The 72,089-nt window shown below is 37.9% G+C and overlaps 1 protein-coding gene across 1 annotated transcript; it reads left to right on the forward strand.

The window, feature by feature from the left end:
- Positions 1 to 49,605: 49,605 nt before the first annotated feature.
- On the forward strand, positions 49,606 to 50,388 carry LOC149152429 (uncharacterized). The gene has a single exon (XM_089443474.1). It carries the CDS (start codon positions 49,606 to 49,608, stop codon positions 50,386 to 50,388), a length of 783 nt encoding a protein of 260 aa, XP_089299600.1.
- Positions 50,389 to 72,089: the final 21,701 nt, after the last annotated feature.

Here is a 72,089-nt window from a genome sequence, read left to right on the forward strand (position 1 = left end):
CAGAGCTGAGTGTGCTTGCATTTTCCAAGAATAGACTTGACAAGGATGGCATCTTTTCACCGCTTCAATACAATATTTGAAAATCAAAGGCCAAAAGTAGCCTACTCGCAAAATTATTTGGCCTGTTGCAAGCCCTGATAGATGACCGCCACAAGCTCCACTATGGAAATCATTAAGAACTGACTCAGCTTCTTCCAAAGTTAAGCAATGCCTAAGGATTGAATCAATCCCACAATTATATAATGTGTCACCTATAATAACATAATTCTTAGCGAGGTTATGCAACTTTCTACGCTCATCTTTGGAAAAAGTGGGCGAAAACTTCAAAGTTTGGAGATATATAATAATAACCCCATACCAAGGATCTTGTGACAAAATGAGAGAGAAATTTTCATCGGGAAAATTTTCCTCATGAATAATTTCTTCCTCACGAGGTATCTCTAATATCAACTCTGTAAATACTAAGATTTCTTAGATTTAGCCGACATGAATTCTAGATCGAATTCTTGCAAAATGGCAATCTATCTATTATATTTTCCCCCAATCACTCGCCTACTGAGAACAAACTTAAATGGATTAATGGCTACTAAGATGAACGTTTTTCAAAGCAGAATGTAATGTCGAAACTATTGGACAGCATGGATAGCTGCCAAAGCCAATTTCTCGATGGGAGAATAACACAGTTCAGGACCTACCAAGCCTCGACTTAGATAGTAGATTACATTCTCACATAAGGCATCATCTTCCTGAACTAGAACCATACCAATGGTTGATTCTGTTTCAGCGAGATACAAGAGGAAATCTCTGCTATAATCAGGTGGACTCAACAATGGAGCAGAGGTTAATGTTTTTTCATAGCATCAAACAATCGTTGCATGAAATCATCCCATAAAAACGAGACCCCTTTCTTAATCAAACGCATAAATCCTTTTGTGATCTTGGCGTAATTGGCTATAAATCTCTTCAAGAAATTTGCTTTTCCTTGGAGGCTTTGGAGTTGACATATGGAAGATGGGGGAGGAAACTGAAGCATTACCTCAATCTTGAATTATCGACATGAATCCCCTTTTTTGACACGATGAATCCTAACAACCAACTGGATGTGACTGCAAAAACACACTTATTCGGATTCAACCGGATTTTATAAGAATGACACCACTCAAAGATCAACCGAAGGTGCTTAGGATGATCAATTCTCTTTCAAGAACAAGTAGCTAGATCATCCAGATATTCTTTGATAATGTGCTTGATGTCATTAAAAGAATAATACATGGCCCACTGAAAAGTGGCTCCAACATTTTTTAGGTCAAAATGCATCTTTTTTTATGCAAACGTACCAGAGAATCCATCCATGAACAAAAAAATTTCATTACCCACACATTCATTAATAATTTGATCAATAAAATGCATTGGGTAATTGTCTTTCAGACAAGACTTATTGAGGTCCCTAAATTCAATACATGCTAGGACCTTTCCTTGCTTTTTATCTAAGGGGACTGGATTAGAGACCCACTCTGTTAGAGGAACGGAGTATATAAAACCTGCCTTTAGCAGCTTTTCAAATTCAACTTTAATAGCTGTTTCTTTTCTAGGATTGATCGATCGAAGTTTTTGACAAATAGGTTTAGCATTTTTTTATGTCTTTATCTCATGTTGGACTATAAATGGATCTATTCTAGGCATTTCCTCATAAGACCAAGCGAACACATCACGAAACTCTTTGAAGAGAGAGGTATAAATTTGAATTTCTTTAGGGGAACAGTTAGCTCTGATGAAGACATTTTCAATTATATTAGGATTCCTAGAGATGTTCACCGGTATAGTTTGTGAGATAACAGACATGTTACCTTCAGAAAAAAACTGTGTTGGGGCCAAAGGGTTTAAAACTGTATGAACATCACTAGTAGAAGGACTGGATAAACTTGACTCAATTTCTCGCAAAGGAGGGAAGAAATATGAACGATGATGTAAATCATCCCATGGTCTATCAACACCCATCATTGCTTCTAGGATTGCTTCCTCAGATGGTAAGACTATGTGTAAGCAATCCTAAGCTGAGGTTGAGACAAGGGTCCAGGTCGAAGCCACATCTCCATCTAACTCCTCTGGTGAGAAAGGCGTAGGATGGGAGTTTGAGAATTAACAATAGACTAATAAGCAATTTCTGTTGCAGACATAGGACATGCCATTCCACCTACCTTCCCTCCATCTAATGTGGTTTTAAATGAAGGTAAAGGCCAAGGGTCTGAAAAATAATGAGTTCGAAAGAACTCTCTTCAAGAAGGCCCCTTGGAGGATGAAATAGCATTGATTCTAGCTATAGGAGAAGGAAGATCAAAAATACCCATTAAAGAAGAGTACATCCCAACTCCTAAATTCTCTATAGGTTGCCTAGGATTGTTCACTAATGGAACAATAGAATTAGAAGATGCGTGGGAGTCACCCAGAGAATAGTCCATCTGATCAACTTTCACAATCCTCCCCTCATGAGGAAAACAAAGGATGTGAAATAATGATGAAACTATGGCATCCATCTCATAGATCCAATTCCTGCCTAAGAGGAGGTTGTAATCTAGGTTTGCATCGACAATTTCTACCTCAAATTTACCACCTTTCCCCCAACACAAAAGGGAAAGGCTGGTATAATCTCATGTATCCTATGAGAATGTCCATCAAATGTTGTCAATAGAGTCGGTGAAGGAACAGCTTGAGGCGATCCAATGGCTTTCCAACATGACATGGACATCAAACATGTGGAAGCTCCCTCATAGATAACGATTCGAAAGATGTTAGTCTTTCGATATAAATATGTTAGTCTTTTGATATGTAGACTTTATCTGAAAATCCATATTATAGGGAAGTCTCTTTTTGACATTTGACATATCAAAAGTGAGCACAAGATAATTTTTTGGATCTACTGCTTTGATTGCCGAGATTAATGCACTCCTCTAAGTGGGGCACGACTGTAGTACCTCTAATGCTGACATAGCACAAGGACTTTGAGCCAGATATTCTACAATCAAGTAGTTTTGGGCTGCCCTAGCATTATGGTTAATGGTCGAGCGCTTTGCGGAGCCTTTCAGCATCCGAGGTCTAGACTCAACAGAGGGCCTATCAATACAGAGCGGCTCTAAAGCATCAGAAGTAGACATATCCCTAGATGATTTCAATTCACCATAATCACGCGATTGCGTAGTGACATTGATATGCGAGCTCATCATAAATATATTTAACGAATTATCCCCTTCCTGGTTTCCCCTTATGAGGGTACCAGCATTTGAGTTTGTGCCAGCAAGTAATTGCTGCTCATGGGGAAAAGGGTTAGTGAGGATAGCCTAGGAGCTAGAGGACCCCTGCTACACTAACAAGTGTTGAGCATCTTGGATCTTAGGGCAGAGATAAGTCAAATGATCCCCATTGCATAACTTGCATGGAAATTTTACTTTTTTCTTGGACTCTTTTCTACCCCCTCCGGCATCATTGTTGGGTTTGTTTGCATTTACCTTCCCATACTAACCCTTTTTCCTACCTCGTCCCTTCCTGTTCCCATCAGATTGTTGGTTTCCTTTTGGGTTAGAAGTTTGGACGATGTTTATAGACGTTTGTTGGGAAGGTGTAGATACAGAAGGTGATGCCTACATAGAAGAAGCAGTTTGTAAAGACAACTGCTGCAATTGATTCAATAGGTTAGCCGTGTTGGCATCAATTTATTCAACTAGCTCGTTAGCATGGGGACCCAGCTTCGCTTTGGCTATATCCACCTTGGATATAGGAGCATTAGGTAGAATTTTTTGAAGAACCCCAGACTGCGAATAGATCAGTTCTAACTGTTGGGCCCTGAAAATAGCCTTCTCTTCAGTGAAAACACCGAAGAGGGACACGTCCTTAGAGATCTCAAGCTGTAATGATTTAAGAAACCATTCAACAAGGAATTCTTGTGGAATATTAGCTTTAATGAGCCTCTTCCTTCTCCTCCATTCCAGGATATGATTCGAAATGTGAGTTGCCTGATCTTGTTGGAAATTGGCCAGAAGCTCAGTTCCAGCATCATATCAGATAGGCAATTGAAAATGGTTCAAAAAGATAGTAGCCAAATCGCCAAAAGAAGTGAAGGTGCCCCCTGGAAATTCTATGCACCATTTAGCCACATTTCCAGTTAGGTTATGGTGAAATAATCTCAACCTAATTGAATCGTCTATCAAGGAGTTGGATGAACACCATAAGTAGAAAGTGGTTAAGTGGTCACCTGGATCTTCACCAGTCTTCCCCTTAAATTTTGGTATATCTTAGGGAAGCTTGGTTGGGACCAGAGGCCAAACTGGGTTATACCAAATCGGATGATTAGTCAATTTAGAGAGATCTAACAAGTTTAATTTTGCTAGAAAAGGGAGCCATGGAGGACCCTAAGGATTCCACCTAGTGTGGGAAGAACTCCCAGCATTCTCAAAAGAATGGCCTGGAATTGTGAAGGCACCAAGTTGCCTGAAGTAACTCGTAGACCAATTGAACCATAAGGAGCCCCTTGTGGTCCAGAAAAAACTGGAGTTTGACCAACTCCTGCCAAAAAACCTCCGTAACTGGTAAAGTTTCCCCCTAGAGAAGTGTTAAAAGGAGTAGAGAGCCCCTGATAAGGGTTCCATGCATTAGCATAGGGAGAAAAATTATGAAAAGAATTGACAAAAGAATACAGCAAATAAAATTGATTCCTGGCTCCTAACCCACTAACTACAGGGTTTGTCCAACTTTGAAATGGATTATAACTTTGACCCGTAGAGGAAAAAGGTATCGATCCCAAAGTTGGATTGGAATGTGGTATATGACCACCCCTAAACGGGAAACCCTGGAAAGAAGTTGATCCACTTGCCATGGATGTGGAGGCAGCTGATGGAATACTTAAAGGAACCGAAGGAATCATGCTAGTCAACATTCCAAAAGGGAAAAAGCCAATGCCAGAGGCAACAGCTTGAGAACTTCCACTCGAAGATGGAATGGAAGTAGAACCAAATATAGCAGTGCTAGGAGTAATGGAAGGTATATAAATAGTTCCTCCTCCTTGTACGGATATAGGAGTTTTCATACTTGTATCATTTGTTGTGTATGCCATGCTTCCAGCAGTGGTCATCGAAGGAAAATATCGATATAGACCTAGGCTTGAACGCATGTTGGTCGGAGTCCCAACGTATAATAAAACGTCTAGATAATCGGAAGGAAGAGGATAATTAGGAGCCACAATAGACTCAGAAATCTCTTCAACCTCAATATTGTCTTCCGACTGGAAGAGGAGGCGAGAAAGAACTGGAGTGCTCCTCTCTAACTCTCTACTTGTATGAGGTCTATCTTGTGAATCAATAACTCCAACCAGAGGATCAATCTCCGATGTGCCTGCTGGCATCGGTTGAAAACCACTAGAAGTGTTGCTCCTATGCCTTCGAGGAGAAGGCTCAATACTTGTAGGTGATAGCCCATGAAGTCTCCTAGACCAATGAGCCAGCCGATCAGCCGCTTTGAATTATTTTAAAAAGATTTACTTAAAGACTCAAAAAAATGTAAAGATAGGCCAACTAGGAGCAAAGAGCACTCTCTAAAAAGTCCCTAAAGATACAAGAAATCAAACAAATTTCAAGAATTTCCACTCTGAGTGATTAGGAACGGACACAAAAATACAAGGAAGTCAAAATCAAAGTCCTTCCAAAAATATTCTGGGGTAATTACGCCCCAGGCCTACTAGCAAAGGTATCAGAAGCAGTTACGCTAACCTCCAGACAACAGCCTTTGTCGGTGAAAGCACCCAAGCTTCGCAAGGGAACCCTCCAAAAGTAATACTGAACGTTATGCAACATCAGCCTCAGGTGCCATAAGATTCCCCTCCGCAACCACCTATGTGATCACTAGGAAAGGAAACTATGGATACCAACTCATATCAGAATCTTGGCAAAAAAATCATGAGGCAGGATCCAACAAGTAGGAGGGGGTACCTCTCTTCCTTGTATTAACTCTCCCTCGTGCTTAACTCTCATTCACGGAGCTTTCCCAGTATTTCTAACGATATTGGGTTTCTCTCTTTATTCAACTTCTAAGTTTTGTAATTTGAGCGGCCTTGGAGATTTAACTCTCCTCTCGCCTAATCCAATGCCCTAATGAATCTAAACTTGTTGGTGTTGATTAATGACAACAATAAAAGTTCTAGTTCATTTTATTAATCGCTTGATTTTATATATTTGTTCTTTAAGTCAGGGGGAATTACAAGGGTGAAACTGATGATGTTTTATGACGCAAAAGAAATCAATAGAAAACTAACTATATGGATGCAGTCATTTTCTTCGATGAAGAGTGATTTCTACTTGGGTTCTACGAAAACCTATATATAAGAAAATTATTTTTCTTTTCTTTTCTGAAACAATCCACACACACCCAAAAACTAAAAAAGGACTAAGAATGCCTTAAGATGCAAACTACCCTAATGCAAGTTACAATGATGATGCAAGATCCTAAACAACACTCATAAGCAAATGCAACTCTTTATAGAGACAATAAGCCAACTTAAAAATGAAGAGGACAAAAATTTGAACACAAATCTCTCTTCAAAGCAAGCAGGAAAAATCGCAAAAGATCACAATTCGCTTCTCAACAATAAAACAAAAGAAACCGTAAACCAAAACTTGGAAAAAGGAAAACAAAAGCAATGTTTTTGAGCTTTTTCTTTTAAGGAAACAAAAGCAACTTTTTGAGGTCACAAAAGTACTACTAAAACTCGAAAGATCAATAAATAAGCACAAGGAGTCTTTCAATATTGCAAGTTATAAACTCGAAAATGAATGAAACTTGAACAAGAAAGACTACAAACTTGCACAAACTGATCCAAATAGCAGCAAAATATTTTGACAAACTGACAAAAATGTCAAGAAATAAATACTTTCAAACTTGTCAAAAAGACTCTCAAAAAAGCAAGAAAAGCAACAAGGCCACCAAACAAGGGAAAGAAAAGCAAGGGAACTTGAAATCTGGGCTGAAAACAAAATTGAAAACAACTTCCTATTATGGAAGACCAGAACAACCAAGAACTTCAAAATGAAGCCTTGAACCCAAGATACAAACTAAAAACTTGCTTAAGAAGCAATCCTAGGCCAAATCTTTTCAGTGATAAAGAGATTTTGAAAAAGAAAGCTTGCAGGAAAACTGATTTCTCTATACAGGAGATGACCATAAAACAACATAAATCACCAGGCAATAGACCTAACTAGGCAGAAAGATTTGAAAAAATAATCCAAAAAATTGCATACGCGACTGTGTAAAGAAACAGGAGCATGCACATGCATTTCTAATACAAGAAACTCATGTATACACGATTCTGCTTTAAATAAACCTGCATGCATACGCTACTATAATTAAATAAAATAGCGTATACAAAGCTTAATTAGGAAAAAAAAAAAATCAAGGTCTGATCAAGAAGATCAGACTTGATGCCTGGGACACTAATGGACCAAACAATACTGTAAAAGCAAGCAATCAAGAAATTGAACCCTGATTGAGAACAAACAACCCAAACCAGGAATAACAAGATTGTTATCCCCAGCGGAGTCGCCAATTCTATTGTGGGTGAGACCACCCTAGGGCTTTGGGTTGAGAACCCCAATAGAGCAGAGGGCAAATCACAATAAGAAATGCTCAGGCAATCAACCCAAATGCTTATTCTACTGAATTGTACAGGAGTATCCTTACCCAGATGTCCTACATTTGGGTAGATCCCGCAGGGTGCAAACCCTCAACTTCTCCTAATATTCTTGGAACTTGAAAATTATTCAAATGGAACATATATAGCAATAGAAACATAAAGCATGTTCATGATATTAACCTTAAATCATATAAATGAATGACCAATTATACATCAATATAAGATTCATAAACGAATTACAACATAATTTGATGCATAAACACATTTAATATCGAAAATAGAACAACATTCCTTTTATTGAAGTTAGCTACAAGTAAAGTGGAGAAATACGACCTGAGTCCTTCTTTGGCTCCAAGCGGAACCATCCTCTGGATCCGTCCTTTCCCAACCTTCAGCAATCTTCCTCCATCACCAATACAAGGATATCTCAAGCAAGATGAAGGATATCTATAACAAGGAAACAAGGGTTTCCTAAAGCTTTGGGGAGTGCAGGAGGCACAGGGATTCGTCAAACTCGATCAAGGATAATCTCACTATAGTATCAATATCTCATATCTTCTCCCCTAAGGCCTTCCCATGGAGGTTTATTTATACTTCTCTAAATTAGTTTTTTCAATTGGGAAACAGTTGGGCCACAGGAAATAGGAGGTGAGTAACAGGTAAAACCTGTGTACTCAACTCGAAATTAAGGAAAATTAATTTTTTTAAGTGTTTTAACACATGTACGTGGGTTGGGTACCTGCTGACCCACGTGTACACACTTTTATCACAGGGAAATGTAGCGTATAGGAAATAAAACATTGTTTTTTAGATTTTGGACCAATTCTGGAAGGAAGGGTTGCCCTAGGCCATAATCAAAGCCAAGAGTGTCAAATGGTGCTATAGCACACCTTTTGATTGATCTAACGTTGGTAAAAATTTTGTCTGGTGCATGATATGTAGAGATGCACAACGTTTAAACTCCCCAATTAGATTGATGAAATGTGGACATGTGGAAAGCATATAGTGGTTGTACAGGTGATAGATCCAAGTGGTAGTACAAGGACTCATGGAAACTTGTGACAATTTCACATGGAAATGAAGTATGTGTGGCACATTGATGATGACATGGCATCCTACCACATGGCATGTCAACATGGAACTTTTAGTCATCCAATAAGAATGAATTATAGTGACATGTGGCCCAATCACATTACACCACATGGTGTGATGATGTTAACAAGCAAGCACTCGATGACCTTTAGGACCAAGATCATGTGGCAAGGTTCTATGGTCAACTAAGGCACTTGTTAGGACTCAGAATTGACCATTTTGACCTTATATTTTTGCTATAATATTACCCTTTTTCAGTTCATAATTTGAAAGCTTTGATTACATAATGACCTAATTACCCCAAGGTATGAAGTAACTCTCTGCATGACTATGTGTTTAATTATTCATTACATATTAATGTTATCTTTATATTTATCTTTGGAAAAGTTAACCAAGGTGCTAAGTTGAACTGTCTAAAGTCTGCAGGAATTATAATTCATAGTTTATGTAACACCAGAAACAGCAACTACGCAGTTGCTGTAACAAAAGAAACAACAACTACGCAGTTGCTACAGCCAGCAACAGCAACTATCTAAAACAGGGAAATGTTATTTTGCAACAACTGAAATGTCGAAAATAACAAACGGCAACTATCAGAAGATCGCCAGAATTCCACGCTGACGCAGCATGATCAACAACTGTCCAAAAAGGGTAAAACACAGTTACAGTTGCTAAAATATCAGGAACAGCATGGGTTTACTAAATCAGCAACCATGGGGAAGCGGAAAAGGATTGTGCAAGGATTCCAAGAAGACGGTCGAAGTTCGGTTACCAGCTGTGTAACAGTAAGAGACCCGAGAAAGAATGTACTGTCACACTGTTGTAACAACATCCTGTAACAAGGATGGATTTCTTATTTTTGATAGAAAAGTTTAACTGAATGAACTATGACAGTTTATTGTAATAGATGTCTCCTCTATAAAGAGGAGACATCTAAATTAGAGAAGGGGGGGAGAAAAACAGTCTGTAAGGGAAATTTTGAAAGACAACAACAAAGTCTGAACTTTTATTGTAACTGGATCTTTTGGCAGATGAATAGAAGATTGTTCTGAGCACCTAATCTAGCATTTGTGTTCTGGGGAATCTTGTGAGAGGGACTGGGCCCACCTTCCTCACAAGATTCACCCATTTACTTTCTGTCAAGTGTGTAAGTGTGTTTGGTAATTTCTTTTTGTTGGTACTCTATTTTGGATTTTGTAGCATTACCTCTGATGATTTTCTTTTTGCTGGTACTCTGTTCTGTTAATTGCTTGAAGTTGTAAAAGGATATTTCACCGGTGAACTAGAGTTGCAGTGTGTATTAGCAATCTGGTTACAGGGGCAGGTGCTGAATGTCCTTACCTGGAGGATAGGGTCCTGATCCTCTGCTAACAGAGCATCCATCACTTCTCTTTTTAGATTTGTATTCTTAGTTAACTGCTTTTCTTTTATCTCTTTAATGCACTGTTATAACATAGAGTGAGAAACAGAATCGTGTATACTACAGCTTTTTAATGCTTTTAAAAATTAAGTACATACAGTACGCGGTAGCCTTTGAAATAAAAGACTTTCCCAGGTTGACAAATTAATGTGGTACTTGACTGTTTAATTGATAAACAATTCAACTAGCCAACATTTTGGCGTCGTTGCCGGGGAAGGCGACTAGAGATTTCTAAAAGCATTAATGATTTCTTTTTAAGAATAACAGGTGCATGGGAGGACGTAGGAAACCTAATTTCACAGGCGGCAAGTGCGGAGGAGGAAGAAAAACCTTTATTGACGAAATTATCTCCAAGGCTGAGACATCACAGAGGACGAGTTCCCGGAAGCCTCAGATCCAGCATTCCTCACAAACAGATCGACAGACGGAGGAAGTACTAGGACCTGAAAGGAAGCTAGAAGTACCAGAATATACTAAGGAACCGGTAGAAGAACCTGAAGAAACAGAAGATATAGAAGATAAAGCAAGTGATTCAGGAAAAAGACTAATGGAGGATAACAGAGCAGAAGGAAGAGGGGAAAAATCACTCTCTACCCTAGAGTTCCCTATTGGGGAGCTCCCGAGAGGGGCAACCCCCATGAAGAGCATTCCACTCTCAGCATTACCCAACTTTCATGGGTTATCCTCTGAAGATCCGAATGAATTCCTCTTTGAATTCAATATATTATGTAGGAGTTACGATTATGTGAGGCCTAATCAAAAACTAAAACTGTTCCCAGCAACACCGAAGGGGAATGCGTTAAGGTGGTTTATGAGCTTAGGAGCTCAGGCAATCACTACCTGGGATCAGATGAAAGAAAGCTTTCTGGCCAAATATCAGGATTACTGCTGGACAAGAGAAAGGAAAGAAGAATTGTTTAAAATGGTTCAGAAGGAGGACGAGAATCTGGAAGACTTTGTGGAAAGACTGCAGTATAATCTGTAGCGGTCTGACCACCCTAACATGAGTAAAGATATTCTGAAAACAATATTGCTGAAAGGGGTATGAGATGACTGCTTGGACATGTTGAATATGTTAGGAAAAGGGGACATTTCTAAAGAACCATTCGATGAAATTGTCAACCTTTGCATGAGATGTTCAAGAGGAGCAGTGAGCAGATCAAAAAGTAGGGACAATGTATATTCAAGAGTTCAGAAGTCAGCAAGTGGAGGAGCAACAAGGGCTGAAATAGGTAATTTGTTAGAAGAATTTAAAACTGAGATGTTAAGCTCTTTTGCTTCACAAATTGATGCTCTGCAGGTAAAAAAGAAACAAGCAGAAGTAGAAGTTTCCCTAGCTATTTTTTGTTCCAAATGCAGAGAAAAACACCCACTCAAGGAATGCCCACTAGATAAGTTACCAATCTGCACGATCTGCGAAAAGGACCATGAGACCCAGCAATGCCCCTCTCTGCCTGGAATTAAAGCAGCATTGCAGTCAACTGAAGAAGAGGCTGAAGCAGTGTACCTGAAGACACAGAGGAGGCAATGGCCACAAAGACAAGGTATGAATTCTAACATAGCATTTAGTCGTTCGAATAATCACTCTCATTTTCAAACAAATTACCCACCCATGAACCAAATGCAGTACCCACCCTTTAACACAATGAATTTTCCACCTATGCAGCAACCAAATCTTCCTTTTCCTGATCCTACCATATGGAATCCTTGGGCTCCCCAGCAACCGTATTTTAATCAATGGAATCCAAACTGGGCAGCCCAACAGATGCCATTTCCTCAACATCAACAGTCTCTTTCCTTACCATCCAATACTCCTCCAAATAATCAGGCAATTAGACCGCAGCTACCTGTGCAACCCAACCCCAACCCAAATAATAATAAAGCCTTGCAAGCAATTGATATTCAAAATCAGCCTGTCTCCCCCATGCAATGTAACGATATCCACCTTCGCTCAGGGATAATTGTTGAACCAATCATTGATGACATTATTGACTTTGATAAAGAGGAAGTTACAAAAGAAAAACCAGCTAACAATAATGCTGAAACAGTGGAATTAGCATCTAACAACAATGATCAAACAGCAGATCCGCCATTTCCTGAACGACTGGCTCTCACTAAAACACTTGAGCAACCTGCTTTTAACCTTTTAGGTGAACTACATAATTTATACGTTAAAATTCCATTATTGCAAGCATTAAGATATGTTCCTATTTATGCTAGGACTGTTAGAGATATTTGCATAAAAAAACCTGGAAGAAAAGCTAAGGACCCCCTCATAGTTCATGTGATGGGAGAACTGACTGCTTTAATGACAGAAAAAGATCATCCTGTGAAATATGGTGACCCTGGTCACCCTACAGTAACAGTCCAGGTTGGAAAAACTTTTGTCTCTAAAGTTCTAGTAGATTTAGGTGCTGCAATAAATATTATGACACTTGAAATAGCACAACTGCTTCAGTTAAAAAACTTTATTAGGGAGACTCCAACCATCCTAGAATTGGTTGATCGCTCTACATTTAAACCAGAAGGGGTCATTAAAGATTTAATAATTTTTGTAGAATCCTGGAATTACCCAGCTGACTTTGTGGTGTTACAAACTAAAACAAAGTTGGGGGGTCATCCGCTGATTCTAGGAAGACCTTGGCTGGCTACAGCAGATGCTTTCATCAGCTGTAGATCAGGATCAATGACCATCTCTAATGGGCAGGAAACCAAACAGCTTACCCTTTATCCTCATGCTGCACCCATGATTAATAATGACAATTCTGTATGGGTAGATTATGAGGATGAAGAAACCCAACCTATATTGACTATCGGACAAGCCTTAACTTTCAAAGACTCTACCGAAGATGAATTAATCAGCAGCTTCATTTCTGAACCTTCTTCGGTCAGCCCAGAAATGTATAATCACTTCACTGCAATCTTAGAATCTGAATCTCAGCAGAACCTGAAACATAAAAATTTATTTCAGACAACAGTAGGTAGCCCCTCCAAAAGTACAACAATAGAAATTGAGCCTAACAAAACATTAAATATAAATCCTAACTTAACTGATAACGAAAAACAGCAGTTAATAAAGTTACTCCAGGAAAATAAAGAAGCATTCGCATGGGACTATACAAACATGAAAGGGATCTCCCCTGAGCTATGCACTCACCGTATTTATATTAAAGAGGGATCTCGGCCAGTTTGTCAACCCCAACGGCGGATGAACCCCAACCTAAGGGAAATTTTGAAGGAGGAACTTCAAAAACTGTTGAATGTAGGATTTATATACCCTATATCTGATAGTGAGTGGGTTTCCCCACTTGTAATTGTACCCAAGAAAAATGGCAAATGGAGAGTATGTGTGGATTACAGAGCACTGAATAAAGCCACACAGAAAGACCATTTCCCTTTACCATTCATTGATCAGGTATTAGATAATTTGGCAGGTAAGAAATTCCTTTCATTTTTGGATGGATTTAGTGGATATAATCAGATTAAGATTGCACCCCAAGACCAGGACAAGACCACGTTTACTAGCCCATGGGGGACCTTTTCTTGCAGGGTACTTCCATTTGGGCTATGTAATGCTCCAGCAACATTTCAAAGAGCAGTGATAGGGATCTTTTCTAATATGCTAAATGATTCATTAGAAATATTTATGGATGACTTTACTCCTTATGGAGTGACTTTTGAGGATGCACTGCAGAATATTGAAAAAGTACTTAAGCGATGTATAGAAGCACACCTTGTCTTAAGCACTGAAAAGTGTCATATGATGATGAATCAAGGTATTGTATTGGGTCACTTCATCTCATTCCTAGGAATTCAAGTTGATCCAGCTAAAATACAGGTAATTCAGACCCTCCCTATCCCCAAAACACAAACTGATGTAAGAAGCTTTTTAGGACATGTTGGATATTATAGAAGATTTATTAAGAATTTTTCCAAAATAGCTTCTCCTCTATTTGTGTTATTAATGAAAAATGTTGAATTTAGGTGGACTTATGATTGTGAAAAAGCATTTAATGAACTCAAACATCAGTTGTCTACAGCTCCCATTTTGAGAGGACCTGATTGGGCATTACCCTTTCATATATCCTCTGATGCCTCAGACACTGCAATTGGAGCTGTCTTGGGCCAGGAAGAGAATAGTCTTCCCTGTGCCATTTATTTTATCAGTAAGAATATGACACCAGCTGAATTCAATTATACAGTCACTGAGAAGGAATTCCTAGCAGTCATTTATGCTATCAATAAATTTCAACATTATATTACTGGCTACACTACTTTTGTGCATACTGATCACTCGGCCATTAAATATTTGATGAATAAATCAGTTACAAATGCCCGAGTCACCAGATGGTTATTATTATTACAAGAATTTGACATCACAATTGTAGATAGGCCAGGAAAAGAAAATGTAGTTGCTGATTTCCTTTCTCGATTAAAAACTGATGAAAATGCTCCAGTAGATGATTCTTGTCCTGATGAATATTTATTTGCAGTATCTGCTCACTCACCTTGGTATGCAGACATTGCCAATTATCTAGTTGCAGATAAATTACCATCACACCTATCACACAGGGAAAGAAGAAAGATCATCCAGCAAAGTGCTAGGTACAGCTGGATAAGCGGGTGTCTTTTCCATACAGGAATCGATCAGGAAATCCGGAGGTGCATTGGTGAAGATGAAATTTATGATGTACTAAAAGCTTGTCACGATGGCCCTTGTGGAGGACATTTTGCAGATAAAAGAACAGCACACAAGGTACTCAGAATGGGTTATTATTGGCCATCACTCTTCAAAGATGCCAGAAAATATGTGAAGGCATGTGATAGCTGTCAAAGAATGGACCAGCCTAATCACAGGGATGAAATGCCACTCAATCCCCAGGTAATTCTTGAACCTTTTGAGAAATGGGCATTAGATTTTATAGGTCCCATTAATCCCCCATCCAATCAAAGAATGTACATATTAGTATGCACAGATTATATGACTAAATGGGTAGAAGCTAAGGCACTCCTTAAAGCTAATGAAGAAGCAGTACTAACATTTTTATTTGAAGAAATCTTTGTTAGATTTGTATTGCCCAGAGAATTAGTCACGGATGGAGGACCTCCTTTCAACTCTCATGGCTTCAAAAATACGCTTCAGAAATATCATATTAAGCACAAAATGACTACACCTTATCACCCCCAAGCAAATGGGCAGGTTGAAAGCACCAATAAAGTCATAGAAGCCATCCTAACAAAAACAATAAAGGAGAATAGAAGGGACTGGTTCCAAAGGTTGCCCGAGGCATTATGGGCCTATAGAACTACTTGGAGGAATACTACGGGCTTTTCACCTTATGAATTAGTTTTTGGAAAGAATGTTATCTTCCCTGTAGAGTTTGAGATCAAAACTTTAAGAACTGCTTTAGCTGTTAACCTTGATTTGACTGATGCACAGACAGCCAGGTTGCAGCAACTTCAAGAATTGGACGAGAAAAGACTGGATGCCATCCATCAAACAACCATGATACAGCAACAAAGAAGTAGGTGGCATGACAGAACCATCAAGCAAAAGCAGTTCCAAAAAGGTATCTGGGCTCTACTTTATGATTCCCGTTTCGAGAATTTCCAAGGAAAGTTAAGAACAAGGTGGTTAGGGCCTTATGAAGTGGATGCTGTTTTTCCAAATGGGACAGTCAGACTTTTAACAATTGATGACAGCAGAACACCACTACTAGTGAATGGATATTGACTCCGTTTATATCACCAGCCTGTTTCTAAAGAAGATTTTAAAGCCACTTGCATGGCAATTAAACAGTATTCTTTTCCAGGGGAACTTGGTATCCCTCAAGGCATTTAAATTTCTATTTATTTATGCATTTTTAGATTAGATATTCTTTTTTTTAACTAATAATCCCTGCCAAGGGTTGCCATATTACATTTCATTATTTTGCAAATTTGAGCTGTGGAAAATAGCTGAGAACGAAAGCTTCAAAGGAATCACTTTGCAGACTTGGAAGTCTCGTTGCTGCAACACTAATTCCCGTTGCTGCAACACCAATTCCTGTTGCTGCAACACCATTTCCCGTTGCTGTAACACCAATTCCTGTTGCTGCAACACCATTTCCCGTTGCTGCAATCCCCGTTGCTGCAACAACACTTTCCCGTTGCTGCAACACCTTTTCCCGTTACTACAACACCTTTTCCCGATGATGTAACATCACTTCCAGTGGCTGCAACACAAATCCCGTTGCTGCAACACCACTTCCCGATCCTGTAATACCTTTTTCAGCAATTCTCTCATTTATAAAAGCACCAGCCTCTCCACTTCAGCCCCCAAGAAACGAATTTTTATAAATAAACCATTTCTTGTGATGATGACAATACTCCACTATCACTTCCCGTCATTATTATTAAAAATCATCGGTATTCTCATGCTCTTAGACCCGCTGTAATCATTATGATCCAGCAAAAGATAAGACAAGACTTTTCGACGCAGCAACCAAAAAGGTAAAACATAAAGGTACGCATGATTATGTATGGACATTAAATAATAGTTAATGCGGAGATGCTGATAGGACTACCAAATAATTGTACTTCCAATCATATCACTTACGCATAAGGGGGGATTACCAAAACGCTCTCATAATTGCATACTATGCCAACTGCCGCCGCCTTTAACTCTCCCGGTAATATGTAAAAGTCACCTTATCACGGCATGTTACCATTTGCAACGGTTTACTCTGAACCGAACTCGGAAGCTCGGCTCTGAACTGAGAATTTCACTGAAACAGCAGCTATGGGAGGAAATCTCATCACATACGAACCTGGCACAATAGCACTTCTTGAGCTCTATCCCGAGGTTTATCAAATCTTTCTGCAAGTGGGATGGCTAGATTATTTTAGGAGACTTCGACGCGCAGCGAGTCCTCGAGTTTGCATGCAATTTAACAGAGGGATTTTCTGTCGTTCAGGGAGTTCAAATCCCAGTCACGGAGGAAGTCATAGCCCAAGTTACTGGGCTACCAGCTAATGGCATACGGTGGTTCAGTAGGAAGCACTTGATCCTTAATGCGCAACAGGATTTTCTTCAACCGGGCAAGTAGGTGGAACCCAAGGGCAGAGGCGTAGCACTTCAGTCATTGCCTCAACTGTGGCCGAAATTTGCTGAATTTGTGAAGCAATACCTGACGTGCGAAGGCCGGTACCAGGTAATTTACCAGCACGATCTCGTCTTGTTGAATAATTTGAGGAATGGTCAGTTGATAAATATGCCATATTATTTATTGGGATGTCTTAAAAATATGTCACGTTACACTGTCAACGCAAAGCATCCGCTTCTTTCCTTGAAACACCACCGTCTAGCTCAATTGTTGATAAATAGAGGCCTCGCCTTAAATAACCCTCCACGCCCCATTAATCCCCATCAAGAGGCAGAAATCCCCTAGCCAGAACAGGAAATTCCTCATCAGGAAGAGGAAATTCTTCACCAAGCTGAAGACATACCTCAGCAAGATATAGAAATCCCTCAGCAAACAGAGGACATTCCTGAGCAAATACCTGAAGAAATCCCTCAGCAAAAAGAGGACATTCCTGAGCAAATACCCGAAGAAATCCCTCAGCAAGCAGACGACATTCCAGAACAAATGCCCAAAGAAGTCCTCCAGCAAACACCCCCACAAGTTGCTGAAAATGAACAATCAGCAGTAGAAATACCCACGAAAACAACCCCATCCCCCAATAGAACCAATCCTTCCATTCCCATACTTGGTATTTCTACCGATGACTCTAATGACAACATCCCTATTACCCTGCTCAAACGAAAAATGCAGCAGAAAAATGAAACCCCACCAAAAAGAAGAAGAACTAGGGCTTCGGCTAAAGCAGTTGTTATTTCTGCCACTATCCCTATCTTAAAGAAAGCCAACCTGAAAAGAAAAATGTCTGAATTCCCTGCTTCTCTACCCAAGCAAAGGACTCGGTCGTCTGTAATAGCTGAATCTCCTAGCCACACCCTCCCCAGCTCACCACCCATTACGTTAAAAACCCGCATTCCCACCAGCCCTGGAAACTCCTCTCCCTCACCCTCGAAGGCTGAGATGTAGAGTGTTCACAGTGTCGTGACATCATATTTTAAGGCAGTTGACACACAAGAACCAGCTGCCGACACCCAAGGTAATATTGGCCAAGAAGCTGCAACACAAGAAACAACCACTACTCCAGGTGACACACAAGAACCACTTGTTGAGGGTATAAGTGATCAAATCAATGTTGTAGCACAACCTCTGCCTCCACTGGAACCTGCTGCTCCACAAGCTCAGCCTACCATATCTGCCCTGCAGGAAGAAATTGAATTTCTGAAGTCCCAAATCCAGGATTACCAGGAGGAAATAATAAGGATCAAGGAAGCCTACCAAAATGAATTTAGCTTGCACATTTTAGCACGAGTAGCATCTACAGTAGAGAAGAGTAAGGAGAATGAATATATGTGTGCTAATTGTGGTGAGATATATACTCAAGCAGGATACAAAGTAGTGGCAGAACCAATGACTGAAGTCCCTGCTGTTGTGGTTGAAACAAAAGAACCTGTTGTTACACAGATGGAAACACCACAACCCTCTGCTGAAACATAAGAACCTGCTATCACACAAGAACCAGCAGGCTCTCCAGAAAAGATGCAGGAGCAGACAGAAGAACCTGTTGTCACACAAGAACCAGCAGGCTCTCCAGAAAAGGAGCAGGAGTAGACAGAAGAACCTGCTGTCACACAAGAACCAGCAGGCTCTCCAGAAAAGGTGCAGGAGCAGATAGAAGAACCTGTTGTCACACAAGAACCAGCAGGCTCTCCAGAAAAGGTGCAGGAGCAGAAAGAAGAACCTGTTGTCACACAAGAACCAACAGGCTCTCCAGAAAACGTGCAGGAGCAGACAGAAGAACCTGCTGTCACACAAGAACCAGCAGGTTCTCCAGAAAATGCACAAGAGCAAACAGAAGAACTTGCTGAAACACAAGAACCAGAAAGTTCTCCAAAAGTTACACAGGAATCAGGAGGAAATGAAGAAAAAGGCATAGACTCACCCAGGCCTACTCAAATTGCCATGGAACGAGAAGAAGAAGTAATTACAGGAGGAAATGAAGAAAAAGGCATAGACTCACCCAGGCCTACTCAAATTGCCATGGAACGAGAAGAAGAAGTAGTTTTAGGAGGAAATGAAGAAGAAGACATAGACTCACCCCGGCCTACCCAAATTGCTATGGAACAAAAAGAGGAAGCAGTTACACAACAATCAGGAGGAAATGAAGAAAAAGGCATAGACTCACCCAAGCCTACTCAAATTTCCATGGAACGAGAAGAAGAAGTAATTACAGGAGGAAATGAAGAAGAAGACATAGACTTACCCCGGCCTACCCAAATTGTTATGGAACAAGAGGAGGAAGCAGTTACAAAGGAATCAGGAGGAAATGAAGAAGACGACATAGACTCACCCCGACCTACCCAAATTGCTATGGAACAAGAGGAGGAAGCAGTTACACAGGAATCAGTACAGAATATAGAACAAGAAGAAGAAACAGTAGCTAGAAATGGAAAGGAAGACATCGGATCATCCCGGCCTACTCCAATTATCACAAAGCAGATTATCCTTGTTGATGCCTTTACACAAATAGAACCTCCCTCTGTTAGTGATGCATGCACAGAAACCGATAGTTTTCAAGAATTAAAAGGAAAATGGTGGAGAGAATATGAGCTGTCACAAGGCAAAGCATTCCAACAGCAAAAAGGGATCTGGTTCAATTATGCATACAAGAACTAGGAAGCACTTGAGCAGTCTAGAGCTCAGTACAAAGAAATTAAGGAACTAAAAGCCAGATTGTCCCAGATGTTTGAGTTATTCCAAAGAATACTTGCCACAAGGAAACCCTCTTTCAATTATGCAACATTTTTGAGGGAACGACTGACATTCTTACAGATAAAGGCAGTTAAAGAAGGTAGACCTCATCAGGTGGTTACATCAGAACAATTTATGCAAACCTTTGCAGAGGCACCTAAAAATGATCAGAATTTGTTGTGCGAGCTTTATCTCCACAATGAAGCCATGTCCGAAGAGAGAAACATGAATATGCTACCTGTTGTTGGCGACATACAGCTTAGAGCTTTCATTTCCTTTTTAGCCAACCAACTTACATGGAAAAACGCTTTTATCTCAACACAACATAATGAACAGAATTGCCTTCTGTGGATTAGGGTTGAACCTCAAAACACAGCCACCTTCATTGCACAACATCAAAGAATGTTAAGTGACCCTAAAATGAAGGATCACATTAGGCAATTACAAACAATGGTCCTGCGAGATTGCCAACACTATATGAGAACCAAGGCACCTTTGGCCATTAAGGCCAATAACTTATTCTGGGAAAACTGCCCCAAGGAGAGGCAGGAATATCACCCTTATAATCCACCTAATTTACAGGCAGCAATCTCAAGGGTACCTTACTATGTTAGATGCATGCAACAATGTTATGTACCTAGGGGGGATAATATGGGGTACTAAGGGAGGTACCCAAGGTAATAATGTAATAATGGGATGGGCCATAGTAATAAATAAGGTGGTTAACCCATGTCATGTAAGGGACCACAAGTAGTTAATAATAATGTAAGGTGCCCATGGTATTAGTTGATGGTATGAGGAAACCATGGTAATGATACATGGTATTGTATGTATGAGGCCTATATAAAGGCTAGAGACTCCACATGGAGGATAGGAAGATGAAGAGAAGTATTCTTGTATGAACAGGCATATGGCTTGTGGAGTGTTCTCCTTCCTTAAGGAGTGAATGTATGGTGTTGCCCTCCCATAAGGGTTTTGATAATAAAGAGAATCATTTCTATCTATTTTGATCTTGTTCTTTCTTGGGTTTATTTCTGTTATCATATATCTTTTGGATCAGATCTACAACAAGTGGTATCGGAGCTACAACAAACAATGTGCTGAGAATTGGATTGGCTACAGATTTAAATTTCCACTTCTATGGTTATCTGGTCAGCAATACAAGGGCCAGTTTGGACTATCCAAAAAGGAGGAGGCAGCAGCATGGAGGCAAATACAGACTATCTGTGGGTTCAGAGATAAGTTTGATACCACTTTCTATAACTACTGTCTCAGTAATTTACACTGTTCATCCCAGTACTCTGACTCAGATTCAGAGTAAGCATTGCATGAGGACATGCAATCTCTTCAGTTGGGGGGGATGTTAGGACTCAGAATTGACCATTTTGACCTTATATTTTTGCTATAATATTACCCTTTTTCAGTTCATAAGTTGAAAGCTTTGATTACATAATGGCCTAATTACCCCAAGGTATGAAGTAACTCTCCGCATGACTATGTGTTTAATTATTCATTACATATTCATGTTATCTTTATATTTATCTTTGGAAAAGTTAACCAAGGTGCTAAGTTGAACTGTCTAAAGTTTGCAGGAATTATAATTCATAGTTGCTGTAACACCAGAAACAACAACTACGCAGTTGCTGCAACACCAGAAACAGCAACTACGCAGTTGCTATAGCCAGCAACAGAAACTATCTAAAACAGGGAAATGTTATTTTGCAACAACTGGAATGCCGGAAATAACAAACGACAACTATCAGAAGATCGCCAGAATTCCACGCTGACGCAGCATGATCAGCAACTGTCCAAAAAGGGTAAAACACAGTTACAGTTGCTAAAATATCAGGAACATCATGGGTTTACTAAATCAGCAACCATGGGGAAGCGGCAAAGGATAGTGCGAGGATTACAAGAAGATGGTCGAAGTTCGGTTACCAGATGTGTAACAGTAAGAGACCCGAGAAAGAATGTACTGTCACACTGTTGTAACACCATCCTGTAACAAGGATGGATTTCTTATTTTTGATAGAAAAGTTTAACTGAATGAACTATGACAGTCTATTGTAATAGATGTCTCCTCTATAAAGAGGAGACATCTACATTAGAGAAGGGGGGGGGGGAAACAGTCTGTAAGGGAAATTTTGAAAGACAACAGCAAAGTCTGAACTTTTATTGTAACTGGATCTTTTGGCAGATGAATAGAAGATTGTTCTGAGCACCTAATCTAGCATTTGTGTTCTGGGGAATCTTGTGAGAGGGACTGGGCCCACCTTCCTCACAAGATTCACCCATTTACTTTCTGTCAAGTGTGTAAGTGTGTTTGGTAATTTCTTTTTGCTGGTACTCTATTTTGGATTCTGTAGCATTACCTCTGGTGATTTTCTTTTTGCTGGTACTATGTTCTGTCAATTGCTTGAAGCTGTAAAAGGATATTTCACCGGTGAACTAGAGTTGCAGTGTGTATTAGCAATCTGGTTACAGGGGCAGGTGTTGAACGTCCTTACCTGGAGGATAGGGTCATGATCCTCTGCTAACAGAGCATCCATCACTTCTCTTTTTAGATTTGTATTCTTAGTTAACTGCTTTTCTTTTATCTCTATAATGCACTGTTATAACATAGAGCGAGAAACAGAATCGTGTATACTACAGCTTTTTAATGCTTTTAAAAATTAAGTACATACAGTACGCGGTAGCCTTTGAAATAAAATACTTTCCCAGGTTGACAAATTAATGTGGTACTTGACTGTTTAATTGATAAACAATTCAACTAGCCAATAGCACTTACGGTGGGTTCATGGAAAAATGACATAATGGTTCACCCTAAGAAAATAGTATAAGTAAGTCTTGGTAGAATGGAAAAGATTTATGAATTGGCGTGGCTTTGTGGTTATATGAACATGCATGGATTGTTTGGTAGAAAATTTTCTTGGTTCAAGTCCATGGGGAGGCTCATTATAGTGTTATAGTATTAGCTCGTAGCTTGGAGGGAGCTTACCATAATGTTATATTGTTTGAGCTTATGGTCCAAAGGGAGCTCACCATAGTATTATAATATTTAATACTACATTCTCATTATGTTATTGTATTATAATTTTGTAGCTTGGAGAGAGCTCACTGAAGTTTTATGTTGTTTGAAATTGGGGCTGAAAGGGAGATCACCACAAAATTATATTGGATAAGCCTGTAGGCTTGTCACAGTCTTATATCATAATCCCACATCCCAGAGGGAGCTTGCCACATTGTTATATTATAAGTCTACATCTCAAAGGAGTTTTTCATAGTATTATATTAACTAAGCCTATGGCCAAAAGGGGTCTTGCCGTAGTGTTATATTATTTAACATGTGAGGCAATTCACTATGTTACATCGTAAGCCCATGGGTTGGCAATGCTAGTCATAGTACAATATCATTGGTTAGATCATGGATTTCCTAGGGTTCGAGCTCATGGTGCATATTAATTATACGAGTGAAGCACTACAATAAAACACTTTCAAGCCTAAGACTATCATGACTCAATGCTTTAGTTAGTTGATTATGCAGTGCGGTTTACACAACAGAGGTTATGAGTTCGAATCCTTCCAAACTCAATTTGATTTTTAGTAAGGGGTAATTTCACAAAGGCTTGGTTTATTTTGTAGAGCCCTTAAAATATCATTATTTTGAACCTATAAAAATGATTTTGTAGTGTGCCTAGATTATCCTATTTTGTCGAACCTTTAATTTAATTTTTGGTTTTATATGTTTTTTGGAGTCATAATAAAGCCAAATTGAATTTTCAAAGAAGTGCCATGGTCAAAATACTATTAAGATTAGTCCAAGGGGTATGCAGAACCTTAATGATATGTTTTGGATGTCCAAAATCTATAATATTTCTTTTGGGATGCTTCAAATTTCATGAGAATGTTGCATCAATTGGTGTATGTATTACCAAATCAAGATCAAGGAAAGGTGTCATGGCACCAGATTGATGAAGAGATCACTGTAATGAGTTGAGCATGCTATTACAAGATTGTGATAGTAACAACATGATCATTTTTTGAAGACCTATATTGTTTGAGGGGCATTTGGATACAATTTGAAATATTATGAAAAGTTGTCCACACCAGGTTGAAGAAAAAGGTGGGTTCCTCCAGAGAGGTTGGTGCCTCAATCTAATTGTAGACTATTTCAAGTAGTTTCTTGTACATTTTCAAGGTTGATGCCTTAATCCTTTTGTAGCCTATTGCAAGTGGGTTATTGTACACTTTCAAGGATGATGCCTCAATAAGGTTATAGCCTATTGTAGGTAGTTCTGATCATATCTTGGGTGTTGAACCCTTAAGTAGGTCGGTGCCTCCAAATCTATGTAAATGAATTGAAGAAGAAGACAAAAAATAATTTGTGGTTTTCTCTGACAAGGGTTTCCACATAAAATATTATTTCTCTTTTTTTGATGTGATGATGGCTTTTTGATGAATAGATCCATTCATTGTTATGACGAAAATAGTTATGATCAAGTACCACATGGTTAATCACTGATGAAATGTTTTGAAATGGAAATTTTTCCACTACATTGATTCACCCCCTCCCTCTCTCCATGTGATCTTTGTTCTCACAAAATGACTAAAATCTCATTGATGTATCAAGAAAAGATTCATCCATATAGATATTCTCCAAATTAAGGTATGTAACTTACAAGTTACCTAATTGTTTATTACAATATTCCATTCTTTTGGTGACTAAAAGTTGTGATAAAGAGGAGTATTATTGTTATCTTCCAACATGCCTCAAAAAAACTACTACACCAATTAGATCTATTAAAGGCCCACCCTTTACTCATGAAGAAAGTGAATACATGGAATTTAAGTTATCTCAATTAGAAAAGAAAATTAATCTAATCGATCGTATTATGTTGAAAAAGGTGGATTTATCGGGTTCTCAAGAAAAACTTGAAAAAGAAATAGAAAAGAATATGAGTGAAAATAAGGAAAAAATGAAAAAATCCATCATGGAAGGAATAAAAGAATTACAAAACATTATATTAAAATATCTCCCTAATAGGGATGTGGATATACAAGGAAATCATGAACATAAGTAGAAGTATGATGTTGAGAATCAATCTCATTTGGGGAGTATGCCATCATAGTTGGAGAGAAAAAATATTAAATTGTAGAAGTTTATTTCGTTCATAAAGTGTATTTCACTTTCTTGAATGACACATACACATGCATTAAATTTTTTGAATGATCTTATTAATGGGTTTTTGAGTGTTAATTTATTAATGAATTAAGCTTTATAAAATGTTGCTTTGTTACTAGTTGTAATATTCATAAGAATGAGGCTATGATGTGGAAATAATACTTCAAATAATGCTTACTTATTATACTATGGATGTGTACTTCCCCATGTCATAAGAATTCGTCACATAAAGGTTAGACGATTTCATTTGGTCATATACTAGAAGGTTGGACATATACTAGCCTCTTGTAGTGAAACTTAATATGTAAATAAGACTAGATTATTTAACACAGCTAAGGAAATTGTTGCGAAATTAAAAGCCTATGTAAATTTCCATCCTTCGTGCATGAAGGAAATCCTTTATTGTTAGACTGGAGACATAGAGGAAGGCCACTCATAGAAAAATTGATGCAAACTAAAGGTCTTCAAAGCCTTGAGTTATTAAAACTGGGGGGGGGGAGAGAGAGAGATCACCTAGTTGTTAAATTTTGGGGAATTTAGCCTTAGGGTCCATTTTTATTTCTTGAACATAATCGTGGTTGTAAACAAGTATATGAATATTTTTTCAAGCCTTACATGTTGGTATTAAGCCTAGTAACATTAGAACAAATTTGGGCAAGTACAATCCCTATTGAAGTCAATTTCGGTCCTTAGAGGCTCAAAAAAGCCTATAGAAAGCTTGTAACTTATGAAATTTTGGGTTTGGCTTTAGCCTTATCCCTTGATCATATGGTATAATGAGAGTTGTGACCATGAGCCAAGTGAAAATGGGATAAAGAGGAAAGAAATACAAAAAATTTGGAACTCGAACATTTAGGATTTAGTTAAATCTAGGATCCCTTCAGTGCCAAATTATGAGTATCCAAAATATATTATGTGTCAAAGGCCAAGCATCCAAAATTTATCAAGGATGTAAGTATGGGAATCAAAAAATTCTAATAAGGGGAGTTTATCAAAAGAACTTGGATCTAGAGACTAGGAAGTAGTATGTGAGGTGTGATCCAGGAGGATCCTAAAATTCCTAAAATCAAAATTCCTTTAATCTTAGTGAAACCAACACCGAGTCATAAATCTTGATGAGATATTTCTAATGGTGCAAACAACACCTCAAACTGACTTCGTATGTGAAAGTTATGCCCATCTCAAGTTTGAGCCAAATAACAAAAAAATGAATTACATGTTGTATATAGGGTGCCACGTGGCAGCCCTATCAACAACATTGTCGGTAGTAAGGAATCATGTGGGCCAATCAGGAAGTTCCACGTGTTGACCTTGGATTGAAACATATGGCATGGTAGTGATTGCAGTGGCCCAATCCATGGGTACCACATGGCCTAATCACTAGGTTCCATGTGGCACCCCATGTTGGCCAGCCAAACTGGGGGTAGGCTATGTTTAGTGGAGAAATTTGGAAGCGAGTTGAGTTGGCATGAGCACCAAGTCAGGTAGCATATTGCTAAATTTGGTATTTAGAAAATTTTGTTTGGTAAATGGGTTGGCGAGCCACCAACAGACCCACCAAACACCAACTTTACATACAATATATATAAAGGTTGGCCGAAAACCAAATAGCGATGATAAATTTGGTGGACAGTTCATAGTTATACACCACATATAATGTCAAAAGCAAACAAGAATTTGGTTTGTGGGGTTTAAACCTACAACTCGCTACAAACTAATGCCTATACATGGTATTGTCGATCAACCCACTAGCCGGTGGGACTTTGTTAAGTCTACTAGTGGTGTAATATAAAAACAAACTTTTTTCCATTTGACTGAATGGAGGAGACCAGTGTGGTTGATAGGCATAGGAACCTGGAGTTGTTTGGGAACTAGGACACAAGAAGAACCTTACGCACCATAACTAGGCGAGCATGTTGTATGAGGGATATATTCCCAATGAATGTTCCTTAGAATATTCCTAGAATATTCCCATACATAATTTATTGTGGAATCTTGGAGATTCTCTAGGGGTCCAAAATTGATAGTGACAGAACCCAACTAAGTTATACTCATTTTACTCATAGTTTCACAACAATTTCACTGGTGCACTCAAATTTGGGAATTGAGTAGCCCATTTTCAATTCACTCCTAGGATTGAGGTGTAATGATGTATTTTTCCATGTACTTTCCTTTCTTTTTGTTGAGATAAATGAAGAGGCCTATCCATAATTGAAGTAGGGCCCAGAGACGTAGTCCACATGGGATGAACTGTATCAAACATTGGTTGAATTTTCTTTATGGTCACCTTTTATGTTTCTTCTATTGGAATCGCAATTTTCGTTAGACCAAAACCCGCAGGTGTTAGTCTCTGCTACAATCGCCAGAGTTAAGATCCATGATAGGTGGTTAGTCCATGTCATAAAACACACAGGGATCATTGAACCCAATGTCCAACCATACCGATCGCGAGTCGGGTGAGTTTTGAAATTCAGACGTGTCACTCTGATACCACTTGTTGGAATCACAATTGTCATTAGACCAAAACCCGCTGATGTTGGTCTCTGCTACAATTGCCAAAGTTAGGATCCATGATAGGTAGTCAGTCCATGCTGTGAAACACACAGGGAGTGTTGAACCCAATGTCCAACAACTTCTTCTTAGAGCGTTTAGTTATATGTTTTTTTACATGATCTTTTATCCAATTATGAAAACATCACCGAAGTAAATATCCACAATCACATTGGTATCATAACAGTCTTCTTGTTGATGGGAATTGAGTGTGGATGATAACTAGGGCCAAACTCAAAGAGGGTGAAGGAAAACTCAAGTATTTTTACATCGAGATTGAACGTGCAACATGAAGAAATAAAATGGAGAATGGTGATGTTCGCATTGAGAATGAAAAATATTTGTACAAGGTGGAAAACATGGTAGATAAATTGTTTGCATATTATGAGAAGAGAGTGGCGAAGAAGGAAAAGAATAAGAATAGAAAGTATAGGATAATGCTTTGGTAAATCAAGGAAATAGAGGAGAAACTCATGAGCCTCCATCTCCATATTCAAGTGAATATTCTTCTTCTTCATCTTCTTCTCATCATTCAAATAGTCATCATAGAGATGCTTCTAAAAAGCCATTTTTTAAGTTAGATGTGAAATTTGATTTTCCCATGTTTAATGGAGAAGCTAATGCATAAAAGAAAAACAATTGGATCAGATAGATTGAAGTATATTTTCGAATACAACAGATCTAAGAGGACAAGGAAAAGATCTAGTTTGCATCTCTTTGACTAGGAGGCACAACTCTTGTGTGGTGCAAGAGCAAGCTTCATAAAGGTAACAACATATTGGTAAACTCCTTTCTTCTTGGTATGAGTTTGTTTCTACATTAAGAGGGAAATTTGATACATTGGGATACCAAAAAAATCCATGATGGAATGTAAAAATTTGAGACAAGGGAAAGGTCGGAATGTTCAAAGTTTCATATAATAGATTAGGAAGCAAGCATTCGAATTGAATATTCATTTAGACTCACTTGATATTTTGATGAAATATATTGGTGCTTTACACAGTTATCTTCGACATTCATTGTTGTTATTTGATAACACTACTCTTGATGAAGCTAGTGTGAAACTTATTCATCTTGAGAATAGGGTAAAGCATGGGAAGGAAGATCATCTAAAGAAGTCATCGTCTAAGCGTCAAAACAACAAGTTCAAAGGGGAAGGGAAAGGAAAGGACAAGAAGAGGAGAAGTTAGGTTTCACTCATTACAAGAAATAAGCACATGATGAGGAGAATTGTTGGAAGTTTCATCTAGAATTGAATCCAAATAAATATGGTGGAAAAGGGAAGTAGAAGATGGTTGGTACAATGCAACAAGACCTTGGATATGATTTTGGTGATGAGATTTGTTGTCATTATGACTAATGTGTTGTCTTTTGTGGAAACCTACTTGATAAAGATGTCAACATGATGGTAGAAGGGTGAGTATACATGCCAGTACAGATGTGACAAAAATATTGGAAAAAGTAATGTCAGTTATGAGATAGAGGAATGATAAAGGTAAAGTGTCGGAAAATTTACATGGGCCTTGTGAATAAATACCACATACATATGCGGGTATGGTGAAGCAAAGATGCATACAGTTTCTGAACCATGGTATTCTCAATACCATGTGTATTTACCATGGTGTTAGCCCATAGTAATGAGCATGAAAATGGATATTTGATCCCGTTAAAGAATACCATCAACATTACTAAAGGATTGTCCTAAGGCATTGGCTAAGGCATAAGCTATATAAGGAGAAGGAGATCAAAGTGTTAAGTGTTTGACAAGAGTTATGTTTTGCAATGAAGGTTTGACTTAGTAATTACAGATCTATACGTAGGTTTTCTTCAGAAAGGTTGTGTATATACGTGAATATGCTTCTAGGTAGTCGTGTATATATTATGTAGTATGGATGGATATGTACACAGGTGTCAAGTATGAAAGGTGCGTACATATGTGGAAATGCTTTATAAGGGTCACATACATATGCTAGGGTTTTGTAGTATGAGGTGATGATAACGATTGATTTGTTTTATAATGTTTGTTGTTGTCATTCGATGAAGTCTTTCATTATCATTTTTGTTTAATAGTGTTGGTTGGGTTAAATTGATGAATAGAAATGATGTTGCTATGTTATTATTTGTATGTGGTTCAGAGATTTGTAATGGCCTTAGTATGTGTTTCAGTGATTGTTTCAGTAGTACAGTAATTCATATTAAGATTTCTTTGTTTTCAGATCCGTACATAGGCCATCCTAAGGGAAAGAGTGTATATACGTGGGTATGCTTCTTAATAGTAGTGTATATATTCTAACATGTGTTTAATCAAGGTTTGTAATAATATGATATGGTTTCTGTGATGAACAATATGTAGCCTGATATTCTAATGAATGGGTATACACTAATATAAGTTGGTCTAGTTTGTTTGAATAAGTTATTTCAATATTTGATTTGGTGATACATTTGGTTTAGTGACTTGATACAGTGTTGATTTTAGTATTGCTACTTGATATTTGGAATGGATCCAGTTTGAAATATTCTGAAAAGTGGCCCATAAAGAACAAAGGATAAGGGGGTGGTATCTCCCTTCCAATAGAAGTTGGAGAACAATAGAAGGTTATATCCTTCTATGGGTGGGTGCCTGCGTACTAGTATGAGTCTACGCCAATGCAAGATTGTAAGAAATTTATATCTATAATAAAAGAAGAAGACAGAGATGACAACAGCAGTTGTTTTCTCCCACATTGGGTTTCCACCTAAAAAGCTTGGTGTTCATTAGTGTTGATGTGTTTCTTATGTGTGATGGTTTATTTTATTCTTACTACACATGGTTACTATTTAATTGATGTATAATCAAGTATTGATACAATGGTTCAAGTTAAACAGATGATGAGTTAACTAAAAAGTTAGTTAATTGGATATATGCTACTTGTCTTCATCAAAGTCGCGTACATACACAGGTTTACTTCATAACAGTAGCGTACATAAATCTGAATGAGAAAAGAAAAAGGTTAAGTAGTTTAAAAATATTGATTCACCCCCCTCTCAATATTTTTCCTAACAATTTGTATGAGAGTAGGTCCTTCAAAAGAATATTGATCACTTAAAGGAAGATTCATCAAGATGAGAAACCAAGAGGGAAAAACATCTATCAATCCACCATTGTTTAATGGATCCAATCTAATTTTCCGGAAAGTCAGAACAAGAGCTTACCTATAGTCACTTAGAGTGTATGTTTGGGGAAACGTTGAAGGAGGTTGTCAGTATCCATCCTTCATTCCCACAGATGAAGCAGAAAATAAAAAATATGAGTCCAATGCAAAGGTTGTCAATGCTCTATTAGGAATCTTGCCAGAATCAGAGTTTGTCAAATTCATGTAACTGAATAATGCAAAGGCTATATGGGACAAGATCATCCAAAGTTATGAAGGTGACACCAAGGTAAACAATGCCAAACTCCAAACACTTAGAATTCAATATGAAACTCTTAGAATTCATAATGATGAAAGTATTGCAAGTTTCTTTCTTAGGGTAGATGAAATCGTTAATTCAATGAGAAATCATGGTGACGAAGTAAAATAATCATCACTGGTTCAGAAAATATTAAGATCTCTAACCCCAAAATTAAATTTAAATGTCTCTACCATTGAATAAATGCAGAATTTGAAGAACCTTACTATTGAACAGCTTCATGAGATTTTAAGAACTTGTGAAATGAGAAAAGGGGTTCCCTCAAATATCAGAGAAGTTGCATTCAAAGCTGCTTCTAAAGGAAAATAAAAGGGGGAGCTCGAGGAATCGGGGTATGTATCAGATGAAGAAGAGGAAAACTTCGTAAAGAAAATCTAAGTAGGTACTCAAAAATTTAGAGGTAAGATTCCTTTCAAATTTTTTGCTTGTGGAAGAGTTGGTCACTATGCTTCTAAATGCCCTTATAAATAAAACCATGAGAAAGGGAAGAATTTAGAAAAAAAATAAGTAAATTTTGAAGGAAGGTTTGAAAACAAGAGAAGCTTCTACACACACGAATATAGTGATGGTCTTTGAAATGGTGAAGAAGGTGAGTCTGATCAAGAATATCACTTACTTATGGCATTTGAAGATAAATGTATTGATGAGTCTGATGATGTTTTTATGGATTCCCCATAAGAAAAATATAATCTCATTGAAGGAATAACTCAACTTAAAAATCATTTAGAAGAAGCTAAATTAGCAAAGGAAGCTCTGAAGAAACAAATCATAAAAAGGAGAGGCATAATGAAAAGTTAGAAATAGAAGTAGTAAGTTTAAGGAAGGAACTTGAGAAAGAAAAAATTCTAAACCTTAGATTTGTTAAAGCATCTAAGACCTTAGAATAAATAATCAAAGTACAATTCTCTCCTCTTATAAAAATAGGTCTAGGATACAGTGGAGAATCTTCAAAGACTATAAAATTTTCTAAAACAGGGACAGGAAGCTATCTCAATGTAGTAAAAGGAAACAGTCAACAAAATTCTAGCTCTCAGAAAAGTAATAAAGGATCAAATGTTTCTTAGGTGAAAGGTAAACACAAGAAGGTACTACACTCCTAGGAACTTTTACTTTAATGGTCAATGCTTCACTTGTCATCATTTAGGTCATAAGGTTGCTCAATGTGTTTCTTATAAAACTATCATTACTGGAGAATCAAGAAAAAAAAGAATGAGATTGGGTTACAAAAATTTTCTTGCAATACCTTCTCACGTCTTCAAGATAAAACTGAATATTCCTTTTGCAATAATATTGGGCATAGAGAAATTGAATGCATAAGCAAAATGCGATCAACTCTTCAGAACGCACAAAATGTAACAACATCTAAGGTATGGAAAAAAGAAAACCACAGAATATGAGTGGTTTATCTTTATATGCATGAGATCAAGAAAATTTGTGGTACATTGACAGTGGATGTTCAAAACATATGATAGGTGATAAAGATAAGTGTATTTCCTTTAATGAAATAAAGAAAGAAAAGAATGTAACCTTTGGAAACGATTCACCTGTTGTTATCAAAGGAAAAGGAACAATTTTGCTAAAATAAAAGGTTAAAGAAGGAAAAAATAAAAATATAGATTAAAACATAACCTCATGAGTGTTAGTCAGATGTGTGATCAAGGGCATGAGGTTGTTTTCAGATCAAAGAATTGTGTGGTGCAGAATCTTGATACAAGTAAGATCATAATAAATGGAACAAGAAATCTAGGTAATATCTATGTCTTGGAAGGTGGTCTAGAACATTGTTACTTGAGAAAATCAAAAGAAATTTGGCTCTGGCACAAAAGATTGGGACATCTAAGCTTCAGTCAATTACTTAAGTCAAGAAGAATGGGAGCAGTTCGTGACTTGCCTAACATATCTCTACTAGAAAATACCATATGCAAATCATGTCAATTCAGTAAGCAAACCAGGGTGCAATTTAATGCCAAAGAAGGTACTTCAAGTAAGCTACTTGAACTTATTCATATTGATTTGTGTGGTCCTATGAGAAAGAATTATCCCCGGGGGGACAATACTTCATATTATTCATTGATTATTTTACTCAAGTGTGTTGGATTGGCTTATAAAAACATAAAGATTAAGCATTTGATAAATTTAAAGTGTTAAAATCTCTAGTAGAGAATGAGTTAGATTTGAAAATAAAATTTCTTAAATCTGATAGAGGAAGATAATTTATATTATATTAGTTTTTCACCTTTTTTGAACAACATGGCATCAAAAGGCAGTTTTCTATAGCTAAAAATCCTCAACAAAATGGATTGGCAGAAAGAATGAACAAAACATCCCACAAATGACACGTGCCATTCTTGATGGGTCTAGAACACCTCATACCTTCTGGAGGGAAGCAACACATACAATAGTAAATATCCTCAACAAAGCTCATATTCGGGTAAAAAGTGACAAAACTCCTCATGAACTATGGTTTGGTAAGCCTCCAATTGTAAACAATTTTAAAGCCTTTGGAAGAAAATGTTACATAAAGAATAATGATGATAAACTTGGAAAGCTTGAAGCTAGAGCTCATGAAGGAATTATCCTTGGATACTACTCTAGAAGCAAAGGATATAAATGCTACAATAAAAGACTTCAAAAGATTGTTGAATGTATTGATGTTTTGATTGATGAAGCATCCATAGGTACCAAAAAGGAAGCACTAGTAGATGACGAACATATTCCTACAGCAAGCCAAAAGGATGTAGGGGATGGAATCAATGAAGCATTGGAAGAAGGATTGATAGTGCAGAAGCATAAAAAAAGACTCCATCAAGATATGTTCATAAAAATCATCCAAGAACTCAAATTCTAGGTGATAAGGAAGCTATAGTACAAACTAGAAGAACTATTGTTGGAACTTCTAGTTATCTAGCCTCACTATCCACAATTGAACCACAAAATGTAAATCAAGATAGAAAAGATGAACGTTTGGTTAAGGCTATGGATGAAGAACTTGACCAAATATAAAAGAACCATACATGTGAATTAGTACCAAGACCTCATGATAAAAATGTTATTGGGACAAATTGGGTATTCAAAAACAAGGTAAATGAAAATTGGGAGGTAATTAGAAACAAAGAAAGACTTGTATGCAAAGGTTATGTGCAACAAGAAGGAATAGACTCTGAAGAAACATTTTCACTTGTAGACAGACTTGAAGCCATAAAGATGTTCCTTGCATTTTCAAGATTTCATAACTTTAAAGTATATCAAATGGATGTTAAATCTACATTTCTGAATGGGGGCCTAGAAGAATAAGTTTATATTAAACAACCTGAAGGGTTCATTCTAGGAAATGATAAAAATATTGTTTGAGCACTCAAGAAGGAATTATATGGGCTAAAAGAAGCTCCTCATGCATAGCATTATCACCTTGACAAGTATATTCAACAATACGATTTCACTAAGGGGTTTGCAGATAGTCATCTATATATAAAGATGGATGATGGTAAACTTATGATAGTTGTTGTTTATGTAAATGACATCATATTTGGAAGCAATGAAGAATCTATGAGTCAAATATTTTCTTTAGTCATGCAGCAAGAATTTGAAATGTCCTTACTTGGTGAACTAACACACTTTCTTGGTATTCAAGTTCAACAGGCAAAGAATATTATCTTTCTTTGGTAGACTAAGTACCTCAAGCAGATTTTGAAGAAATGTGGAATGGAAGACTGCAAGCATGTATGCACACCAATGGTAAAGGATCAACCAGAATATAGATATATGATCAAGAGATTTCTCTACCGTACAGGCACAAGACCATACATCATGCATGCAGTTGGGATTTTTGGATAGTTTCAAGAAAATCCTAAAGAAACTCATCTCCATGTAGTTAAGAGAATATTCAAGTGCTTACAAGGAACTCAAGATTATGGTCTATGGTATCCCAAAGATGTATATTTTTCTCTTCATGCTTACATAGATGTGGATTGGGTTGGTAATATTGATTATTGAAAGAGCATTAGTGGAGGATCATTCTATTTGGGACCTCGCTTGGTATCATGGTTCAGCAAAAAATAAATCTCCATTGCTTTATCTACTATTGAGGTATAATATGTTGTTTCTACATCTTGTTGTACTCAACTTCTATGGATGATGCAAACATTACAAGATATTCAAATCACTTGTCCTCAACCTATACCTATTGTGTGTGATAATACTAGTATTGTAAGTATTTCTAAAAATCTTGTCATGCACTCAAAAACCAAGCATATTCCAATCAAATATCACTTTATGAGAGAACAGGTGCTTGAAAAAAAGGTCAAACTAGAATATGTTCCCTCAAAGGAACAAGTGTTGGACATATTTACTAAACCACTTTTGTGTGATTCCTTTGAATATCTCAGACAAAAACTAGGAGTGGTCTCTACTTCATCACTTTGTTAATTATTCTAACAAATATTTCATGTTCAGGGGGAGTTGAGTTTGGAATTACTATAGTTTATCTTTTGTACGCAGATCACATGAATGAAATTCATGTATATACATAATTTTGGTATTTGATAGTAGCATATGTATCCCTATGAAGAAGAAACTATGGACAAACTCAAGGAGAGGTGCTGGTATATTTCAGTGAGTATTTCTTTGGTCCTGTGCTTCTGATGTTGACCTGTTATAGTCTATTTTTGACCAATAATTCTTGAAGTGATGATTGCTTATGATGGTCACTACAATATGGAATTGTTGCTTTACTGGTTGATAACGTTACTTTGATTACATTACTAATAACTAAATAGGGTGTGATCAGACCTAACAGTGAACAGATGGCACAAGTTTAGGGGGAGAACTTACTACACTTCTACTAGTGCATTGTTGGCCTTATGACTTCTTGAGCTTTCTTTTTCATAATGATGCTCATGTTGTTGCTCCCAAATGATTATTGTACAGATCCCATATGGTGTATGATGGATGTTGATGACTATCATTGTCTTATTGAGGTCTTTGGTATTGATTATAAATGTCACATGTGTCTCTTAATGTAAAGGTCATGTAAAGAACCATGATGTAAAATTGTAATATTCAGTCATGTTTGAACTATTGGAGTCCAGTCAATTATGTATGTAATCCCATTATTTTGGGCACTTGATATAATGTTGATTCAAATATGTAACCCCACTATGTTGGGTGTTTGATGTAAGCATGAGTCCTTGATGATAGCAAATGTCATATTTGGTTGAGTCATAGAGTCATGTAATTCATTGAAAATATTCTAGAACATTTAGCATATGTTCAAGGGGGGCATGTTCAGTGTTCATATTTATAAAATCAAACCTACAGTGATCCTCTCCACAAAGGGAGAAAGAAGTATTTATTATGCATTGGTCAGCCCTTTCCCCTTGATGTCAAAGGGGGAGAGTAGCTTGGTGTTTGAAAATAATGCTTGGAGAGAATCTTGGTATACATATGTGTTTATAGGTATTTACAGGTGATGGTAATCAAACACCAAAGTGGTTTCCATCAAGTCCAAAGGGGGAGATTGTTGGCATTATAACTAATGTGTTGTCCTTGATGGAAACCTAATTGATAAAGATGTAAACACGATGGCAGAAAGATGATTATACAGGCCCATACATATGTGACAAAAGGATTGGACAAAGGAATATCAGTTCTGAGACAAAGGAATTGTTAGCCTCCTATACCAATAGGTTTTCATCTTTAATGATTGACAGTGGAAGTGCCAAAAATGTTCACCTTCAATCCCACTAAGGTTCCATTTTTGTGAAGAAAGCAGACAGTTAAAAAATGTAAAGAGGTTAAGCCCTAAAAAAAAAAAAAAAAAAATCAAAGGGCAAGAAAATGAATTGGTCAAAGAAAAATTAAAGAAATGAACCCCAAACAAAGACCATGAAAGTGGCTAGTCCAAATTGCCACTTCTACTTTGATGGGTGGCCCAACAGCACAAGCTGGGCCTCACCATGTTTTAAATTTCATGTTGTAGACTAGAGAGGAAGTACCTGTTAAAACAGTTCAAGCTTGACAGATGACTAGGTGGATAGAGAAAGAAAGGAGCCCAACTACTTAATCTGGGCCCTTGGAAGTCATAAGGGTAGACCTAGATAGGAGGGAAGCAAAAAGAAAAGATAATTATCAGGGTTTGCAAGGCTAAGTGCACCCATACAAAGGAAGAAAAAATGTTAGGCATAATAGGCAGTGTAGGCAGTTGAAGGTTGCAGAAAGCAAGATCCAAGCATATCACTTAGAATAAATCACAAGATGTCACCATCAGGAGAAAGGCAAGAGTAGTGGCCTATTTGGCATACTACTAAACCATCACTAACTTCCCTCCTCCCCTTCAAAAGTTTCTTACTAACCTCCCCATGAGCACTGCAGGATCTGCCTGATCAGTCCTCCTTACACCCTTCATTTGTACAAATTTCATGTCATAAATGACTTCTTTCTTTGAAAAGAAGCCACATTTCTTGTGTAAAAATTCTTTTCATTTTGATCTACTTCCTAACTAAGTTTGACTCCTGAAAAGCTTAGTAACTATCACTTCCCATTCTAATTCCCCTCCAAGTACTAACTACTAACTCTATCTACACTAAATCCCCTATGTTCCCCTTTCCCTATTATTATAACACCATGGTGTATAAACCCCTAACATGTATAAATATCCCCCCTTCAGCGTTATAGCTGAATAGCAGGTCTAAGGGAGACATTAGTCCACCAGGGACTATGGTCAACCCTGCTTTGGGAATTACTCTAACCCCTGGTTAGAGTAATAGCCCACCCTTAACTCTCATCTATACCCTTTGTTTCGAAAAAATTCATAAACTACCCATGCAAACCCTTTCCCCCCACTCAAACCTAAGCCTAACCCTTTGTTGACCCCCCGACAGATTAATTCATACCCCATCAAAACCCACAGAAAATCACTTAACCAAAGTTCCGACCCCAAATATTAAACTGAATATTTTAATCCACCGGCGGGTCCCCCCCAACATGCACGACAGGTCGGGGCGCTCGCCAGCCGTCCATCTCCCGCCCCCCTTCATCCAACGATGGACGGGCATTTTCAAATCTCAACACGTCTCCCTTTAACATCCGGGGAGATAGCGGTTTTGGCTCCCGTACACGGGACGCGTGGCAGCCGGCGGGGTTGTTCGGAGCCCCCCTCCCCGATACCGCCTTCACCCAAAAGCAGTGCGGGGAGACCGCTTACCACTCTCCCGCTTACCACCTCCCTTGTCGCGTCACCTCCACGTCATTATGACGTCACGACACCGACCCCCGCCCCCGCGCCTCATAGCCCTCCACGTAACCTTGCCACCCCACACCACCCGCCACCGTGTCTCGCCACGCTGGCCTCCAGCTCAGTGCCCATGTCACCCTCCGTACCCCGGGCCCGCCATGACGTCATGCTGACATCATCGGCGGAAAAGCGCCAATGACCCATTTTGTCCAAATTTGTCGTTAAAACGCGCGTTTTCGGCCGTTTTATGTCATTTTCTAGTGAAAAAGACAGAGTCGTTGTAAGTCTGTTCACTGCGAAATTGCCTCCGAACCGCCAAATTCAAAGTTGCAGCCGCCACAACTTATCAATTCAACTACATTGTGCACCCATTGTTCAACCCGAAGGTTTTCCACACTGTTCATCCAGGTATTCACCACAATTCTCTTATTTTGCCACTGTGCATGCCGTTTCTCTGCAAATGCTCCATTAAGCACCTGTTAAATCCCAAATTGAAGACAGTCTACTACTTAATTTGGAACTAAAGCAACCCACATTGCCCCAGCTCCATAATTTGATATTGAAACGATAAATTCACGGTCTGAAATCTACAAATTCATCCTCGAGCTGCCCGGTATTGTTCCCTTTTGTCGGGTGCATGCCCAAAGCTGCATTTCACCAATTTGAATCCTGCACACCCTCTGCAATTCATCCTCATCAATTCACAATCCCTGTGAATTTACCCAAGCAAAGCAAAGGCAAGTCTGCCTAGCCTGCCTATTTCACTTTGAAGAAATTTTCCAGCATTATCTACATTGAGTCTGTCACTTGAGCTTTGAGGAACCTAGCTATTACACTTACCTTGTTCAATTCAGAAACTACATAATGGCTTCTCCTGCACCCACAGCTCTCAGTGCTGCCCCCATAAATGCACCAAATAAAGACCTGGAGTCCTTGTCTCTTGCTGACAGAGATTTTCTCATTCAGGACTTTGTAGGTGATAGGAATCACTTGCAGACTTTCAGGGAATTGAGAGATGACTACCTGAACAATAATGACATATATGGGATATGGGAATCCAATCTCCCTTACTACTTCCTCCCCTCTGTCAATATCTTTCCAGAGATTATCCGCCTTTGTGCTGAGAATTATGATGCCAGTCAAAGAGCTGTCAAGTCTCCATCTGGGAGCATCCTTTTTCACATTAATGCTGAGTCCATCAACCAGATGCTCAATTTCAAACAAACTCAGCTGTTGTTCCCTTTCTCCATGAACTATCTGCTGGATACAGGTGCCAAGATGTCCACTTCTGACATTCAGAAAATCACCCAGACATTCATGAGGCCTGACCGCCAGCCCACTGGGCCACCTCCCTATTTGTATGTTCACTTTACTGAGATAGGCAAGCTCCTATTGGACATGATTTCTTATGTGTTGGGGTCTAAAACCAGCGAGTTTGTTGATGAGACAGTGCTGGTGTTACTAGCTGCCTATAGCCCAGGCCAACCTCCTGCCTACAAATACAATTTTGCCAAGTTCATAGCCAACAGAATACATGAGCAGCTTTTCAAAGTAGACAGGGAGGGCATCTTCAAGTATTCATCTTATATCTACCACCTGTTCATGTACTATCAGTCTGAGGCTTTTCCATGCCACATTAAAAAGTTGGATTCTAAAGGAGAAAGAAGATTTGTTATCTTCTGGACATCTGTCTTCCACCGAGTGAAAAATTTACCTTATTCATATTGTGAATTCATTGATCAATTTGTTTACCCAGTCTCTTGTTTGTTGATGAGGTCTCCTCCTTCCAGAGTGTCATTTGAAATGCAGAAAATCCTGCAGCTCTCCAAGAATTTTAAAATAGGTGATTGGTACCTATACCAGGATCATACAGTCATCAGAATCTATGGCTGTGAGCTCTGTCCATACAGGCTCCCAAAATATGTGCCTATGAGACTGTTTGCCTTGGAGTATTATAGGCAGCTCATTCACTCTGACCTCACTCACTTTCACAGCTCCAAAAAGAAAGCCCATCTCAAGTTCAAGCACCACCTGGGCCCCTTCATTATGAATAAGAAAGAGGGATGGCAAGATGCTGAACTAATCCTCGAAGACAAGTACAAGCTCTCAAAAAGCTTCCGGTGGGTCCCTTATGACCCTGAAGGCTTCATCACTGCTAGAAGAGTCAAGTACAGGCTGCTAGGCTATGAGCATTGCAAATATCCACACATTGAACAGTATGCCAATCAGCAAGAATGAAAACATGATACATTAATTGAAAAATTGACTGAGGAAGAGATAATGTAAAAGAATGTCAAGGATTTGGAAAATACTCTTGACCTAGATTCTATGCAGCAGGTACCCTTCAAGCGACCGCACCCAGTAGGAGAAGGGACCTCGGCCTCAACAACTGCACCAACCAAACAGACACCTTCTACAGCAGCACCAGATACAGACAAAGGTAAAGGAATAATGGGTGCTGAAGAGGAAGCACCAAAAGAACAGCCTGCCCCCTCAAGTGGGCAGCAACAAGAGCAGACCCCCCCTCCACAAACTGAGCCACCAGCAGCTCCAATCTTGCAAACTCCAGCACATGAGGAGAGGGGTAAGAAGAGAGACAGAGAAGAGTCCACTCCTGCAAGTGGATCCTCCCAGCAACCGGAGACCAAAAGGCAAAGGGTTGACTCCCCAGAGATAGAAGAAATCAGTGAAGAAGTCCTTGACAGCTCAAGGAAAGATGGGGAAGGCATCCAAAAAACAGGTACAAGCTCCTTTCAGCAGGAGCAGGGAGTGCAGCTTGGCTTGGAGGTGTCATCCTCCACTCAGCAGAGCAAGAAGCCTACAAGCACTAAGGCTTCTTTCAAACAAATAAAGGCACAAAATGACTTGCTGAGGGTAGAAGTCTATAAACAGTTTCTGAATGCAACACCAGCCCAGCAAGAAAGGCTAATGTCGGTATATGACCTTCAAGAGGAGAAAATGATCCTCAGTCACTTTAAGCCTAAGGTGCCGCAGCCTAAATCAGCTGCAGATTTTGTAAGGACAAGGGTGGAGGTCATGGCAAAGGACATTCACCCCATGGACCAAATAGAACTCCACAAGCAAACTGGAGAAATGGTCTATGCCACCTTGGTGGACAGGGCAACCATGGCCCATGAATTAAAGGAATCACTGAAAAATACCAACATTCAGTTTGATTTTGAGAGAATGTCCTCCATGGCCAAGGACAACAGAATAAAATCACTGGAGGACATCATCATCGACCTAGGACATGATCCTGAGGATCCAAAGGGCGTAAGGGCCCTCCTGAAGAAAAAAGAAGATGACCTCAATGCACTGAAGAAAAGGTTGAAGCTGCTACCCATAGAGCACCCTCAAACAGCAGAATTACAGAAGGAAAAGGAGGCCGATGAGCAACTGGATCTCATAATGCAGCTCAACCAGAAGGTCCTCGATTTGGAGAAGGAACTTGAAGGGGCATTACAAGATAAGCAGGGAGAATCCACATCCCAAGCTCCTCCAACTACTTCAACCACTGCAACAACAACAGAGGTAGCAGTAGCCCCTGTGACAACCACAGCCACAACAGAAGTAGCAACAACAGCAGCTCCAGACTCCAGTACAAGCATGGAAGAATTGACTAGGGCTATTAAAGAAATGGAGCTCCAGGCCACTGAGATAAAGCAAGCCAAGGCAAAGTTGGCAGAGATAGAGACCAAATACGATAAATCAAAGATGACTGTGGCAGAGCAAGGAAGAGAAATAAAGGCCCTCAAAGAAAAGATAAAGGCCTTGGAGAAAGAGCTTAATCTAGAAAGTGCCATGGCTGAAATAAAAAGAATTCTATGGGCCAGAATTGACCAATCCATCACTAAACAATGGAAGTCAATTAAAACTGTGCATGAACAAATGGATTTAATTGGCCAAGCACATATAGAAATTCAGAAGGCCAAAACAATGTTGGGAAACAGGCCTGAGCAGGCCAATAGAATGATAGATTTTTTGAATAACCAGACTAAGGAAGAACTGGCAGCCTTCGGCATTGTCAACAGAACAGAGGTTGTTCGTACAGCTAAAAAGTTGCTAACTCTCAGGAATTTTGTACAAACCGTGGAGAGGAAATGCTATGAGATACAGGCTGAGGTGGACGAGTACAAACTCAAGATGGGAGCACTGCAACAAAAGGGACTACCCAGCCTACTAAACGGTGCAGGAAGACTGATCCCCCGAGAGTAATATGCCACCAGAATGTCAAATTATATTGAAAATCAAATCACTGCATCTGGCAGCACTTCTGAGGAAACAGGGCCTCCAACAGGGCAGAGCTTATATAATAAACTTGAAGCTCTATTTTTCATTGAAAATGAGGTAAATCACCTTTTTGATATTCCTCCAAATTTTTATAGATATACAGAGGTAGATGAAACTTTAGTGAAGATTCGAAGACATCAAATGCCCAAGGAGGATTGGTGGCAGGCAATGCTTCAAATTTTGCCACAATAGCCTCAGTTGCTCAGTCATTTCCAGCTCCAACTCAGCAAAAGTCAAGCAGCAGAATAAAGACAGCGTTTAAGGCAGCCGAAAGGTGACTCAGCATATGGACAACGACAACAAGCAAAGAGATAAATACGCAATTTTGGGACAGCATATCCTCAGCCGACTCCAACAGCCACAAAGTCAACAGTTTCTGACCATTTTTGACAGCTAAGGCACTGAAGAGTTACTTCAGCATTTACTTTCTCAGCTACCACGATCCAGGAGTTGGCCCGATATTAATGGAACATTTATTTCATCAGTTAGATATTTTCTTATGTAAATTATGTATATATACCTCCCCTGGCAGCGTATAAGGGGTTGGTGATTTTCATTCTGAGGCAAATGTATTGTATACTTTCAGATTATCTAATGAAAAAGGTTGGAAAAACTCAGTGATTTCCTGAATGTTTGATGTCTTGGTGATGCTATGCGTGTTGTTGCAGAACTCCTGTGCTGTCTGATGGAACAATAAGTTTTCTCAATCTATGTTTGTCTTCTTACGTTTATTTAAATCATATACATGTTTCACTAATCTAGCAATAGAGAAAAGGAATAGTACACGAAATGTTTGGTTACACCTTGTGCTCAATCTCTATTGCTGAAAATGTTTTCTTCAGGATTGATCATGAACATGAATTCTTAATTGCTCATGTTTTCATTAATTCTATAAATATGGATGTTATGTAGAAATTCTTCATTGCTTCTAAATAATATTCTCACTGTTTCTCCATACCAGCTTGTTTGAAAGATCCTTAATTTCCTTTCATACCCTGGTTACACCACACTTAAATCACAGATTTAAAGAATTGTTTCTCAGACACTTATCTGGCTCTGCAGCATCACTATGGTAACAACACGGACATATCAAACAGATCAAGCACCACTGACTCCATGCCCAATGGCCTAGAACACCCTGGTAAGCACATATATATCTTGACTGAAGTCACCATCCAGCAAATTCCTAAACAAAACCTTGAGCATCATAACTAGCCTAAAATTTTGTACAAACAAAGTTAAATCATAAAGAGAGAGCCCTCTCTAGTCACAGGTAGGCTAGAACCTGTGACCGAAAGATTGGTTAGTGGTTACCTCGGCCGTATTCCCTTGGGAGTCAAAGGGAACAACCTGAGTGATAACAGGAATGATAAAGGTAAAGTGTTGGAACATATACATAGTTCTTGTAAAAAAATACCACCTACATATGTGAGTATGGTGAAGCAAAGTCGCATACAGTTTCTGCACCATGGTATTCTCAATACCAGGGGTCTTTAGCATTATATTGGCCCATAGTAATGAGAGCAACAATGGATATTTGATCCCATCAAATATACCATCGGCATTACTAAATGATTGACCTAAGGTATTGGCTAAGGCCTAAGTTATATAAGGAGAAGGAGATCAAAGTGCTAAGTGTACAAGTATTGGGTTATTGATGATTGGTTTGATCTGGAATAGGTGTGCACCAAGGAGTATGATGATGGATCAGATCTATTAGATCTAAAATGACTCCATATTGGATAATATGCTTATGGCTTGATAGATTTGTGATGATAATGTTACGATGTGGAATTATTACAGTGTATGCCAAGATTTGAGTTTGACAGGTGTTTTGTTGTGAAACGAAGGTTTAACTCAGTAATTATAGAATTTTATGCATGTTTTCTTCAAAAATGACACATATATAAGTGACTATGCTTCTAGGTAGTCACGTATATATTCTACAATATGCATAGATCTATACGTGGGTGTCATGTATGAAAGGCACATACATACGCGGAAATGATTTATAAGGGTTGCATACATATCCTATGGTTTTGCAGTATGAGTTGATGATAATGATTGATTTATTGTATTATGTTTGTTGTTGCCTGAAGATGAAGTCTTTCATAATAATATGTGTTTAATAATGCTAGTTAAATTGAACTAATGAATAGTAATAATGTTGCTATGTGACGATCTGTATGTGGTTTAGAGATTTGTAATGGGGTCAGTATGTATTTCAGTGATTGTTTCAGTAGTGTATTAATTTAGATTCACATTTCTGTGTTTTGATAATTGTATGCAGTTCATCCTAAGGGAAAGCGTGTATACATGAAAGTATGGTTCTGAATAGTAATGTATATATTTTGACATGTGTTTAATCAGGGTTTGCGGTAACAGGATCCGGTTTTTGTGATGAACAATATGTAGTCTGGTATTTTGATGAATGTGTATATCATGATATAAGTTGGTCTCGTTGTTTGAATAAGTTATTTCAATATTTGATTTATTGATACAGTGTTGATCTCAGTATTTCTATCTAATATTTGGAATGGATCCAATTCAAAATATTATGAAAAGTGATCCACAAATAACTAAGTTTAAGGGGGTTGTACCTCCCTTCCAGTAGAAGTTGGAGAACAAGAGAAGGTTGTAGCCTTGTGTAGGTGGGTTCCTCCATACTGGTATGAGTCTGCGTCAATACAAGATTGTAAGAAATTTATCTTTATAATAAAAGAAGAAGACAGAGATGACAACAGTTGTGGTTTTCTCCGACATTGGGTTTCCACCTAAAAGTCCTGGTACTCATGAGTGTTGATGTGTTGCTTGTGTGTGATGGTTTATTATGTTCTTACTGCACATTATTATTGTTTAATTAATGTTTAATGAAGTATTTATATGCTAATTTAAGTTAAACAGATGATGAATTAAATAAAAAGTTAGTTAACGAGATATACGCTACTTGTCTTCATCACAATTGCATACATATGCGGGTTTACTTCAACAGTAGCATACAAAAATCTGAATGAGAAAAGAAAAAGGTTAAGTAGTTTAAAAATGTCGATTCACCGCCCCCCCCCCCCCCCCCCCCTTCAGTATTATTCCTAACAAGATGAAGATTACAACTATTTTGTAAGATCCCTCGACTGCCAACTAAGTCTATAACTTAAGTTACCGAAAATAGGTGATTTTTTTTCTCTTTTATGATTATATATATATATATATATATATATATATATATATATATATATATATATATATATATATATATATATATATATATATATATATATATATATATATATATATAAGTGTTCAATTAAATCATATAAATTCATAAGAAATGTTTGAAGATATAATTAAATTGTCTCAAATCCAACTATAATATTAAATGTTAATTTTAAATCATAAAATCTGACTTCACACATAAAACCCATCCATGTTTCATACAAATATTGAAATAGATCCATATTATTTCTATATGTTAAAAATACTCTATATAGACTTTGTATCATGTTTTTGGCCTTCCATAAAACATGAAAACTAAAAACATTAATCCTCGCATAAATTATAGGTCTTCCAAAAATAAAGAAGAACTCATCATATCCAAAAACATTCATTCCATGTAGCATAAAGTTTAGATATTAGCATTTGATCCATTCATCTGAAGAATATTTCCTTGCAACGATACCTTATAATTTTGAATATAATTTTTTGTCATTTTAGAAATATTTGATATCATTATGAAACCATGGGTATTCATTTCCATTTCCTCTTCTCAATAACTTAGTGACATCATTGCCACAGATTTTTAGTCGTGTTGGAAATTCTTTTGGCTCATATATTGTTAACCCCACTATGAATTTTTTTGTCTCATATATTGTTGACCCCACTATAATACTTTCTTCTTAAATCTCTAGTATTATAACTTGAATAATCTTTCTAATTTCAAATCCATTTATCTCTCTTCCCAATTAGTTTTCATATTTACCCCAAACAACTAAAATTAATCTCTTTATGTATTGTAAGAATCTTTCATCAATACCATAGCTTTACATGCAAAAATATTACAAGGGAATATATATCTATATATATAATCATATAAAATTTCAATTACTTAATAATATGGTAAAATGTCATTGAATCTCAAGCTTAGTAAACTAAATCCAATTGGTGTCCATAAGTGATTGGTCAAAATTATCAAAATATGTACTATTTGAACTAAATATTCTTATTACTACAATTGCATGTTGCATGAAACAAAATCAAAGTATATCTTTCCAACCTACAAAAAGACTCAGAAGTATTCTTTTCAACGAGAGTCCAAATAAACAAAAAAAAAAATCTTTCACGTCGTCCAAACAAAATTACTTTGTGTGGAATCTCACATACTAAGATTTTGTGTCATGTAGAGTACAACATTAAAATAATAATAAATTATTTAAAACCCATTCCAAAATCAACTATTAGTAAAATAACCAAATATGGTTGGAGCTTGGGAAATGAGTGTTGGTCATAGGGACACTTACGGTTGATGATAGCTTAAGCCTTTTTGCTTAAGAATTTTGAGGAAGGCGACAATGGCAGAACTAGGGTTTAGTGCAGGTTAATCCTCGGTTGTCTGTCATGGTGGGACAAGGTTTTTTCCTTCCATAACTGTGGGTTTATTCACTGGCGCTCAGGGATGGGTCTGCACCTATCTCTCAAATCGATGGTATGGTTAGCGAGTTGATTTGGTGGACTGGGGTTTTTGGAGTCTCAGAATACAGGCTACCTTACCGTGGAGTATAACAGCCCACCTACATAGTTTTTCAGATCCTTTGCGGCTAGTTCCTCCCATAGCTACTTATGGTTATTTGAATGGTTTATTTTTTTCTTTAATTACCCCTATATGGTATATAGTCCCCCACCGACATTCCCTCAGGCAGCTGTCAGCTCAGTTTCTCGACAGTTATGGAGGAAAAAGACGTTTTCTCTGCCGGTTCTACAAAACGTTTGCCAATTTGGCCACAAACCGGGTCAACTGTGGACGATTATTTAAATTTTGAGCATGAACTGGATTCTGAAGCTGATGCCCTACCCTCACTCTCACAGCAACACATACCCTCTATCTCGATAGCACCAGAAGCTACGGCCATTCGAGAATATGCGGGCCCTCAACCGATCAGGGAACCCTTTGCGGAGGCCATTTGCGGAAGTGCGCCAAATTCACAGGCCCTAGGGTCGGGTTCAGGTTTGTTTCCTATGGGGATGAATAAACCCTTGGTAGGGTTTCCACATGCACAAGATAGTAGGGCACTGGTCCTCCCAGCTCTTCAAGATTATGGAAACCCTCCACAGGGCAACTTCACGGAAATAGAATTATCAGTGGGTACTTCGACAATCTACAGGCCAAAGCACCATTGTCAGGGAAGGACAAGCCTACACTAGTGGAAGATTCGGAGGATAGGGCGACGGCTGACATGAACAACAAACTTTCAGGGACTTCTAAAAGGAAGAAGCGCCTCCCCCTGAGCAGCAACGAAATCTTCTTACAACTAGCTGAAGACACTCCTTTCAGCGAGGCGATAGATTCGGCAGAAAAGGTCCTGGTTGGACGTGTTAGGGGCAGACACTACAGTGTCGAACATGTTCAGAAGTGGACAATGGAGGTCTGGGGACACCATCTGTCAGAACCCCCACGTGTGCAAACCTTTGTGAGGGGATGGTTTGCACTGCGCTTCAAAAGCATTGCCCAGACCAATTGGGTCCTCACTACAATTTGGAACATCGATCAAGCTCTGGTCCTCCTTCGAAGATGGACTCCAATGTTCGATCCAGAGACTAAAATGGCAAGGACTAGACTAGTTTGGGTACATCTCCCGGGTCTTCCAGTTCACTTCTAGACTGAACAGATTTTTAGACAAATTAGGGATGCCATGGGTTTGTACCTTACACATGATGAATCTTATATCACGACTGGAAGAATGGCTTATGCCAGAATCTTAGTACACATGGACCTCTCTGGTGGGCTCCCGGAATATATCAACATACAGTGGAAGGATGCGACGTGGAGGCAAATGCTAGACTACGAGGGAGTACCCTTCAGATGTAGGCGCTGCCACAAGGTGGGGAGCCTACTCAAAGATTTCCCACTGAACAAATGGAATAGCAAGAAATCAGGGAGACATTTTCCCCAGGCTCCACCAGAATATGATGCTCTATCTCATGGAGACCCTGCTAAACAGGAATTGCCTCGTGCCTCTAAGGAATTACATAGGATTTCTACTCCACACTCTGGGGGTACTGGTACATTATCTAGCCTTGGTTTTCATTCAGAGGAGCTGGCCCAGAACACACTAAGGAAGCGTGGTCGACCGCCACACCGTCCACCTCCACCTATTCCTGGCATTGCAGCGATGGCCTCGGGAGATTCCTATTCTTCGGGTATGCATTCCTATCACTTACCCACCACACAATGCTTTTCTGATATTCATAATTAAATATCTAAATAGTTATTGAGTTTGGGTACTGATATCCCTTTGCAGCCCCTTGTTCCTACTATGTGTGACATTACCCCCCCCCCCCACCTCACCACCTATGCCCCCACTGCCCCTGCACTGTTTTATACCCCCCTGCAATCCTTGGCTACATTGTTGGAGACCTTAGTCCCTCGATACAATACCCAGTCTCGTTTGAGGCATTCGACTAAGAACCAAGTTGGATTGGATATCCTCCACCCCCCCTCCCTTCCAAAAACTCTCGAGGCTATCCTTCTGATTTCAAAATGGCACAAGCACAAGCTGATGTGGACATTTCTTTGGGCAAGAAATCGACTATCACTGGGGTTCCTAGAGCAAGAACAACCCTATCCGAACCCCCTCCATGAAGATTCTATCCTTCAATTGTAAAGGGCTTCCTATGCCCGACAAAAAACTAGCGCTCCGACAGTTACTCTCAGCCGACTCTTTGGATATCATATTCCTACAGGATACCTTGGGTCACTTTAGTAATATAGCTCGAACCCTTGAACTCTATCTGCCGGGTTGGAGATTTACAGGATTGGATGTACAAGGCCGCTCTGGACGTATTGCTTTGGGCTTTAATACTCAAACTATTAAAGAAATCAGCTGCTGGGGGGGACAGGGTTTTATAGGGGTTGATGTACACTTAGCTGAGTTGAGGACCCCCTTCAGAGTTATTAACATTTATGGACCTTTCCTGAATCACCCTATTTTCTGGGATCGCCTCCTAGATTCAGAACAATTTTCTACTGGTAACCTGATTGTAGGAGGGGATCTTAATTTTTCAATAGGATTCGTTGAATCTTGGGGTCAGCAAGCACAAAGGGACCCTCTCTCAGAATACTTCTCGTCCATTTTGGAACTTCACTATCTGATAGACATCTCTGTTGCTAAATTACAAGCCACTTGGAGGAATAATCGGGTGGGGGAAAATGGCCTAGCTAGGAGGTTGGATCGATTTCTGGTCAAGGAACATGTTATGGACATGGGCCTCAATATTAGACAACGGGTTGGGACAGGAGGGCTCTCTGATCACTTGCCTATTTATATGGAAATAGTACGAGGTAGAGACAGACCGAAAGGGTCCTTTCAAGTTCAGCTCTACCTGGCTCAAGGATGCAACATATATCAGCATGGTCACTGATTTTTGGAAATCAAACCCACTAGGGGTTGGAGACACAGCTACGGCCGAATTTATTAACAAACTTAACGGAGCTGAAGAAGATGTCTAAAAACTGGGCCCATCAAAAAAGACTTCAGGATGATCAATCGTTGAGACTGATTGAGAACAAACTGGAGATATTTGAAAAAGAGCTAGGGGGACTATTCAGTTCTGAGGAGCACAAGAATAACATCACATCCCTTTACTCAGCCCGTGGTAAGATCCTCAAAGATAAGGAAGACAAATGGAGATTGAGGAGCAGGGCCATCTGGATTCAGGAAGGGGATGCAAATACTAAATTCTTTCATAAATTTTCCAATGGGAGGAAAGTTGTCAACACTATTTGGCAAATGCAAGATGGACAGGGAAGGACTGCACACACTTTCCCTCAGCTGGCCTCTCTAGCATCCTCACACTTTAGACGGGCCTATAGTGACCCCAGGGAGATTAACTTAGCAGAAATTATCCGGGTTGCTTGGCTCTTCCCTAGATATGTGGAACAAGATGAGGAAGAGGATTTGATACAAGAGGTCACATTGGTGGAGTTGGAGGACACTTTAAAATGGTTCAGCAAGGACAAAAGCCCTGGACCTAATGGTTGGCCCATTGAATTTTACCTGGAATTTTTTGAGTTGATTGGACTGGATCTCCTCAGAGTGGTGAAGGAGTCTAGGATTTCACAACATTTGGAAGCGTCCATTACATCCACTTTCATTGCTCTGATCCCGAAGGCTAACAACACATCCACCTTTGATGAATTCCGCCCCATATCGCTTTGTAACTGTTTGTATAAGATTATTGCCAAAATTATTTCAAATAGATTGAAGCTTATCTTATCTAAGCACATCCTACCTAAACAATTTGCATTCCGGAAGGATAGGCAAATTCATGAGGCGATCGGTATGGCTCAGGAAGTATTACACACTCTTCACAGCAAGAAAGACAAAGGTATGATTATGAAGGTGGATTTATCTAAAGCATTTGACCGGGTGAATTGGTTATATCTGAGAATGCTTCTTACACTCCTTGGTTTCCCTTTTATTTTCATTAAATGTATTATGGGATGCATCACTAACATTCCTTTCAGTGTATTGGTCAATGGGAGTCCATCTCCTTTTTTTTCTTCAGCTCGTGGTTTGCGACAGGGGTGTCCTCTCTCCCCACTGCTTTTCCTCTTGATAATGGAAGGCCTTGGTCAGGTATTAACGGAAGAGAATAGAAGAGGCAAACTCTCTGGTATTAAGATTATGAATGACTACACGCTCACACACCTCCTTTTCATGGATGATGTGCTGATATTTCTCAATGGAAGTGTGGGGGATATAACATCGATTAGAGATATATTTTCCTTATTTCAAAAGGCCACTGGGATGATCATCAATGAAGGAAAATCCACACTGACAGTTGCGACCTACACACAGCATGAAATTCAGTATGCTCTTCACAGATTTAACTTTACATTCATTGCTCTAGAGGAGGGGCTGAAATATTTGGGATACAAGCTAAAGCCGATAGGATATAAGATTGTAGACTGGACTTGGCTCATTGTTAAGCTAGAAAAAAGGCTAAATACATGGTACTTGAGATTCTTATCTCGCGCAGGCCAGTTGACACTCATCAAAAGTGTTCTGGAAGCAACCTCGGTCTATTGGATGTCTCTAGCCTGGATTCCTCAGGGCATTCTGGCTAGGATACAAAATATCTGCTATAGATTCTTATGGAGGGGAAATCAGCCGGGAATAATTTTTGCTTGGGAAAAGTGGGATGCCCTCACTCTTCCAAAAAAATTGGGTGGTTGGGGACTCAAAAAGCTTGATGATTTTTCCTCAGCCCTGGCTGCCAAACTTGGCTGGCATTTGGTTGCATTGGATAGTCTCTGGACACGAGTAGCCTACTCAAAATATATCGCCCCTGCTCATGTAATGGAATGGATTAGAAGACCGGATAGGATCCACACAGGTATTTCGATTATTTGGAAGGTTGTCCTAAAATATTTGGATCCCATCGGGGAGGGCATCACCTGGAGATTACATTCGAGGAACAAGGTTCACATTGGTATTGACTTATGATTTGGCTATGGGAATATGCACAGATTACCTCCAGAACTCTTACAGCACCTAAGGGAGCATCATATCACCCTTCTCACTCACATTATTGATGAGAACAACACCACATTTCTTCAACAGGCTTGGAAATCTAATCTCCAACTCAACATTCCTCCACCTTGGCGACTGCATGGGAGGAACTACATACAAGCCCTCATAGAGGCCCATATCCGATTGACTAGGGGTGATGACGAGATCATCTGGGCATTGGCGAAATCAGGGAGATACACTCCAAAGGAGGGATACACTATGCTGGCGGATCCTCGTAAGCCCCCCATTCTACACAAATGGTGGAAACACCTCTGGAAACTCAAGGCACCTCCGAGATCCAAACTTTTAATGTGGTGCATTCTGAGGAATAAAATCCCAACGGGGGATAACCTGATGAAGCGATCCTTCTTTGGCCCTCACTAGTGTCATTTTTGCCATAAGGATGGTGAATCTTCTTCCCACATTTTCTTGAACTGCCTTGTCATTCGCCACTTATGGAACCTTGTATCAGCCACTATCCCATCTAATAGTAGCTGGTTCCCAGGCACACTAGACGAGGCCTGGGACAAGTGGAATTCCTCTGTCACACCCCACAAACTAAGGAATCTCCCTGTGTTGGTTTGTTAGGCTGTCTAGATTGCCCGCAATCAACTTATCTTTCATAATACCCCTCCAGGTGGACTATCATTGTTGCCTTGATCAAAGTGGATTATGACCTCATCCCTGATGACCTGCCCTTGGTTAGAGCCCGTATCATCTCTCATGAACTGATCGATCACAATCGTCCCTGGGCATATTTTGATGGGGCTGCACAGGTGGATGGTTGTGTGGGTGGGGGGCAGCTAACCTTCACCTATCTGAGAGGCACTCCTTTTGGCTATCCATGGGATTGAGAGGGGGCACAAATAACTATAGTGAACTTTCAGAAAAGAACTGCCATGCTCTACAACTGTTTGGTGACTCTATGATTGTCTGCAACTGGTTGAATAAGCTTTCCTACTGCTGGTCTTTTTCATTAAGACATATACTAGATGATGCATTAAGATTGATCTCCAATTTTGATTTCTTTTCATATAATCACATCTACAGGGAGCGGAACACAGAGGCTGACCATCTTTCCAAAGAAGGCGCAATCCGGGACCAGGGCATCTGGTTGATCAATGAACAGATTGATGGAGTTAGCTACCAGTACTATCACAGACCCTTTATGGACATTATGGTCTAATTTTTGGACAGTTTTATTTCAGTTTTGTACATATTTATCATGTTGTTTATGAACTGTTTTTCGACCAATATGATTGGCAATACACACATTTTTGGTATTATCTCCTTGCGTGGATCAAGATAATATTTACACATCTGCTTGGATTATTTTTTGGACTCCTCCCTGACTCTGTTAGGGCTACTATCTAGATGAGACATTGGTAGTAGGTTGTTGATATTTCTTTGTTTCTCTTTATGTCGATAGAAATATCAGAATATGCATATGCATCTACAAAATGTAATTTCTTCCACTGATGAAATTACGAATTTTTCCATGGGAAAAAAAAAAAAAAAACCAAAGATAAAATATTACAAACTTTATCTTCTTTCAAATATTATCCACAAAAATAGAAACTTTAAACTACATATTGCAAGTGGATAAATCATAAAGTCTCATTTTCCAAGAATGCATATAAAGTTTACCAAGGTTATAAAAGATTACCAACATTATAAAATATTACCAAGGTTTTTTTATAGTAAAAGTTATAGATGATTATCACACTAATTTATCTCTAATTTATCTCGTAACGTTTTCTAGTAAAAGTTACATATGATTACCACACTAATTAATCTTGTAATGTTTTCTAGTAAAAGTTACAAATATTACCACACTAATTTAATTTTTCTAGTAAAAGTTACAAAGTTTACCGCACTAATTTATCTCACAAACTAGTAGGTATATCACACATTAACCAAGGTAAACGTAACACACCAATATATACGCCCATAAAACTAAAAGCAGTATCCACCATTGCATTTAATGATACAACACTCTAAACTAGCACATTGACATTGGTAAAAAAAAAAAATTAAGATATATGTTTTTCTTTTTTGCAAAATGAATAAGCGTTAAGAATACTTTCTTTTCTGCAAAAAGAATAAGTGTTATATTTCAAAGAAAACAGGAAGAACTAAAGAGGATGCCAGAGAATATGAATATGAACATCATCTCTTCCAATCATAATTTACATGACATGGTTTGTTTTTTTTTCTTATACCTATTTTTTTACTCGGACAGGTAAACTACAAGCTTAAATTGTAATCCTTCTTCGTTCTTTCTCAAAAAAATTAACAAAATAATAACTTGTCTTCAATATATGCTTTCATAAGCAAAAATGTACACAAACTAAAAATAAGAACACTACACTTGTAATGGATAGAAGATGTAGGGACTACAATTAACACTACCATGTTGTCGGCTTACAACCCATTTAAATGAAAGAATTATTAATTGGAGCCATTATTCACCCATTAGTTAAAACAAAAACAATGATCAGATCTTTTAGAATGACAAGAACTATTTAAAAGGTAAAATAGCTACATCTTCATCCAAGAAAGGTTAATTAAAGAAAAATATAACAAACTGGAGATTTTAACTAATGCTAAGTTGTCTTTGTTCAGCAGTTTCGCTTGCCAACTCCAACAGACCAATCAGTTTTACCACCCAACCATATCCAAGGGAAATAGCTCAGTACCAAATTCGGCAATAGTGAGAATCATTGGGAAAACTAGGGAAGTTATCTTATCTTCCTCTAACACCACTCAGTTTCCATCAATCGGGAAAATTTATTGGGATTTTAAATTTAGGAATTTATTAGTCACTTTGGCTACATCTCCCTACTCTTCGTGGTATCCCCCCTCCATGGGAAAATTTATTTCAATATTTATAAGCATTGAGTCGAGTGACACCTCACCACATTCCTGCAAAAATTAACTTATTTTTAATTTATTATAATTCATATTATTCACCACCCGCCCTGAGGTGGAAACCTCTCATTTTTTCTTAATTATTTAATTACTTTAATTATCTAATATTTATCCCCCCATGTGTCCTTTCTACAAAACTTTCTAATATTGATTTTTCAAAAATAGGTAATTAATATTTTAAAATAATGTTTATTCAAATGACCCTCTCAAGTGGTTAAATTGGAATTAATTCAATTGAAAGTTTAACTTAGATTAATTCACCCGTTTGATGTAATCCCTTAAGTGGTGTTTATTTTTAGTCAGAGAATAGGGATTCCACACCCCTATTGTGCACCTCTCTTGACTTGTTAAGACTCCACGCCCTTCCATGTACCTAGGACTTCGTGTCCTAGTAGAATCAAGACTCTACACCTTGACCTATTGCAAAGATCTAAAACTCCATGCCTTGATATTTGGAAAATTTAGGACTCCATGCCCTAATATTTTCCATAGATTCTCATCTATGCTTCTTTAAAGCTCCATGCTTTTCCTCAATGTACTGGTTGTGAGCTCATATGCATCTGATGATCTGTTGGCAAGGTCTTTTTTTCCGAGACCTGCATGCATCATAACCTTTTTTATTAAACACAACAACTAAAATTCATAATGAATTAATTCAATCACATTTTAACCAACTGTATACATGGCCTCCATGTTCATTTATTATGTGAGCATAACTGTATACATGACCTCCACGGTCATTTATTATCTGAGCATCCTTCTCGACAAGTAACTAAGTTCCCTACCAATTCCTGCTAAATACATGATTAAGAATACATAATCATGTAATTCATAAATCATCAACAAGATTATGGTCAGTTAACTACTCCACATAGTAGCTTTTGTTCATGTGTCACATGTTGAAGAATCTAGGGAAAAGTATTATTGTGATGATTCTTTGTTACTTGATAACAATTTGTGGAGTCTTTTTACTTTTCTTGTTAGCTTATGCTTCTTCTTCTTATTACTAATGTATATGTGTGTACTTCATCAAAGTACTACCAAAAAAAAATAGTAAGAACACGAAGTTTGGCTCTCTGCTAGGGACAAAACCTCTCCACTCTTGAGAGGAAAACCCTTTGTAAGTTTCCTCTTATTGAATCTTCTTATTTGAACAACTACCAAACCCTAGACCCTTGACAAGGAAATACTCCAAGCATAAGTCAAATCCTTCCTCTTTCTACACTATAACTTCTTGCACATGGAACTTTGTCTTCCGACACTTGGCTCCTTAGCACTTCGTCTTTCTTCTGCTTCTTGTCTAAGTTAGGAAACCCTAGAATATTAGGGCATCTTTACTTTGTTATAGATAAAGTCTTCTTTGATTTCCTTTGGATACCTGATAGACCTAGATACATATCCAAGTGAGGTCTCTCAATGTGCTACCTTCATCTGTTGTTAGATCTATAAAGTTTACTTGGTACATGTGTGGACAAAAGCCCTAAAACTGTCTTCTTTTCCTCACTGTCCCTTCCTTATTCTTAGCTTTTGTGGGCTTCTCCTTTGCTTTTGGAGGGAGGCCTTGTAGGCCTTGTTAGCACCCGAAGTGTTGATATATGATGACCTTTATTTTTCTGCTACTATGTCTATAGATAGGCGTTCCTTAACTTTGCACGTGTGGCTGTAGTTGTTCTAGAAATGACCTCCTTACCTTCGATGTGTTAGGTCCCTATAATACTAGTGACTCCCCCATTACTATTTTCATTATAGCTCTTATTGTAATTGGTGTGCCCCTATTTTCCCTGTATTGTTATTATTGTGCCCCATAGAAGCCCACTATTTTTATTGTTGTGCCCTTATATTATTATTGTTATATCAGCTTTGATTATATTGTGACCCCTTCGACTCCTATATATAGAAAGGAGGTTTTTTCATTTGTTTCATCCAAGAATTGTTCATTTGTGTAATGTAAAGTAGGTTTCCCCATCGAAGAGTCTGATTCTAAAGTCGTTGATCTATATTTTCTATCTTTTTGTGAGCTGGTTTCTTAACATTTGGTATCATAGGTTTGGATTCTAAGGTTTTGCTGCTCCAAACAGGTCATTGTGGAATTTTCGCTATAATGTTTTCTCTATGAAGTTTCAGAAGCTAAAAAAACCCATTGGAGCCGAAATACTTCTGTACCTCGAGTCCGAATTTTAGATCTTGTCTCGCTATTTTTTCAGAGATATGATCTAAGGAAATTAGGATTTTGGCAGACTCCCCAATTACATTCCAAACAAGTGACCTTGGAAAAATAGTCACAACTTTATCTCTGAGCATCAAATTTAAATTTCGTAAGAAGTTACAAAAAGAGGACAGAATGTAGTTTTAAGTGTAGCTTTTTCATATCCGAAGGTTGAAACAGTGACATGTGGCATGTCATACAAGTTAGCTCTACTGAAAAATTATATAATCAAGTCATCTTGGGAGATTGGGCATAACGCTTTCTTGGAGAATCTAATTTTGATCAGACTGTTGGCACTGGAAAGTAGACTCATTGGGCTACTGCAGGAAACAATTTCAGACCTTGGAGATCCGCAATTACAGAGATACAAAATATTCAATATCGAGCTTATACAAAGTGAAAAAAGGTGTGTAGTCTTTTTAAAAAATTTCATAAGTTTGGGTTGAAAAATTAGTTTGAAGTTCAAAGGGCATACTGAAGCACGATTATAATTAATTTATGCCCCAAAGAAAGAAAATGGAAACACCAAGTAAGCAACCATAAATTTCTAGCATGACTCATGAAGAACAGGAAGAAATGCAACATGATATATCAAAATTACGAGACCAAGTGCAACAAATTTCACTCTCACAAAAGGTAACAGAAGCTAATATTGATGGTTTAAAGAAAGGCATGGAAGCTAAGATTAATAGCGTGGAATCTAAGATGAATGGCATGGACACTAAGATGGATGATATAGAATAAAAACAAAAAGGCGAAATGGAATATTTGAAGATAGATTTGACTAAGTTGCTACAATAAATGCTTACTAATGGTGAAAGGTAGTAAAGGAAACACGTCATGAGAATAAAATAAATGTTAATCATGATTTCATAGACTCTAATGTTGGATTGAAGACACACCATGTTCCAAAGATTGATATGAAGAAGTTTGATGGCAAGGATCCCCTCACATGGATACTACAGATGGAGAAATATTTCGATCTCCATAATGTGCAAAACACACAAAAGGTACACATTGCAACTTTATATTTGGAACCAAATCAGTTTGTATGGTATCGATGGCTTTTCTCTAGTAAACAAATTGTCAGTTGGGCAATTTTTAGAGAAGAAATGATAGCACATTATGAGGATACAAAAAGCAACACTTTTTTTAGCCAATTGATAAACCTCAAACAAAAGGGTTCAATGATGGAGCACATTGAGGACTTCCAAAATTGAATATAAGTGTAAAATATATTCCAGAGGAGCATAGGATTGAATTGTTCTTAGGGACTTTAAATGATAACATCCAACATGAGGTTCGCCTTTGGGAACCTGACTCGTTGGAGAAGGCATTCAGGGTGGCAAGAAAAATGGAAAGCAAAATTATGGAAACAAGGAAGCCTAACACTCACAACTATAAGGATGGAAGTGTTTTTTCCCCTAGCCTTCCACAACCTACAAGGATAACACCCCAAAAATTGGAAGAAAAAAGAGCAAAAGGGCTTTGTTACAGTTGTGATAGCAAATACACTAAAGGTCATAAGTGTGCTGAGAAGAAATTATTTTACATAGATTGTGAAGAGGAGGAGGAAAGGGAACAAGAAATGTCAAAAGAAGAGGATATACACCAGGAACCAACCCTAGAGAAAGAAGAAATGAATCTGGCCATATCTTGTAACTCATTGGTCAAAATTACCACTCCTCAAACTATCAAGATATAAGGACATATCAAGAAGAAAAAGGTAATAGTGTTGATTTATTCGGGCAGTACCCATAATTTTATTCATTTGAAAGATAGCCAAGGAATTGAATTGATTTCTATATCTAGCACCAGAGTGTCAAGTGATGGTTGCAAGTGGAGGAACAATAAATTTCTCTAGAAAGTGCCATAATATCAAATTATCCATAGGAGAATATTTATTCAATAGCCCAATGATTTCCATTCCAATGGGTGGTGATGATGTTGTACTAGGAGTCCAATGGCTACAATCCTTGGGTACAATAGCTTTTAATTTTCAAGAAATTTTCTTCGGAAGAAAAGGAAGTTGAATTAAGAGGTATCGCAGGCAAACTAGGAAATATAATCATCTCTAATGGAATGACAAAGATTCTAAAGAAAGAACAACAAGGCATAATTTCACAATTATGTTCGCTAAGGGTTCCCACATAGAAATCATCTATTTCTCAGTATCTCCAAAAAGTCTTGGACAAACATTCCTAGGTATTTGAGATTCCCAAAGGTCTCCCACCTATTCGTGATCATGATCATGCTTTTCATTTTATTCCACGAAGTGTTCCTCCAAACATCAGGCCTTACAGATATCCCTTTGCCCAAAAGAATGAAATTGAATGTATGGTTACAGAAATGCTAGAGGCTTGTATAATTCAACCTAGTCAAAGTTATTTCTCTGCTCCAGTAGTGTTGGTGCATAAGAAGGATGGATCATGGTGCATGTGTCCAGATTATAGGGAGCTCAACAAGCTCACTATTAAAGATAAATTTCCCATTCCTATCATTGATGAACTATTGGATGAATTGCATGGATCAATTTACTTCACCAAGTTGGATATCCGTTCAGGATATCATCAAATCATAATGAAGCCTGAAGACATTCCAAAAACAGCATTTAGAACTCATGAGGGTCATTATGAATTTTTTTCATGCCTTTTGGCCTTACCAATGCACCCTCTACATTTCAAGGTTTGATGAATTCCATTTTCAAACCCTTAGAAAATTTTTGTAGTATTTTTTGATGATATACTAATCTATAGCAAGTCTTGGAAGGATCATGTTCAACATGTTGATAGGGTGCTCAAACTATCAAAGGAGAAAAAATTATATGAAAAAAGCTCCAAATGTTTCTTTGGAGTACAAGAGGTGGAATATCTGGGTCATATTGTATCTCATGAAGGTGTTAAGGTAGACCCTAGCAAAATTAAAGTCATTAGGGAATGGAAAATCCCCACATCCATAAATAATTTGCAAGGATTTCTCAGGTTGACAGGGTATTATCATAGGTTTTTTAAGAATTATGGGAGAATAGCAGCACCTCTAACAACATTATTGAAGAAAGATGCATTTTTGTGGACTCTGGAAATAGTGAAGGCCTTTGAACATCTTAAAGAGGAAATGTACCAAGCACTGGTCTTAGCTACGTCAGACTTCACAAAAACCTTTATTTTGGAATGTGATGCCTCAGGAAATGGAATTGGTGATGTTTAAATGCAAGAAGAAAGACCCATTGCTTTCGAAAGTCATCCAATCAAAGGAAAGTATTTACACAAAGCTATTTATGAGAAGGAAATGTTGGCAATACTACATGCACTTAAGAAATGGAAACCCTACCTAATGGGAAGACACTTCAAGGTAAAAATGGATCATGATAGTCTTAAATACTTCTTAGAACAAAGATTATCTTCAGAAGAGGAGCAAAAATGGGTCACAAATATGTTGGGTTATGACTTTGAAATCATCTACAAAAAAGGAAAGCAAAATGTTGTGGCAGATTCACTCTCAAGAAAGGATGACGATGTGGAAGCATTACTTTGTGTCATTTCTATTACCCAACCAGATTGGATAAACAAACCAAGGGATGAATGGAAGAATGACAAAGAAGTGTGGGAACTCATTCAAAAGTTACAAAAAGATCCTAGTACATCTGATACATTTAGCTGGAAAAATGATTCGTTATGGTACAAAGATCGCTTATACCTATGTCAAAATTCCCAACTCAAACAAAATATTCTTATGGAATTGCACACCTCTCCCTTAGGAGGGCACTCAAGATTTTTAAAAACTTACCACAGGGTTAAGAAGGAATTTTTTTGGGATGGCCTTAAATCTGATATTCAAAATTTTGTGGTGGAATGTTTGGTTTGCCAACAAAATAAAGTTGAAACAATTGAGACCCTAGGTCTATTACAACCTTTATCCATTCCAAGTCAATGTTGAGAGGATGTTTCACTGGATTTTATCACAGGTTTACCCAAGTCTGAAGGAAAGAATGTCATCATAGTGGTAGTTGAAAAACTTACCAAGTATGCACACTTTTGTGCATTATCTCATCCATGTAAATCTAATACAGTTTCCACTGCATTTATGAAAAAAAAAAATCAAAAGCTACATGGAAACCCAAAGATTATTGTAAGCAACAGAGATCCTATTTTCACTGGAAATTTTTGGAGAGAATTATTTTCTTTTCTTGGCACTCAGTTAGCTCATAGCTCATCTTATCATCCTCAATCTGATGGGAAAAATGAGATAGTAAACAAATTTTTGGAAGGATATCTTCTTTTCTTTCTATCTGATAAACAGACACATTGGGTCAAATTGTTACCTCTTGTTGAATGGTGGTATAACACTTCCTTCTATACTACAGCAAAAATGACCCCATTTATGGCACTTTTTGGATATCAACCACCATCCATCACATCATATTTAAGAGAAAATTCTAAGGTTCAAGCAGTGGAACATCACATCGAGCATCAACAATAAGTTCTCCAACTCTTAAAGGATAACCTAACTTTGGCACATAATAGAATGAAACAACAGGTAGATCAACATTGCAGTGAAAGAAGTTTTGATGTAGGTGATTGGATATTTCTATAGCTACAACCATATAAACAAATGCCCCTCAAGCAAGCTAAGAAGGATAATAAGTTATCAAAAAAGTATTATGGTCTGTACAGGGTGTTGCAAAAGATTTGTACTATGGCATACAAGTTGGAGCTTCCTGCAGCTTCCCGAGTGCACCTCGTTTTCCATGTTTCATGCTTAAAGAAGGTTATTGGTGACAATCTCCTACTTCAAACAATATTTCTAGAACTTGAAGAGGAAGGAAAAATCATATTGGAACATGAAGCAGTCACAGAAACAAGAGCTCGACAGCTACGAAATCGATCAATTTCAGAGTATCTCTTCAAGTGGAAGAAATTACCCGTTGAAGATTCCACATAGGAGGATGAGAATTTTATACAAAATCATCCAGAACTACTCAAGCGTTGATGACAACACTTTTTTTAAGGAGAAGGCATGTTAGGTCCCTATAATACTAGTGACTTCCCCATTACTATTGTCATTGTAGCTCTTATTGTTATTTTTGTACCCCTATTGTCCCCATATTTTTATTATTGCGCCCTATAGAAGCCCACTATTGTTATTGTTGTGCCCTTATATTATTATTATTAGGTTGGCTTTGATTATATTGTGACCTCTTAGACTCCTATATATAGAAAGGAGGTTTTTTCATTTGTATCATCCAAGAATTGTTCATTTGTGTAATGTAAAGGAGGTTTCCCCCTCGAAGACGCTGATTTTGAATTCGTTGATCTATCTTTTCTATCTTTTTGTGAGTTGTTTTCTTAACATGATGTTCTACCTTCTTATCTCGTTGTGCCTTGGATACCCTTTTAGACTTTCTTCACTTCACCTTTGTTGTTCCTTCCTTGCTTGCAGATTTTAGAGAACAAGTAATGTGTTGTATGAGGAGTGGATAGCCTCTATAAATAGAGGTTTTCCCCTCCTCTTTTAGGCTGACTTGACTGCCCTTTAAGCCGACTTGACTGTCACACTTTCATTCATCTTTTATTCATTCTTTTGTTGCTTGGAGACTTCGTTGATGCTAGGAGAGGATTTGACTTGGCTTGGAGGTGTTCCCATGACCTTGTATGTTAAGATACATGATGTAACATGCCCTCAATGGGTCTCATCATAATTACATTTTGACTTTGACTCTCTAGAAGTACTTCAAAATGTGCTTGACCTATTTTCAATGAGCAAGAAACTCATTGACAAATAATATAAAAATAATTTATCTTCTCTTGAATAAGTACAAATATCAAAATTATATTTATGAATACCTATCATAGTTACATTTCCTTCAACACTCCCTCTTAACTAGGGAGGTATTCATACAACATTACAAGGTGTTTGGCAATTTTCAATCTTGAAAAATTCACATAACGAAAACCAGATTTGGAATCCATCTATTATAGCATCATATTCATCGGCATTGTCATAGTGCAAGGCCTTGACTAACATCTCCATCTCTTTACGAGACCATGAGCTACATGCTGGCGAGAGCAATGATTTATAGAAACCTTCATCATTGTCTCTCGAGGTACATACCCACCTGGGTGTTCTCTGAGTATGACCTTCTAGGAGTATTATTATCTTGGGTTTCTAGCCCTCAAAGGGGGGATTTTGAGGTCTAAAATGGATCTCCTAAGGAAATTATAAAATAATATTATATTACATCATCAAAGTTTAGAGGGAAAAAAGAAAAAAAAAAAATTCCAACTCATATTTTCAACTTATCTCCCTATGGGTTTACTCAAATTTTGAGCAGAAACACTCGTTGGATGCAAAATTTGATTCCCCATCCGAGTACTCATGTTGCATACTTTTGATGGACCCCCTACATGAAAAATGAGAAATACATGAAAAAAGTAATTGCAATCACATTTTTCATGTATTTCTCATTTTTCGTGTAGCACGGTCCATCAAAAGTATGCAACATGGGTATTCCTTGGATGAAGAATTAAATTTTTCATCCAACGAGTACTCACAGTTGAAATTTGAGTAAAACCTTAGTGAGATAAGTTGAAAATACGAGTTGAAAATTTTGTTTTATTAGTTTATTAGTTTATTATTTTTTAATCTTTTTACCTTTTTACTCCAAAAATGGTGAATCATCCCCCATGGTTGACGTCATCATCTTCAATCCTATTGGTTCTTATAAAGTTTATTTTTGTTGTACATTTTTCTTAGGAGGCCCATTTTAGACCTCAAAATTCCCCTAATGAATATCAGTCATCTTGCCTACTCTTGTCTTGGATTCCCTACACATCCTCAAAGAGTATCATATGTCAGATGATTACCTAATCCTCCCATTCTTTCTTTCCAAGTGAAGGCAATAATGTTCTGTCTATCTTGTGTCTACATTTCCATTCATGGCCTTCATCTAGACTTACGGTTGTTAGTCCTGGTCTAGTGCATGACCCATGAAATGGAAAACACAATTGTCACTCCTTTGTCATCATGGGTGATCCAAAAACTCCCTCTTGATCAGGGATCTGTCAAAGTTCCCTCTTAACTGGAGACTCTTTCCTTCATCAGCAACTTCTTCTTCATGGGTCCTTCAACTGCTTGATTTCCTTTCTTTCTTGATATCATGCAGTCTTTGTTCAAACTTCTTCTGGGTGGGGCACCATCCATCAATCACTTTCCTTCTTGGTTTGTCATGTCATTGCTTCATGGAAAGTGACTATCAGTTTTTCTTGTCATCTTGGTTATTCCTTTTTCATTTTGTCCATGCTTCAAAATACTTTTCTCATGGATGCTTCATTGTACTTGTTAGGTTACATGTTTTGACCTAGTAGCCCATCATGACTTCATCCTGATATTGCTTCAACATTTCTTTTTCTTTTTTTGGATCGCTTCTTCATCATGACATCTCTGTAGAGCAGAATCAGTTATTGAAACATTTATATCTCCAAGGTCTTCATAGGTGTCAAGGGTCCTTTCTTCCTTTATCACAATTTTCTTGCCTTCTTTTGGGAGATATCTTTGAAGGCATTTTCACAAATAGTGATTCTTGGTGATCATGGTTTTCTTCACATGCTTGATCTCTTTCTTCATTTTCTTCTTCTCAGATATATAGGTCAACCATCTAATGCTTATTGTGAGAGTATTCCTTCATTGCTTGTTTTCTGGACTTGTCAGTATTTCTTCTTGCTTCTTAGTCAGCAATCTTATGCTCCTTATGTGAGCATATTCTTTTGTTGACCTTCATTGCATTGTGGTAAATGCCTTCGGGAATGTTCTTGGTGAAATATATTATTTCATGCTTGATCATGTTATAGAACTATACCCATGACTCAATAATATGCAAATGATAATATGACTAAAACTTAATGCATACATACCTGATTCAGGTGGATGTTGGTGGCCACCCACCTATCCCATTTGGACCCCCACAACTGTCTCTTTCAGTTTTTCAGTTTCCTTAATTATAGCACAGTTTATTATTTTTAGCAGTTTTTTGGGTCCTAAACTTGTGGAGCCGTTTTGAGGCCCTAAACGACATTTTTTGGGAAATCTACTGCCAGCGATTTTTCTATCAAAAAATCGTCTTTTCCGTCGCAGTCCTCGGAGAGATCTTTCCAACAGGCTATCATGGTCTTATTATCTCCGTTTGATGTGCATGATAGCCCGTTGGAAAGATCTCTCCGAGGACTACGACAGAAAAGAAGATTTTTTGACAGAAAAATCGCTGGTGGTATATTTCCCAAAAATGTCATTTAGGGCCTCAAAATGGCTCCGAAAGTTTAGGACCCGAAAAGCTGCTAAAAATAGTAAATTGTGCTATAATTAAGGAAACTGAAAAACTGAAAGAGACAGTTGTGGGGGTCCAAATGGGATAGGTGGGTGGCCACCAACATCCACCTGGATCAATACCTCATCTTGATTCTCCTTTGATAATCCTTTGGTGTGTTCCTTCTTGCTTCACCTTAGCTTGCCTACATATCATCCTTTTCTTGAATCCCATGAGTGGGATTCCCAATGATACATCTACTTTGATCCATGAACATTCTTTTTAAGGTTCTATCATAGGATCTTAAAGATCCTTTCCTTACAAATGTTTCCTTTCTTTTTGATGATGTAGGTTTTCTAGGATTCTTATCATGGTCAATTTTCTTTCATCATATATGAGGTCCTATACTAGGTCTGCTCCTTCCACATGAATATCTTGAGCTATATTTGCCATGCTCCTATATTCTAGAAGATATTTCTACTTATGCATTTTTGTTCTTATCACAAATGCTACATCTACATGTGTCTAGAACTCTTTGTACATTATGCTACTAGATTCAGAGGGTGATTCTATCCATGCAATTTAAGTTATTCCTACATGTTCCTATTCTACTCAAAAATTTGAAAGAAGTCTAGAAGTAAAGAGTTTGACCTAGTCATAGTAGAGATCCGGAGGATCTTCCTTCTTCTTTCATGTTAGGTCCCTATAATACTAGTGATTACCCCATTACTATTGTCGTTGTATCCCTTATTGTTATTGTTGTGCCCCTATTGTCCCCATATTGTTATTATTGTGCCCCATAGAATCCCTCTATTGTTATTTTTGTGTCTTTATATTATTATTGTTAGGTTGGCTTGGTTATATTGTGACCCCTTAGACTCCTATATATAGAAAGCAGGTTTTGTCATTTGAATCATCCAAGAATTGTTCATTTGTGTAATCTAAAGGAGGTTTCCCCCCCATTACTATTGTCATTGTATCCCTTATTGTTATTGTTGTTCCCCTATTGTCCCCATATTGTTATTATTGTGCCCCATAGAATCTCTCTATTGTTATTTTTGTGTCTTTATATTATTATTGTTAGGTTGGCTTGGTTCTATTGTGACCCCTTAGACTCCTATATATAGAAGCAGGTTTTGTCATTTGAATCATCCAAGAATTGTTCATTTGTGTAATGTAAAGGAGGTTTCCCCCTCGAAGAGGCTGAATTTTAAGGTGTTGATCTATCTTTTCTATCTTTTTGTGAGTTGGCTTCATAAAATTTGGTGTCAGAGCTTTGGATTCTAGGGTTTCGCTGATCCAAACAGGTCATCGTGGAATTTTCACTATAACTTTGTTTCTGTGATGTTTCAGAAGATAAAAAAAAAACCAATTTGAGACTATATCTCGCTGAACCTCAGGTCCAAATTTCAAATTTTTTCTCGCTATATTTTCAGAGATATGATCTGAGAAAGTTAGAGTTTTTGCAAGCTCCAGAATTTCATCTAAAATAGGATATCATGGAATTTTCGCTATAACTCTTTTGCTATGAAGTTTCAGAAGCTAAAAAAAACCCCATTGGAGAAGAAATCGGTCTGAACCTCGACTCCGAATTTTAGATCCTGTCTTGCTATATTTTTAGAGATATAATCTGAGGAAGTTAGGGTTTCTGCAGACCCCTGAATTACATTCCAAATAGGTCACCTTGGAAAAATCATCATAACTTTTGCTCTGAGCATCAGATTCAATTTTCATAAGAAATTACAGAAAGAGGATAGACTGCAGTTTTTTTGTTGGTATCATTTTCAGAACTCGAGGTTGAAACAGTGACCCACGGAATGTTATACAAGTTCGCTCTACTGAAACAGTCTATACTCAGGTCATCGTGGGAGATTTGGCATAACTCTTCATTGGAGAATCCAATCTTGATCAGACTTGCGTAGTTAGAAATATTACTCAGAGGGTTACTGTAGGAAGAAATTTCAGACCTGGGAGATCCAAAATTACAAAGATACATCATATTCAATATCGAGCTCCTACGAAGTGAAAAAAGGTGTGTAGATTTTTTTTAATTTTTGCAAAAGTTTTGTTTGAAAAAATAGTTTGAAGGAATTCAAAAGGCATAGTGAAGCATTATTATCAGTAATTAATGCCTCGAAGAAAGAAAATGGAAACACCTAGTAATAAACCTGAAAGCTCTAGCATGACTCATGAAGAAGAGGAAGAAATGCAACATGATATATCAAAATTACGAGACCAAGTGCAACAAATTTCACTAACAGAAAATAATATGGACGGTTTAAAGAAAGACATAGAAGCTAAGATGAATGACGTGGAATCTAAGATGGGTGGCATGGAAGCTAAGATGGATGGCGTGGAAGCTAAGATGTATGGCGTGGAAGCTAAGATGGATGATTTAAAGAAAGGCGTGGAATATTTGAAGACAGATTTGACAAATTTTCTGTAATAAATGATTACTAATGGAAAAAGGGTAGTAAAGGAAACTCATGATGAGAACAAAATAAATGTTAATCATGATTTCATAGAATCTAACATTGGATCGAAGAACCACCATGTTCCAAATATCGATATGAGGAAGTTTGATGGAAAGGATCCTGGAACATGGATACTACAAATGGAGCGATTTTTCATTCTCCATGTGCAAAACACACAAAAGGTACGCATTGCAACTTTATATTTGGAACCCAATCAGTTTGTATGGTATCGATGGCTTTGCTCTTGTAAACAAATTGTAACTTGGGCTATTTTTATGGATGAAATGATAGCACATTATGAGGATACAAAAAGCAACACTTTTTTTATCCAATTGATAAATCTCAAACAAAAGGGTTCAATGATGGAGCATATTGAGGACTTCCAAAATTTGAATATAAGGGTAAAAGATATTCCAGAGGAGCAAAGGATTGATGTGTTCATAGGGACTTTAAAAGATAACATCCAACATGGGGTTCACCTTTGGGAAGCAAATTCATTGGAGAAGGCATTCAGGTTGGCAAGAAAAATGGAAAGCAAAATTATGGCAACAAGGAAGCCTACCACTCAAAATCATAAAGATGGAAGTGTTGTTGCCCCTAGCCATCCACAACCTACCAAGTTGGCACCATAAAAATTGGAAGAAAAAAGAGCAAAAGGGCTTTGTTACAGTTGTGATAGAAAATACATTAAAGGTCATAAGTGTGCCAAGAAGAAAGTATTTTACATAGATTGTGAAGAGGAGGAAGAAAAGGAACAAGAAATGTTAAAAGAAGAGGATATACACCAGGAACAAACCCTAGAAAAAGAAGAAATGAATCTGACCATATCTTGTAATGCATTGGTTGGAATTACCACTCCTCAAACTATCAAGTTAGAAGGCATATCAAGAAGAAAAAGGTAATAGTGTTGATTGATTCAGGAAGTACCCATAATTTTATTCATTGTAAGATAGCCAAGGAATTGAATTGCTTCCTATATCTAGCACCAGAGTGTCAAGTGATGGTTGCAAGTGGAGGAACCATAAATATCTCAGGAAAGTGTCGTAATATCAAGCTATCCATGGGATAATATGTATTGAATATCCCAATGCTTTCCATTCCAATGGGTGGTGCTAATGTTGTACTAGGAGTCCAATGGTTGCAATCCTTGGGTACAATAGCTGTTAATTTTAAAGAACTTTTCATGAAACTCTCTTTAGAAGGAAAGGAAGTTGAATTAAGGGGTATCACAGGGAAACCAGGAAAGATAATCATCTCTAACGGAATGACAAAGCTTCTAAAGAAAGAACAACAAGGCATAATTGCACAATTACGTTCACTAGAGGTTCCAACATCGAAATCATCCATTTCTCCAGGTCTCCAAAAAGTCTTGGACAATCATTCCAAGGTATTTGAGACTCCCAAAGGCCTCCCACCTATTCGTGATCATGATCATGCTATTAATTTGATTCCAGGAAGTGTTCCTCCAAACATCAGACCTTACAAATATCCCTATGTCCAAAAGAGTGAAATTGAAAGTATGGTTGCAGAAATGCTAGAGGCTGGTATAATTCAACCTAGTCAAAGTTCTTTCTCTGCTCCAGTAGTATTGGTTCACAAGAAGGATGGATCATGGTGCATGTGTCTAGATTATAGGGAGCTCAACAAGCTCACTATTAAAGATAAATTTCACATTCCTATCATTGATGAATTATTGGATGAATTGCATGGATCAATTTACTTCACCAAGTTGGATCTTCGTTCAGGATATCATCAAATCAGAATGAATACTGAATTAGAACTCATGAGGGTCATTATGAATTTTTGGTCATGCCTTTTGGCCTTACTAATGCACCTTCTACATTTCAAGGTTTGATGAATTCCATTTTCAAACCCTTCCTTAGAAAAATTTTGTTAGTATTTTTTGATGATATAGTAATCTACAACAAGTCTTGGAAGGATCATGTCCAACATGTTGACATGGTGCTCAAACTATTGGAGGAGAAACAATTATATGCAAAAATATCCAAATGTTTATTTGGAGTACAAGAGGTGGAATATCTGGGTCATATTGTATCTCATGAAGATGTTAAGGTAGACCCTAGCAAAATTAAAACCATTAAGGAATGGAAAATCCCCACATCCATAAAGAATCTACAAGAATTTCTCGTGTTGACAGGGTATTATCACAAGTTTGTTAAGAATTATGGGAGAATAGTAGCACCTCTAACAATAGTATTTAAGAAATAAGCATTTTCATGGACTCCAGAAGAAATGAAGACCTTTGAACATCTTAAAGAGACAATGTGCCAAGCACAAGTCTTAGCTACACCGGACTTCACAAAAACCTTTATTGTGGAATGTGATTCCTCAGGAAATCGAATTGGTGTTGTTTTAATGCAAGAAGAAAGACCCATTGCTTTTGAAAGTCATCCAATCAAAGGAAAGTATTTACACAAACATATTTATGAGAAGGAAATGTTAGCAATACTACATGCACTTAAGAAATGGCGACCCTACTTAATGGGAAGACACTTCAAGGTAAAAACAGATCATGATAGTCTTAAATAATTTTTAGAACAAAGATTATCTTCAGAAGAGTAGCAAAAATGGGTCACAAAGATGTTGGGTTATGACTTTGAAATCATCTACAAAAAAAGGGTAGCAAAATGTTGTGGTAGATGCACTCTCAAGAAAGGATGAGGATGTGGAAGCATTTCTTTGCACCATTTCTATTATCCAACCAGATTGGATAAACAAAGTAATAGATGAATGGAAGAATGACAAGGAAGTGTGGGCACACATTCAAAATATACAACAAGATCCCAGTACATCTGATACATTTAGCTGGAAAAATGATACGTTATGGTACAAGGATCGATTATACCTATGTAAGAATTCCCAACTCAAACAAAAGATTCTTAGGGAATTGCACACCTCTCCCTTAGGAGGGCACTCAGGATTTTTAAAAACCTACCACAGGGTTAAGAAGGATTTTTTTTGGGGATGGCCTTAAATTGTATATTCAAAAGTTTGTGGCAGAATTTTTGGTTTGCCAATAAAATAAAGTTGAAACAATTAAGACCCCATGACTATTACAACCTTTATCCATTCCAAGCCAACATTGGGAGGAGGTTTCAATGTATTTTATCACAGGTTTACCCATGTCCGAAGGAAAGAGTGTTATCATGGTGGTAGTGGATAGACTTACCAAGTATGCACACTTTTGTGCATTATCTCATCCATTTAAAGCAAGTACAGCTTCTACTGCATTTATGGAAACAATTCAAAAGCTACATGGAAACCCAAAGATTATTGTAAGTGACAGAGATCCCATTTTCACTGGAAATTTTTGGACATAATTATTTTCTTGTCTTAGTACTCAGTTAGCTCATAGCTCATCTTATCATCCTCAATCTGATGGGAAAACTGAGATAGTAAACAGATGTTGGAAGGATATCTTCGTTGCTTTGTATCTGATAAACAGACACAATGGGTCAAATGGTTGCCTCTAGCTGAATGGTGATATAACACTTCCTTCCATATGCAACAAAAATGACCCCATTTACGGCACTTTATGGATATCATCCACCATCCATCACATCATATTTAAGAGAAAATTCTAAGGTTCAAGCAGTGAAAGATCACATCGAGCATCA

This window comes from Pinus tabuliformis, chromosome 9 (assembly GCF_031772625.1).
Source record: "Pinus tabuliformis cultivar Carrire ecotype Pingquan chromosome 9, CPIR1, whole genome shotgun sequence".
NCBI classification, from domain to species: domain Eukaryota; kingdom Viridiplantae; phylum Streptophyta; class Pinopsida; order Pinales; family Pinaceae; genus Pinus; species Pinus tabuliformis.

Bases quoted from the DNA above. Each gene is read 5' to 3' on its own strand.
- LOC149152429 (XM_089443474.1), top strand. From the start codon at position 49,606: ATGAAGATTCTATCCTTCAATTGTAAAGGGCTTCCTATGCCCGACAAA.